Source organism: Mirounga leonina, unplaced genomic scaffold (genome assembly GCF_011800145.1).
Source record: "Mirounga leonina isolate KUSES-001 unplaced genomic scaffold, KU_Mleo_1.0 Mir_169, whole genome shotgun sequence".
Taxonomy (NCBI): Eukaryota; Metazoa; Chordata; class Mammalia; order Carnivora; family Phocidae; genus Mirounga; species Mirounga leonina.
This window is the reverse complement of record NW_023270431.1, coordinates 22,526,971-22,599,059: the sequence shown is the minus strand read 5'-3', so window position 1 is coordinate 22,599,059 and position 72,089 is coordinate 22,526,971. Positions and strand designations below refer to the sequence as shown.

General features: G+C 36.7%; 1 non-coding gene across 1 annotated transcript; it reads left to right on the top strand.

Annotated features, from left to right (window-relative positions):
- Nucleotides 1–37,851: 37,851 nt before the first annotated feature.
- Nucleotides 37,852–37,982, top strand: LOC118017463. The gene has a single exon (XR_004681164.1). It is a non-coding gene; the product is annotated as a small nucleolar RNA SNORA18 (small nucleolar RNA).
- The last annotated feature ends 34,107 nt before the right edge of the window (nucleotides 37,983–72,089 follow it).

The window sequence follows — 72,089 nt, the reverse complement described above, 5'->3', positions numbered from 1 at the left end:
AAGGAATATGTTATTGTCCAGAGGCAAGTCAGCTTATACACATTAGTCTTTTTCTGTACATGTAGGTCATAGTAGTCTTGTAAAGAGATTTTATTTGGTAGATATTGGGGAAATCTCTTAAAAACCAGGTAATAAAAAAGCAGATTTGACTTTGAACTCTTGAGTTAGTCTGAGAACCAGCAAGCAACCCCAAACATGACTGTTAAATGAGTGATCCAATCAACCCACTAAGGATCTATTAGAGTAACATCCTGTTAAGTGTAGAGACCAGTTACCAAACAAAATCAATTCAAGTTAATTCAAATGATCAGATAGTATAACTACTACTTACCATGTAATCTACTTCAAATTTTAACACTTGAGACCCTTATTCATCATAATATCCTTCCCATGTAGTTTACCTTATATTTTTACATCTGATATTCCCATTTGAACTAGGTGATTGATTGTTAGACTTAAGAAAAGTCAAAGAACAAGACAGAGTTTCAAGAGAAGACAAACATCTGAGCTACCATGATATAATGACAATGAAATGGAATCAAGTGTAAAGGAGCCTTCTGCTTAGAGGTTAGATAGATGTATAGTCTTCAAGGTAAAAGTGAATTCAGGGAGCATCTAATCCATTTCTTTTGTTTTACATACATACCTAACTATCCAACACCATGCTCTCAGAGATAAGCTTTCACTAGTGTCTTTTGGCCTTGATCGTTAAGTTACCATAGCCATCCAATAACTCTTACCACTTGTCATGGAAGTACTAAGAGGTACCTAAAGGAAATTCCTGCAGCCATAGCCATTTTGTTCCTTAGCCCACATAACAAGCACAGGATAGCTAGGGAAAGAGGCTGACCAACATCCATGGATAGATCATCTTGTTACCTGCAACAAGTGACTGCAATGCTTTCCTTTGATGAACACTCACATATGACATAAATATTCTCTATGTCACTGTATTATTCAGGATTCTCCAGAGAAACAGAACCAACAGAATGTGTGTGTGTGTGTATGTGCATGTGTATCACATACACTATCCACGTGATTCTCTCATTGAAAGAAAAAGAATTATAAGGAATTGGCTCACACAATTATGGGAGCTAAGTCCCACCATCTGCTTTCTGCAAGCTGGAGACCAAGGAAAGCTGGTGATATAGTTCCAGTCTAAGTCTAAGGCCCTGAAAATCAGGAGAGCCAGGGGCGGTGAGTCATGATCCAAGTGCAGAAAACACTCAATACCCATCTGGAAAACATTCAGGCAGACAGAGTGATTTCTCTCTTACCCCACCTTTTATTCTATTCAGGCTTCCAGTGGATTAGATGAGGCCCACCCACACTGGGGAGAGCAAATACTTGACTCAGTCTACCAATTCAAATGTTAATCTCTTCCAGAAACACTCTCACAAACATCCAGAATGGCCCAATCAGTTTGACACATAAAATTAACCCTAACAGTCCCCATTAACAGTCCCATTAACAAATTAACAATAACAGTCTCATTCCAACAGTCCTATTCATATACTCTTTCCCCAGACCTTTTTTCTCACCAGTCCTCCAATCTAGTGGCTTCTAAGTTTCTGATCATCTAACCAAACTATTAAATATCTGCCCTGTAATCACCTTTGCCTACCCGTCTTTTCAGGCAAGTATAACAAAATGTTCAAAATTCTGCCCTCAGGGCTCAGAGGACATTAGTGCTAGAGTAGTTGACCCTTAGTTGTATCAACATATTATGCAGACCTATCTGTAAACAAATATTTTTTCTCTGTCAGTTAATCATAGGGAAGGCCCCATGAGGCCATAGGTACAGATGGAAGGACAGGCATCAATGCAGCAAGAGTAGAGGCTTGAACATCTGAACCACCTGCTCATGTCACTTACATATGCTTTCAGGACATGCTCAAACCTGATGACCTCATATACCTACTTCTACAGGATGAGACACTTCTACTGCCCAAGCCAAATTTATGACTTTGGTAGTCACATGACACAGTTCACAGTGGGCAATTTAGGCCCCATAGTCTTCTTCAAAGGAGAATAATTAGCAGAAGATGGCATGGAAGGTTTTCTCAAAAGCCTCTACTTAATCCTTTGCATTCAGCTGCCTAAAGATTTACAGGAATATGGAGGATTACATGGGACATTTTAGGGGTGGGACCTGAAGGTGACATTTAAGACTGTACCCACATTGGTCAAAACTCACTTTCAAGGTTCTACTGAACTACAAGAGTATCCAATAAATGTAGTTTACCTCCCTCCTCTCCACCCTACAAACATAAACAGCCCTCCCAAAGACAAACAAAAATAATGCAATCTATCAGTAGTTTGAAATGTGATACCTGGATCTGCAGCAACACAATTACTAGGGAACTAATTCTCATGCCATACACTGGAATTACCAAATCTAAATCTCTGGAAATGAGACTCAGCAATTCATGTTCTAACAAGTCGTCCATGAAATTCAGATGCATGCCAAAGTTTAGGAATTACCAGTCTGGAACTAAACAAGGAATAACACCAAACTTCACATTATCTCAGAGTTTTCCATCCCCCACTTCCTGACTCTCAGAAATAATCCCATTGCCTACTCAACTCTTTACAACCTTTTCTTTAGCTTTCCTAACCCTAGGAGGAAGACCTGGTAGGAATTCTTCTGCAAGGATCAGCATCCTCTTTAGTTTCTGCTTACCTGGAGGGAAAGGGGGCTCTTTTTATGCTTCAAGATATATAACATTCTTCCAGTGACAGCCACCAAGATCTGTTTTCTTAATGCAGAAATGAGTTCAGACTAAGTTTAATAATATCTGTCATGGGTGGAATAATTTTAAAATCTAAAGATTTAAGAAGGAATAAAGACTGGTCATCGCAAAGTGGCAGGGCAAAAATCTCAATTACTCTAAAATTTCATATTCTGTTGCCTTAATTTAAAAAATCAGCCTAAATCACCCCTGCAAATTTTTTTAATTAAGTTGTGGTCTCTAAGCTATAATGACTTCAAACTATATTATATATCTTGAAGTTCAAAGTGAAGATTACTTGTGAATATTAATTTGAATTCATTTTAATTTTCATTAGCTTTTTCATTAATAAATTCAATAATACAAAATTGACCTTTCATACTTGAGAAGCCATTAAATTTTATTAAATTATGATTTTGCATGTTTTAGTTTGGTAGCTAGATTGATGTATACCATAAGTTTTTATTCAAAGGACTAGATTTTTTGAGTAAGTAAACTGTTCTCTGGATATAAATTGGGAATTAAACTGTACAAAGTTTTTTAAAGATTTATTTATTTGAGTGAGACAGAGAGCATGCATGCACACACAAGTGGGGGCAGGGGCAGAGGGAGGGAATCTTCAAGCTGACTCCCTACTGAGCACTTGGAGCCCATCATGGGCCTCAATCCCAAGACCCATGAGATCACGACCTAAGCCAAAACCAAGAGTCAGATGCTTAACCAACTGAGCCACCCAGGTGCCCCAAGCTATACAAAGTTTTCAGAAATCTTTTGGTTCCCAAATAGTCATTAACTAATTAGTATTAGTAAAACTGAAAAGTTGACGTGATCAATTTATAATTTACAGGAATGATTCACTAACCCATGAACTCATGTCTTCTACATTTTAGAAAGATCATATGTATTGGTTATTTATTGCTATATAACAAATTACCCCAATATTTAGAAGCTTAAAATGATAAAGACTTACTATTTTGTAATTTCTGTGGGTTAGGAATTCAGGAGTGACTTAGCTGGATAGTCTGGCTCAAGGTCTCCAAGGAGGTATAATCAAGAAGGCAACCACTGTTACATGAAGACCTGACGAGGGGAGGATACACCTTCAAGGTAACTCATGTGGTTCTACAAGGCACTATTTCCTCACTGTTGGTCGCAGAACTCCATTTCTCGCCACAGGCCTTTCCATGGCTCCCTGGTTATACATTTTCACATGTTAGCTGGCTTCTCCCAAAGTGATTGATGAGAGAGAGGTGGGAACAAGCACCCTGCACAGAAACCACAGCCTTGTATGCCCTAATCTTGGAAATTACTTAGCCTCACCTTTGCCATATGATATTGGTCACAGAGGCCAAACCTAGTACATTGTGGAAGGGATCACCACAAGGGTAGGAATACAACTGGGAGCCATGATCTAGCCATGATTGACAGTCTAACTACAGGATTTGGCAGACTGAATATTTTTCACACAATAGTCTATACCTAAGATAATTATTTTACTATATATATACAATTCTAAAATGTAATCCAGTTCGTGCCTAGGTATATTCTGGAACTATATTTCTGAAGAGTTTTGTATGTATAAAATATTTGTCAATGTCTGTTTTTTCACACCTGTTCTCCTTCATAGACTGTGAATTCATCAGGAAAGATACTCTTTCTTATACATATTTTTATTTATAGCCCCTTGAACAATGGCTGAGATAAAGGTGCTTAGTAAATACTCATTACTTGTGCTGAATTGTCTTATATTTTAATTCTCAAAGTTTGCTTTTTCCTTATTTTTTTAAATTAAGGTTTAACTTACATAAAATAAAATACACAGACCTTAAGTGTTTATTTCAATAAATGTTGGCAATTGCATACACCTATGTCACCCCAAACAAGACACAGAACACTTCCATCACCCCTGAAAATTCCCATGTGCCCGTTTCTAGTCATTTCCTTCTTCCCTTTCCATTCTCACACAATGACTTCCTGATTTTTGTCACCATACATTAGTTTTGCCTGTTCTTGAATTTCATACAAATGAATAATTTTGTGCCAAATACTATATACATATTCACTGGATTCTTTTGCTTAACATTTATTTTTGAGACATATATTGTTATTCCACGTATAGGTAGTTCATTCCTGTTTATTGCTGTGTAATATTCTAATGTATGAATATGTCTCAATTTGGTATCAATTCTCCTCTTTCAGGACATTTGGATTGTTTTCATGTTTGACTATTATAAATAAAACTACTGTGAATATCCTTTCATAATTTCTTTTGATGGAAACATGATTCTATTTCTCTTAGGTAAATACCAGGCAGTGGAATTGCTGGATGCCATTGTTTTTAATTAATCGAAAGGCTTGTCTTCCAGGCCTAATTTTTTAAAAAATACATCAGTTCTAACTCCCAAAGAAAATGGTGAGCAAGCAGAAGTAGAAATACTAGTTTTCACACTAAGTTTCCTGAAGGAACAAGAGCAATAGACAGAATCCCTTTGTATGAAGTTTGTTTATAAGGTTGTGGAATGAGGGTGATAGACATTGGGGAAGGTATGTGCTATGGTGAGTGCTGTGAATTGTGTACGACTGTTGAATCACAGACCTGTACCTCTGAAACAAATAATCACAGACCTGTACCTCTGAAACAAATAATACTTATATGTTAAAAAAAAAAAAAAAAGATAGCAGGAAGGGAAGAATGAAGGGGGGGAAATCAGAGGGGGAGACAAACCATGAGAGACTATGGACTCTGAGAAACAAACTGAGGGTTCTAGAGGGGAAGGGGGGGAGGGGTTAGCCTGATGATGGGTATTAAAGAGGGCACATACTGCATGGGGCACTGGGTGTTATACGCAAAGAATGAATCATGGAACACTACATCAAAAACTAATGATGCAAAGTATGGTGATTAACACAATATAATAAAAAAATAAAAAATAAAATAAAATAATCAAGACATGGAAAAAAAAATTTTAAGGTTGTGGAATGAATTCTCCACACTACCTCTGCAACATTCAAAGCCTGGAAGATACAAGAGAGCAGTGCCTTGAGGGAAAGCAAGGAAACAACAAAGTATGACAGCATAGACAGAAGTGGGCCTGTTCTCTGTTCTCCTTAGGTATTGACCCCAGTCAGGGGCAACTCTTTCAAAGTCATCTTGCTTATCTCCCATTTCCAGGCCTTTTGACAAAATGTCCTCCTTCTTGTCATCCATATGCCTCTCAGAACACCATATCAGTCCTTACTTATTCATGTATTTAACAAATACTTAGTGAACATTTGCTATTTACCAGCAACTGTTCTGGGAGCTAGGGGAAAAAAAGCAGACAAAAATCCCTGCCCTCAGGTAGTTAAATATATTTGCATATATATGATCAAAATATATATTTCATTTGCATTTTGTTTTTTCACCTAATGGATCAGAATCTTAATATACTTAAATACATTGGAATATTGGATCTAGTGCCTGCCACAGCATCTCTCCCATAACAGGTGCTCATTCCATGTCTGTCGAATGCATGAATGAATAAATGTCCCCAAATTTTAAGGCTGAAATTGTGATTATTAGGTAATAAAGATTCATTAGGTAAGTGTATAAAGTATATATATAATATATATATTGGACTTTCCAGGAGGCAGCTTAGTAATATATTCAGGAATTCTGTACCAAATCCTCTCTGGAAGTGATTGGGGTATACTATAATTTTGCCACAGAATACATGATCTCAATCTCAGCTGAAGATGAAGTTCACTTTTCCAAGAAAAGTTAGGCCATTTTCAGAATGAAACTAAAAAGCAAATTCAACTTAATAACGTAAGTCATTTGTCAATAGCTTAGTAACCACCAAACCAAATTACTCTATACCTGGCTGTGGTTAAACCTTTAGCACAAATATATTTCTAGATACAAAGGGAAAATAGCATATTACAAAATTCACCTGATTAAAAAAAAAATCACATCTGAAAATCATTCATCTAAGAAAGCTACAAACCCCAGGCTTGCAAGGTCATGCTGCTTTCAAAGTGAATGGGATCAAAGGGTTTAAAGAACACAAGAAATACTTTCAGACAGGAAGACCCCACATCAAGAGGCTATCACAAGTGACTGCTGTGAGAGGATGAATCATCATCCCTAAACTAAACTGTTCATACACAACTTTATTTCAACTTTTTTTGATGATAAAAGTTAACACTTGTCCATTGTAGAAAAAATCAAGCACATAAAGTTTTAAAGAAAAATATTTAAATCACCAGGCGTAATAACTGATAAATGTTGGTGCATTTCCTTCTGATCTATTTTCTCTGCATATGCTTCAGTTAGTTCAGCTCTTCCATATATAAAAATTCTGACTGCTTCTTGTATCGAAAACTGCAACACAAGCCTTTCCCCTAGTTTATTACAAATATGTCTTTATACATTCTTTTAGTGACTACATAATATTTTTTCTCTTTCCCTACTTTGACTACTGACGTTATTTTCATTTTTCACTATTTTAAATTAATGCTATATTAAATGTTTCTGGAATTTGAGGAATTTGTTGCTTGTATTGGCTTTTAGAGACTGGGTAGGCAATTCAGGTTTTTCACTTAGGGTTTATCCTCAGGAGCGAAATTAAGCAGTATACTTTGCCAATTACTATACAGCCTCATAAATCTGATACATAAAGAGATAGCCACTCCCATGTATATAATATTCTTTGAAAACCAATTCCAACCTAATGAACCTCAGTGATCTGACACCAGGATTTGATATAGATCCAGGTTTTATATTTTCATCTTTTAATACATAATTTAACCCCACTAAATTCTGTAACAATTTTTATAGATATGTCAATATTCTCTAAAAGGTAGTAAATGTCCTTTTTCTGGTTCTTAGAGAACATGGCTTTTTTAAAAAACCTGAGTTTATTAGATGCAGAAACATTTCAATGGGCAAAAGATAAATGCTGAACTTAAATATTTCATCTCATTAATTTCAATTGTTTCCAATCAAATGAAAAGATACTTTCTCTTAAATCTAAACTAATTTAATTAAAGTCTAATTTGTTAATAGAGGTCCATGTATCTCCCTATTCAGGACACAGTGAAGCTAAATACCTATCCCTACAGACTGAAGAAAGCATATCTGCTGAAGCTTCCATTTTGTATTCTTAAACTACACCAAAACCCTAAATTACCCCAACTCTTTAAACAGAAGAATCATGAAGAGAGCATAACAGGCACCAGAAAGAAGAGTTAATGACAAAATAAGACAGATGAGCACACAAACACATCTAGACCAAAATCTTAAGATATTTTTCAGATCTAATTCCAACAAGTTAGAGACAATGGAAAGTACTTTTTGGGGTCATGTTTCCTAGGACTTCATGATAGTCTTAATGCCTGGGCTTTAAGGAATACTTGTGAATATAATGAACTCATTTAGAACATGTGATAAAAGACTAAAACATGTAGGAATCAAACCCAAAAGCCTTTTTAAACAAATGTTAAGGACTGAAATGAAATGCTGATATCAAAACATGATTATAGGTAAAATTACAATAAATTGTCTATCTGGTCATGGATGAATTATAATGAAACAGTTAAGAACATTAGAAGATAAAACCCAGTTGTATGACTTCAGGCAGATATGAAAGATAGCTATACATGGGTGTTCCTAAACATCTCTTCTAATTTCAGTGCCAGATGGATTTTTTTGTAAGGAAATCTTTCCACATTCCACTGTATCAAAAACAGAACTACAAAGTCGGAATGAATACAGTCATTCCTAACTGTTTTGTTTTATAATTTATAAGAAGTTACTTTGTGTGTTTTTTTTCTTTCTCTCTCTCTCTCTCTCCCTCTTTTTTTTTTTTTTTAGACATACACTGAGAACCAGCTCTGTTCTGAGGTAAGTAAACTGCTGGGTACTATGGCTACAAAATGGGTAAAATGTAATTTCTTCCTTCAAGGCATTTATTATCTAGCACCATTTAAGAGCATAAAATAATAGCTGCACTATAACCAATTGGGTACTATCATATATACTTCAGCAAATGTCCATTTTATCTTTTGGTACAGACATAAATAAATCAATCCATACAGACATTATCTCACTTCATGTCCACAGCAACCCCAGGTAATAAATATTATTATTCCCATTCAATAGATAACACAAGCTTGCATACAGTCATGAGGCAAGTACCATAAAGAGCCAAGATTCTAGGCAAAGCTCCATTGTGACTGTAAGCCATAATACTTGAGATTCAGATAATTACCCCAGTTCATTTTGCATGTGGAGATAAATCACCCTTTTGACACTGGAACTACTAAAGTTGAAGATATCTTGAGAAATAATGTAATTAAGTAGCTTTGATCACTGGGACACATAAAAACAGCACTTCTTCAAAACAATTATTTTATTCCCACTTAGCTCCTTCTCCCTGTCCTACTATCAGCTGAAGAATTTACTCCCATGGTTATCCCCTCTTTCCTGAACTAATACATCTCCTTTACCTATTGCTACATTTCTTGGTCCTATTCACAGTGAAAGTTTTTCCGTCCTCATTTCTGATTCCCCTTACAACAATTTCTAATCTGGTTTTCATTCAAAGTACTACAATTCATTTGCTCCTGTCAAGAACCAATGGACAACTCTATGTTCTCATCATATTGCCACTCAGGTGCCTTCAACAAAGTTGTTGATGCTTTCTTGACTCACTTTCCTTGCTCTCCTTCCATGACAGCTCTGCCTAGTCTCACTATATCCACACATCTTTTCCCATCTCCCTTGATGGCCTCTCCATTAAATATTAATGACTTATTTATTGGTCCTGAGTTCTCTACCTTTCTTAGTCTATACCCTTATTCTATATAATGTCATCAAAATCTTTATTTTGTTGGCTACCAAATTTATATCTCCCAAAGACCTCCCATCTGAGTACTAGATATATAGAGCTAAATGTGTACTTGACATTTCCACTTTGGCTCCTGAAAGAGCATCTTGATTCCCATAAACTCCTTCCCCAAAACATACTTTTTGCCTTAGCTTTCCCACTTCAGAGAATGATACCATAATCTTATGTAGTAGCTAAATAAAAACCTAGGAAGCCCATTCATATTTCCCATTTTTCCTGCATTCAACCCAGCAGCAAATAACATCAATTATATCTCCAAAGTGAAGTTTGAATTTTTCTACTTTTTTCCATCTCCATTCTTACCACTCTTGTCTAAAACACTGCATATATATCCCATGGGGTACCTGGGTGGCTCAGTTAGTTAAGCATCCTACTCTTGGTTTCGACTCAGGTCATGATTTCAGGGTCATGAGAATGAGCCCCAGGTGGGGGCTCTGCAGTCAACGGGGAGTCTGCTTGGGATTCTCTCTCTCTATCTCCCCCTCTGTCCCTCCCCCCAAAAATAAATAAAATCTTAAAAAATAAATAAGAAAATAAAAAATAAAACACTATATACGTATTACAGATATATATATATATCTGTAATGGAAATGGAAAGTTTATATATAAATGTTTTTATATTGTTTATATTTATAGGAAAGTTTATATAAAATGGAAAGTTTATATATAAAAGAGTTGACTTGACACCTAATGGATAAACTCACCAGCTAAACTTCTTCCAAGCATTGAACCAAAAGGTTCTCTAAAGAAATTATTAAGGCTCAAGTGATAGAGTGCTTATAATGCAACCTGAGACAGTTGTGGGGCCTTCACTAGGCCATATTGAAAGTTGTACGCATTATTTGATGCATGGTTAGAGCATCTGTTGCATCCAAAATCTGAGGCCAACTAAATGTTTAATTTTTTCTCTGTGGATCGTAGGACACAGTGCAGCAATTGTCATTCTTTTGAAGGCTATAACATGCCTGAAAACTGGACATCCAGAAATTTCACTGAACTGGCATGTCCTTGAATTTTGTTGGGTTTACCTGCCACTATCTTGTATGCATGTTTCTTCCTGAGATATGTGTATTATGCTCACCTGATCCAACATGCATGATGCCTTTAATGTAGTGGATGGTGTAATGTTCTGGGGAAATGTGAGATGATCAAAATCCCTGTGGACTGACCTATAATACAGAACCAGAAAATCAACAGATGGATTAAGATTGTAAAAAATACTGTTGGCTCTGCCGAATGAAAGCAAATTGATTCTGAAAGTCTTGGTTTATTATTAAAAAATCATTTGCCACCCCAATAACTTCATACCAGTTACTAGAGGCTTTGTTGATTTGCTCCAGTCAAGTGTCCATGGCTGGTAAGTCAGCTCCAATTGAAGTTTCCTCTTGACCTGTTAAGATATTCCAATGTTGTTCTTGAAGACCTGTCTAAATTTTTCAAGGATGAAACAAGGAAGTTAAAAGAAGATGTGAAAGGAACACACCTATATTCATTTCCTACAGCTGCTATAATAAAGTACCATAAACTGGGTGGTGAAAAACAACAGAAATTTTATCATTACACAGCCATGCTTACTCTGAAATCTGCAGAGCAGAATCTTCTTAGCTTCTTCCTAACCTCTGGTGGTCATTGATCCTTAACGTTCCTTAGCTTGCAGATGCTTCACTCCAATCTCTTCCTACATTGTAACATGGCATTCTCCCTCTGAGTGTCTGTGTCTTAACGTGGCCTTCTCTTTTCTGTGTCTTTCCTCTTCTTAAAAGGACTGGTCTCACAGCCTAACTGCCAGATCACCATTCAGCCCTCTGAAATGACACCACCAGTGGAAGATCTAATCCACCTATGGTGGTATAGTATCAGCTTTTCATTGTTTCATTTGTAAATATGAACAATCAAAAGTTACCAAGCTTTCAGGGAAAACCTACTTTATAAAAAAAAAAAAAAAGGGAAAGAGAGAGAAAGAAATAAACCAAGAGGAAAAGAATGACTCAAAGAAAACAGAAACAGTTAATTCAGGGAACAAAGAAGAACAAAATAAATATGTACCTTTTAATAAATATTAATATCTTCAGGCAGATAAGACAATCATAAATATGAAGGTTATGGAAAAGTTATACTATTTCTTGGAAATAAAATACCACTACCCAAATTATAAATTCCTAAATAAAGTGACAATAAAAGTGAAGAAATCTCCCTGAAATCAAACAATAAGAAAAGGAGATATAAGATACTATCTTTTCTGATAAGAGATATAAAGGATTAATCCAGGAAACCTAATATCCAATCAACAAGATTTTCAGAAAGAGACGATTTTTAAGGAGAGAAAGTTACTATAGAAACAACTTGTAAAACTGAAGGACCTATCAAAGGCCCTGCAAATAAATTAAAATGGACCCAAACCTAGGCAAATTTAAGTGAAATTTTAGAATATCAAGTTAAAAAGATTTTAAAGGAATCCAGAGGAAAAACAGACCATTAACAAAGAATCAGCAAGAAAATGAAGCAGTATTTTCAGCAGCAACACTGACTGCTGAAAGATAAATAAATGTTGCATTAGCATATCAGAAAAAGGTTTGGGAGTAAGTGACAGCAAATAAGTGAAAGAGTAAAAATTGTTGTCTCTGGATAGTGAATCTGAAGTAAGGAATGAATATGAAGACTCAGTCATTTTTCACCATAACTCCTTGAACACCACTTGCATCATCTGCATGTATTATACTTTTATACAAAAAATAATTCAGAAAAGAGGTATGAACTTAAAACTTTTACTTAATCATTATATATATATATATATATATATTTTTTTTTTAAGATTATCATCCTGCCCTTCCCATTCCCACATTTTGCTCTCAATTGTCACTTGGAAAGTCAACCCTGGAACTCTTGGTTGATATGGCTCCAGGGAAGCCCACCCTACTCCTCAGCTCTTAAAAGAGATGTGGGTAGTCAGATGAACAGTATCTGGTTCAGGAAGCAAAATATAGCTCAGTTGAGGACAAGGAGATCAAAGTCCAGAATTTAATTGGAGAATCTAGAGTTTTTCATCAAGCCCATTGAAAGTTTGGACTTCTAGTGACCATCTTTTTCATTATTTGGTAAAATGAAGCCAATGCAAAGGAAATCAGAGCCTAACCATGGTAGGAGGCAAAGTCCTGAACCTCAAAGGAGCTCTTGTATACAGATATGCCTTCATTTAGAGTTACCCAATGGAGTTCAGAGAGCCAGTCATATGCCTGTTTTGCTTAATGAAAGTGTTTAACATCACAGAACAATATTACAATATAAGATAATTGTTCATAGTTTAGTATTATTCTTCTATATTGTTATATAAATGGAGTTTGGTTTGGAGAAGGAAACACATTTAAAAATATGAAGTAAAGTGGTATTTTCATTTTTACTATAGACCTGTATTTTTTGAGATTTTTGCTTTTATAAGTTAAAAATATTTCTTAAAAATAATAGCAATACAATTTTTAAGGTAAAAAAGTATGTGAGACAAGAGCTCAGAGAGATAAAGACAAACCCAGTAGATCTAAAATACAGGCATGACAGAGTCAGAAAGCATAATTCTGAAAAGAAGTCAGACTAGGAACAAGAGAAATGAGGATAACTGATAACAATGCTGAATTTTGCTTGAACTTTGTGCTCCTGGAAAACAACAAAAGTTCAAGATTTCCTCCATCTTTAGTGTTACAGAAAATGTCTTACTGCAAAGAGACACCCTTCCCTATGACTTAAATGAGGCACACAGACGCCCCCTCATCTACCTATGAAGAAGCCAGACACAGACCCTGCAAATTCCCATGCTTTGCCTCATAAATGATTAGCTGACTAGTTTCCACTGATAAGTCAGAACAAAATGCTTGTTAAGTAAATGTGGGTTAAGTTTCCTTCCTCCAAGCTACTGACTTTTGATCCACCCTCATCCTGAGCCAGTATAGAACCCCTTCTAATGGCCACTTTTGAAAACAGAAGTGAAAATAGACTGAGCTCAGGGCAGAACATTCTCTGATCAACTGTCTATTCACAGCCATTCACATGCATCCAATTTCCCCAACCTGGCTCTTTCAGCCTTATTTACTCTTTCCTGTAAAAGCAAAGCTTTTTTCTCACTAACCAGTGAGATGCTTGCAGAGCTTCCAGCCCAAGCTTTCTCCCTGTGGCAATAGTATCCCTTTCCCTACTACACTGGTCCCTTTCCTTACTATTGCAGTAAATTCTCTCCTTACCTAAGTCTGGCTTTGTTTTTATTTGTTACTGATTAAAAGTCTGAGGAGTGAAGATAAACCCTAGAGAGAGGTTAAGGAAAAAAGTCAGAAAGAAGCGACAGAAAGAAGACTGAATTCTTCAATGGAATTAGAATCAGCTCCCAGACTGATGTGCAGAAGAGGGAGGGAAACTTGAAAAGTTATTGAGATTTTCAAACTGATGTTAGAAAAAGCATACCGAGTGCCCACACAGACCAAGTCTTGGACCCCTTGATATAAAGTGAAGCTAGAGATAATGTCTCAACCCCAGATGGGAAGAGGGAAGGTGGGACAGTAGTCAAAGGAAGTGCAAAGCCAGGGCCTACTTGATAGACCTACAGTCTACAAACGAGTGATTGTAGGTGGCATCTGGAAGATTCTGTGCTGAATGTTAAAGTAACACCATCATAAAAGCCAAAATCCAAACTGTCAACTCTTGTTGATCAAAATAACTATCAATTCTCTCCTTGCAGGCATGTATCATAACAGCAACCTTAATGAGAGTTTCAACGTGTGTGGAATCTGAAGTTGGACAGGAGTCATAAGGAAGAATACCTTTTAGACTTGAATCCTTATGATCTTACTTCACAGTAAAAGTGGTAAAGCCTTAGGTGCAGAAAACTAAGCTTTTCCTACTGCTCATTGAACACTGTTTAGGCAACTCTTGGGGGAGTTTCTGATCTTTTGTCCCAAGGTACTCATTCAGGAAGGGTGGAAGCAGGGGCCAACTTTTAAAAGAATGGCATTCACCACAATCAAAGTAAACTCATGATTATCATTATTATACTTAGTGTTAAGAACAAGGCAGCAGAACCTTTATTTTCAGATCTGATGGATTAGCCTAAAGCAGTAATTCTCAGCTAGTAGGTAGGGAGAGATGCTATTCTTGATAGAATGCACAAGTAGGGTAAATAGTTGTCATAATATAGCTAATAATTCACAACAAAATGTAGCCGTTTCACGTCTTTATGTCCTTTATGTCTTCTTATGCCCTTGAAGTATATTATAAATAATGAATGTAAAAAAAAAAAATCTGTTCATTGCAGGTTATTTAAATTTTGAAAATTGAGAAATAACTAATTTGGGGTAGGTTTAAAAATTGTAATGTAGTCATAAAAATACATAAAAATAAAGATACATATAGGATATATACACATCATACATATATATGGTATATACATATATATATGTATATACCATATATATATATATATATATATATATATATATATATGACACGGGAAGATAACTGCAATACGTTGTTGAAAGTAAAAAGGCAAGTTACAGGACAGGACCAGACAGGCACACAGAGATGCATTCCAAAGGATGAATACTGACCATTCATTGTGGCTCCTCTAGGAAGCAGAATTATGGGATAGAAAGGGTAAGTGTATGCCTTTTCAATTTTTATGTCTCATATATTTCTGTGTTCTTTTTCCTCTTTTTACAATTAATGTGTGCTGCTTTTATAATTTAAAATCCTCAATTTTGATTAAAAATCGTAAATGTCTAGGAACAAACAAATCTTCTCTGAAAAAGTGGCCAGTTTGTTTCCAACATGACAAACCTTTCCTAGAGCGGATGATGGGTGGCCTATAAAATACGAAACTCTGCTTTACAATTCTTAGAACAGCTCTACCCCCCAAAACAGTGAAGGCACTTAAAAATCTGGGAAGACCAGCAATATCAGAATTAAAACGTGAAGTATGTCTCCATCTATGGAAATAAAAGCTGCTAGCAATCAGGATTAGGAAGAAAATTACAACAGAATTTTCTGCCCCGTTTAGAAATGTGTTGCTTTTATTTTCTTTAATCTCATTTTGTTATTTATCACTCCTCTGCTCATGCACATGCTTCTTCATCCCCTCAGATTTCACTTACAAAACACAGTTTCAAAGATAAAATTATTAAGAATTTCAAGAGGGCGGGGCGCCTGAGTGGCTCAGTCGTTAAGCGTCTGCCTTCGGCTCAGGTCATGATCCCAGGGTCCTGGGATCGAGTCCCACATCGGGTTCCCTCCTCGGCGGGAAGCCTGCTCTCCCTCTCCCACTCCCGCTGCTTGTGTTCCTGCTCTTGCTATCTCTGTCTCTGTCAAATAAATAAATAAAATCTTTAAAAAAAAAAAAAAAGAATTTCAAGAGGGCAACAGCAGGATTTTTTTTAAATTTTATTTTATTATGTTATGTTAATCCCCATACATTACATCATTCGTTTTTGATGTAGTGTTCCATGATTCATTGTTTGCGTATAACAGCAGGATTTTTAACAAGCTTGGGGTCCTTTTGAGAGCAGGACCCTGTGTGAATGTGCTTGTCACACGCCATTAAAGCAGGCCCTGGATCTGACCTGGAGAAATGCAAGAAGTTGCCACACTGCCATATAGCAGGGTCCATGGGAAAAGTGGGAATTCACAGGCTGGCTAGACATGAAACATGTGCAGGAAATAGGCTGAGCTGTTCTGCTGTTTGAAGAGTGGTCTGAACACTGTGACCACAGAGGGTTGGAAGTTTATCGCCTACCTATTTATCTTGTTTGTTTTTCAATACACTACTTCGTTAATAATGAGCTTAAAAAAGCATGAGTGCATGTTTATTTTTAAGAGAAGGCACCGAAGTTCTGTTTCCCAAGAAAATTGACGATACACATGTAACCTGCAACGTGCTTTCAGTGTTTACCATTGGCATTTGGAAACCAGATGTCAGAATCTGCTGAAGTATCAGGAGTAGTTACTTCAAAAGTTAATAACTATTTTGAGAAAAATTGTTCAAGACCACAGTTTATCATGTACAGCTGTACATTTCTATCAGGCATAACTTTTCATTATGATCAAAAGATGCTTATAAGTTAGTTTCACCTATTTTTGTAAACCTATGAGCTATGAAATGATGGCTGATAGTGGGCTGGCTCCATTAACTGTACAACTTTGTAAGTAGTTAAATGACACCAGTTATATACTAGTGTTATTATATGCTATAAGCAGAAAATCAATTCCGATAATGGTTTAATAATTTCACCCAAATTATGGAATCAAAGTGAAGTTTTTATAAGTTCTTTCTGTCAAAGATGAAACATTTGACCTTATTTTTTTTTTAAAGATTTTATTTATTTATTTGAGACAGAGAGAATGAGAGACAGAGAGCATGAGAGGGAGGAGGGTCAGAGGGAGAAGCAGACTCCCTGCCGAGCAGGGAGCCCGATGCGGGACTCGATCCCGGGACTCCAGGATCATGACCTGAGCCGAAGGCAGTCGCTTAACCAACTGAGCCACCCAGGCGCCCCATTTGACCTTATTTTTAATAAAATTTGCTAAAGTACAATTTACATATGGTAAAATTCACCCATTTTAATTGTACTGATAATGATCTATGACAAATGCATACATTTAAGTAACCACCATGGCCACAATGAAAATATAGAACATCTCCATCATCCCCAACCATTTGCTATTAACCCTTGGTGGTCCAACACTCTGGCCCCAGGAAAACACTGATCTGCTGTTACTATAAATTAGTTTTGTCTGTTCTAAAATTTAATATAAACAGAATTATCCAGTATATACTCTTTATGTCTGAATTCTCTTACCTGGCATGACTTTTTGAGATTCCTTTATGTTGCTGCATGTATCATTAGTTTGTTCTTCTTGTTGCTGTGTACTGTTCAGTTGTGTGAACATACCATCATTTGTTTAGCCATTGACCTGTTGACATTTGGGTGTTTTGGGTTTGGGGCTCTTATGATGCAAGGTGCCATGATCATTGTGACGTATTTTCTTTTTTGTTGGTTAAATACCTAGGAGTGGAATTTCTAGGTCATATGTTAAATGTATGTTTCATTTTATAAGAATCTGACAAAATGTTTTCCAAAATAATACATTTTTATACTCCTACAATGAGTGTGATTTTCAAATGCTCTATATCTTTGCCAACACATAAAAAAATCCTTTTATCATCGCAGAAACTATATAGTTATAACTCATTGTGGTTTTAATTTGCATTATCCTGGTGACTAATTATGCTCAGCATCTTTTTTATGCTTATTGACCATTTTGTGAAGTGTACATTCAAATATTTTGAAGATTCCTCAAAAAATTAAAAATAGAAATACCACACGATTCAATCATTCCACTACTGGGTATTTACCCAAAGAAAATGAAAACACTAATTCAAAAAAATATATGCACCCCTATGTTTATTGCAGCATTATTTAAAATAGGCAAGATATGGAAGCAACCTAAGTATCCATCGGTAGATGAATGGATAATGAAGATGTGATATATCACACACATACACACACACACACACACACACACACAATGGAATATTACTTAGCCATAAACAAGGAAATAATCAGGAATTGACCTAAAGTGTATTATGCTAAGTGAAATAAGTCATAAAAAGACAAATACTGCATGGTATCACTTATATATGGAATCTAAAAGACAAAACAAATGAATAAACAAAAAGCAGAACCAGACCTATAAATATGGAGAACAAATGAATGGTTAGGCAAAGTTTTGGTGCTTCATGGCAAAGAAAAGTGTGAAAGATAAGAACTATGATCCAGTCAACATTGTTTTTTCTCTAAAACCATTAGTCTCTAAAATGATAACATAAAATAATTAAATATTATAGGAAAGTAAAAGAAACAATATGTGGCAAGATATAAGAAAAGAATGTTCTCTATGACTTAGATTTGTCTCAAGGTACATTTGTTTATAATCATCACTTAATTTAATACTTGATTTATTTTACTGAGCCCCAAGAAAAATTTTATATTCAGTTTACTATCAATTTTTCACTTTTTAGTCTAACACTGTGACTTTACAGAAAAGCTAAAAACTTCTGCACATAATAGAAGCTTCTTCATTTCTCATACTTGCTCCTTTTCTTCCTTTTCCCTTCCCAGGTCAGAATAAAAGGATGCCAGGAAGATCAACTGGAAAGGGTCATACTCAATATACATGACCATATGTCCTCCATTCAGGAAAAAGACTATTTCTCCACTCTATTTATACTCCTCCTTATTCATCTCTAAATAGAAACATTATTGCCATATAATGGAGTTTTATTATGATATTTATTAACACCGTATTGCCTGTTTTCAGTAATTTTCTCTACTAAGACCCTTCTCGAAGGGGACTGCATCTCCTTCCTCATTGTTTCAAACAAAATGCAGTTCTCTTTTGTTTTTTTCAAGTATTTTATTCTTTTAGATGCTATTGTAAATATATTTGTTTTCTTAATTTCATTTTTGGTTTGTTCGCTGCCACTGTATAGAAAGACAACTGATTTCTGTATATTGATCCTGTACTCTTTAATCTTGGTGAAATCAGTTTCTTAATACAGTTTTTAAATAAACATGTGCAACAATTTCCTCCTGGCAGGAAGAACTATTAAAAAAATACATATATAATTTAAGAGGATGGTATCATATGTATTTTGCTCATTCAGATAGTTTCTAGATCTTTAAGATAAATAGTATCTCTATGAATTTTAAAGAAGATATTAAACCATAAATCAATGCATATAAATAGTTTTGGCATAGTTTTTAAAATATTGATTTTGATACAGACATATTATTACCTGCCTTTCATTAAGAGTGTCTTTCATAAAACTCTATGTTTCAAGTTCCAACACAGAATGAGAAGTCAATATTTTCTCACCAACATCCATTAGAGAACACTTGATGTAAAGTAAATTAATCACTTAATAGATAAGGAAGAGTAAATGTGAACTGGGTTTTTATAAAATGATTTATATTTTAGTGCACTAAAACAACTCATTATTTTAAAAAATTCTGTACTGAATCCATGTATAAACAGAAAAATTATTATAAAAATTGATGACTATCCTCCATTTTATCCATGTTGCAAATTAAGATTTTCATAAATGGAATTTTACTTAGTGCAAGGTATAACCTTCATTTATATTATCCACTGACATTTTGGTCACTAAGCATTCTAGAACTTTATACTAATCAAACTAATAGAATATTTCTTTTACCATTTGTTTGAGATTTGTTTGTCCTTCCACATAGATTTTTTGATCCTTTATATGCATATCTTTTAGACTTGTAAAATGGCCAAAAGCAGAGCCAATAAATAACAAACGAATAAACAGACAAGCCAAAAGCAGAATTAGATCTATAAATACAGAGAACAAACTGATGTTGCCAGAGGTGAAGGGGATAGGATGGGCAAAAGGGGTAAAGGCGAGTGGGAGATACAGCTTCCAGCCATGAAATGAACAAGTCATGGGAATAAAAGGTACAGCATAGGGAATATAGTCATTGATACTGTAATAATGTTGTATAGTGACAGATGGTAGCTACACTTGCGGTGAGCATCACATAACACAGAGAAGTTAAATCACTATGTTGTACACCTGGAACTAATGTAACATTCTGTGCTAACTATACTCAAAAAATTTTTTTAAATGGAATCAATAAACAGATGCTATAGGGTGGGAGACCTGACTCTTATATTGACATTTTTCTAAAAACAGTAGCTAGCTGACAACAGAACACACTACCTGGTGAAGTACTGAGGTCCTTATCAGTGGACATGTCCAAGTGATGAATTAAAACGAACTATTGTCAGGGAGACTTTGGCATTTTATAGGAATTTTAATGTATGGCCTCTAAGAAAATAAATACTAAGACTGAATGTATTTTAGTGAGGTTCAGTTCTCTGTTATCTAATGTGTTTTGCCGAATTTTATGTCATTTATGACTATAAGTCCATATTATATATCTACACATGCACATAAATACACAGTGCATTCTAATGAGGCTGTTGCTTCTACTTATTGGGTAGAATTGATTTGTGTATTTGGGTGGAGGGTGCAATATATGTAATAAGTTATGTGTATATACACAGACATTTTTTCTCATACATCTATCACTGGTACAAGATGCATATTACTTATGAAAGTAAGAATACTGTGAGCCAAAGAACTTATTTTAATTTAAAATCATTGTCTTGCTTTCAAAGGAGAAGGAAAAATTTCTTTTTTCATAAAGGTAGAGACTTCTGAAAATCAAGTTTTTTGTTTTTTTTTTTTTAAAGATTTTATTTATTTGAGAGAGAGAGAATGAGAGAGAGCAAGCACATGAGAGGGGGGAGGGTCAGAGGGAGAAGCAGACTCCCCGCCAAGCAGGGAGCCCGATGCGGGACTCGATCCAGGGACTCCAGGATCATGACCTGAGCCGAAGGCAGTCGCTTAACCAACTGAGCCACCCAGGCACCCGAAAATCAAGTTTTAAGCGGACATACTAGTATACCTTAAAGCACTGCATTAAAAAGGACTATAAACAATGAAAGAAATTCACTCACATGACAGCTCAATAGTTTCTGATCCCAAACGGCCAAAATAGAAACCAATTTTACAAAAGAGAAAGAAGCTAGTTGCTAGGAAGACTGGTTTAAGTATCACCAATGTACTCAGCATTGTGCAAAAAAAATGAATATAGTCGGGCCCTACATCTCTTGAACTTCGCTGATTGCTCTATATGGGAAGATGCATCTGTTCCTCTCTTAAAGCAGATAGTAGTCTTTAAAAGGATACTCAAGGAATCTGCAGGGATCCTGAGGCAGAATTGTTCAGCACAGACCTCAATGCATGTGACTGTTTGCTTGGCACATACCACCTCTGAAGCATGGAAATTGAGGCTTCATTTAGTGCTAACAGCAACAACATTTCAAAGCCAGATATTACTGAAGACAAATAGACACTTTAGCCTGAAATATGAAGGCTTTACAGAAGCACTTCTTCCCTAAGCGGAAGCTTGCTTATCTGTTTACCTTTGAGAAAAAGAACTCCATTATCTGTAATATCCTTTAAAATGAAATAAATACGTGCAACAGAATGAAACATCTACAAGGGGTTTTGTGGGAGCCAGAGGTTTACTGAGTTTTAAAATGTATTTTCTAGAGTTGCACCATCCAACATGGTAGCCACGAGTTACATATGGCTATTTAAATTTAATTTAGTTTAATTTAAAATTAAATGAAAATTAAATCCTTAGTTCCTCTGTCCCACCAGCCATATTTTAGTGCTCCACAGCCATATATGACAAGTGGTGACCATATCAGATATCACAAATATGGACCATTTCTTTTTTTTTTTTAAGGTTTTATTTATTTATTTGAGACAGAGAGAATGAGAGAGAGCACATGAGAGGGGGGAGGGTCAGAGGGAGAAGCAGACTCCCCGCCGAGCAGAGAGCCCGATGCGGGACTCGATCCAGGGACTCCAGGATCATGACCTGAGCCGAAGGCAGTCGCTTAACCAACTGAGCCACCCAGGCGCCCAAATATGGACCATTTCAGCAACAGCATAAATGCTGTTCAACAATGCTGTTTTAGAGAAAAGCAAGCAATGTGTTACCCAGCCTTTAACTATGAAACAATTCATGGAGGAAAGTTGAAGACATTATCAAATACATTTTTATAAACACTGCTATTTAAAGAAGGGGGGAAATATCTGACCTCAATTCCCTAAATTTACTCTTAACATTTATTAGATTTACCTAATCTTCCATGAAATCATGGAACAGACAATAGGGAACATAAAATAAAGGGCATTTCACAGAGAAGTCAGCCAAAGAAGCTCCCACCAAAAGAGAAACATTCTGAGTAGTTACATGTGCCATGAGAGAATGGGTTAGAAATTAGCAGGGACTTCTAGAACTGGAGGAGGTTCAAATCTTGGATTTTTTTTTTCTTCACTATGAGATAATTTGTATGATTATCTAAACTAAATTGAATCTGAAACTTTTGAAGGTGTATTCTAATCTTTCAGATTTCTGTAACAGAATTCTGGGGGCACCTGGGTGGCTCAGTCAGCTAAGCATCTGCCTTCAGCTCAAGTCATGATCCCAGAGTCCTGGGATTGAGCCCCACATCGGGCTCCCAGCTCAGTGAGGAGCCTGCTTCTCCCTCTTCCTCTTCCTCTCTGTGCTCTCTGTTTCTTTCTCTCTTTCTCTCTCAAATGAATAAGTAAAACATTAAAAAAAATAATTCTGTTGATATGAATGCAATTTATTGAAAGAGCAAAACTCAGAAAAAATTGGACAAATTTAATGTTTCCACTACTGACCCCTCAACTTGATCTTCTCCACCCCTAGATGATACCTTTGCTAAAACCTACCATTTTTCTAGTAACTTTTAGGCAACAAAAAGTCCTGTTTGACATAACTGAAGTCTACCATCTGATTTAAACTTCCTTTTTCTAACTAAGGGCCACTTCAGGGGAAGGCTGAGTTGGAAACTTCATCCTGCTCTTCTGCTTCCTCATCCTGCTTCACTGGACTGAATCTGGCCCCTCTAACATTGACACAGGGAAAGGCAAGGAAAATAAGAGTCACAAAGTTCTTATTTGACAGAAGCTGAGCATTTTAGATTTCAAAGATTGGCTTTTCTTTTTGTGAAGTCATCTATAGGCTCTTGAGATATAGCTACAACTACCCCTAATCTATCGTTCCTAGTTCTGCGGAAACTCCTAATTCCTCAGCCAGTCACTGTCCCTGTTTCTACTTGGTAAGGAAGCACACCAATATAGTGCTAAAAGCAAAAGACGTGGCATCAGACCAACAGGAATCAAAATCCCTTCTCTTCTACTTTCTACCTACTGAGATTGTGCAATCATTTTACTTGTTGACACTTTAGTCTTCTCTTATCTAAAAGGGATTTTTTTAAAAAGATTTTATTTATTTATTTGAGACAGAGAGAATGAGAGAGAGAGAGAGCACATGAGAGGGGGGAGGATCAGAGGGAGAAGCAGGCTCCCTGCCGAGCAGGGAGCCCGATGCGGGACTCGATCCAGGGACTCCAGGATCATGACCTGAGCCAAAGGCAGTTGCTTAACCAACTGAGCCACCCAGGTGCCCTTAAATGGGATTATTTAAGAGTTGTTAGGAATTGTAGGATTATTAGAACTATGAGAAGTAAATCAGAGTCTGGGGGTGCCTGACCGGCTGAGGCAGTTCAGCGACCGACCTTTAGTTTCAGCTCAGGTCATGATTTCAGTGTGGTGAGATGGAGCCCTATGATAGGTTCCCCGATCAGTGGGGAGTCTGCTTGGAGATTCCCTCCCATGGCCCCTCCCCCTACATGTGTGCTCTCTTTCTCTCTAAAATAAATAAATAAATCTTTAAGAAAAAGAAGAGACTGTGTATAAAAAGTGTTTATTTTCCTTTCCATCTATTCTCTCCCTTTTAATGGACTATGCTTTGGTGTTGTACCTGAAGAGTCACCACCATACCCAAGGACATCTAGGTTTTCCCCTATTGTCTGCTAGGAGCTTTATAGTTTTGTGTTTTACATTTAGTTCTGTGATTTTGAATAATTTTTTGTGAAAGGTGTAAGGTCTGTGTCTAGATTTACTTTTTTGCATGAAAATGTCCAATAGTTTTAGCACCATTTGTTGAAGGGACTATTTGTGCTCCATTGTATTGCCTTTGCTCCTTTGTCAAGATCAGTTGATTATATTTTTGTGGGTTTATTTCTGGGCTCTCTATTCTCTTTCATTGATCTATTTGTCTAGTCTTTTCACAATACCACATTGTCTTGATTACTGTAACTTTAGAGTAAGTCTTAATGTCAGAGAGTGTCAGTCCTCCAGCCCTGTTCTTCTCCTTCAATATTGTTTTTGCTATTTTGCGTCTTTTACCCCTCCCTATAAACTTAAGAACCAGTTTGACATGAGCACTGGATGTTATACGCAACTAATGAATCATTGAACACTACATCAAAAACTAATGATGTGCTATATGCTGGCTAATTGAACATAATAATAAAAAAAGAAAAAATAATAAAAAAGAAACTAATGATGTACTATACGTTGGCTAATTGAATTTAAATAAATAAATAAATAATAAATAAAAATAAATAAAAGAATCAGTTTGTCAATACACATGCACAAAAGAAAAAGACAGAAATCTTGCCAGAATTGGGATTGGGACTGTGTTAAATCTATACATCAAGTTGGGAAGAACTGACATCTAGACAATATTAAGTCTTATTGATGAACATGGAATATCTCTTCATTTATTTAGTTCTTCTTTGATATCTTTCATCAGAGTTTATAGTTTTCTTCATATAGATCTTGACACATTTTATTAGTGTTATACCTAAGCATTTCACTTTCTTAAGTGTAGAGGAATGTTCATGGCAGCCTTATTTATAATCGCCAAAAACTTTAAGCAAATTAAGAGGCAAATGGATAAACAAATTTAGCATATCCATACAATGAATTAGTACTCAGCAGTATAAAGAAATAGACTATTGAGCTGGGCAAAACCATGAATGAATCTCAAAATAATTATGTTGGATGAAAAAAGTCAGGCAAAAAAGAGTATATGTATATATGATTCCATTTATATAAAATTCTAAAAAATTCAAAGCAATTAGTGGCGCCTGAGGAAAAGTGGGGAGGAGAAGGAGGTTCAGGCAAGGTGGGAAGGAGAGATAACCAAGGGGCACAAAAAAGCTTTTGGTGCAATATAATGCTCATTATATTGACTGTGGATATATTTTAATGTATATATATAGAGAGACAGATATATAGATATTTGTCATAATTTATCAAACTTGATATATTAAATATATAGTTTACTGCATGTCAATTACACCACAATAAAGTTGTAAGAAATACACCAAAAAATTACTTATATACCATGTTGATGTGATAATGAGTATGCTCTAAACTATACCAAAATGCATAGTTCCCAAAATTAAAAATGTTTTAGGTACCTTTAAAAATTAATCAAATATATTTATTATTAAATCTCAACAGTGGACTTTTATCAATAACGAATTCACTTCCTGGCCCCTGAATCAAATATAACTTTTTAAACTTATAATGTTTTCATTACTTTACTAAAGTTTTAACATTATAGTGGGGAAAAATATTATTCTTAATAAACCCAAACATCATTCCAAATAGCATTGTTTGGGTCATTTGAAGCCTTCATGCTTATTGCTGTTTTCAAGGTGAACTTGTTTTTCTTCTGAGTAACCCATATTTTGTACATCCAAAATTCATTTAAAATTCTCATTCTCCAATTCACTTTGGTTTGCGGAAACCTAACCAAAAATTCTCAGTTAAATCAAAGCAAGTGTGCAAGTAAATACTCTTATCTCTGTTTCATTTTCCAAAATCATAAGTACAGGAAAGTTGTCAGGACAAAGTTTCTCTTTTAATAAAAAGCAAGATCTTTTATTTTATGATTCCTCTTCATGATCCATGCCATTTGCAGTAATTTTTCTTCTGAAGTATATCCTTTCTTTAATAAATTCAGTATGATAATCTCTATACACAAGTAACATACTTCATCCTTTATTATTTCCTATAAATGACATGATTAATGAGCTCCTCAACTATCAGGGGCTTGCAGTGTAAATGCAGAACACTCCACCTACCACCTCAAATCGTCAGGTACAAGCCTATTCTTTGCACTGAGAATTTTTTTTTTGATTCTTTGCCTAGAGATGATCTATCAGTGTTCAACATTTACTATTATTTCAGTTTACATGAAAATAAGAAGTGCAGACAACTGAATATTTGTAGTAGTCCTGGTATATTCTACTTTATAGAATTAACTCATTTTCATGTTCAAGAGCAGAATGTCATTCTTTCTTCCATTCCTAACTAAAAAGATTTAGATGATTATCTCAAAAGTCTTTAAGCTCTTTTTTTTTTAAGATTTTATTTATTTATTTGAGAGCGAGCGAGAGAGAGAGAATGAGAGAGAGAACATGAGAGGGGTAGGGTCAGAAGCAGACTCTCTGCTGAGCAGGGAGCCCGATGTGGGACTCGATCCCAGGACTCCAGGATCATGACCTGAGCTGAAGGCAGTCGCTTAACCAACTGAACCACCCAGGCACCCCTCGTTAAGCTCTTTTTAAGAGTCACATTTGTTGGCCCTACTGTAAATAGGAAAACTGAAGCATGGAGAAGTATAATGCCCTGTCTAAATCAGGATGAATACTTAGGCCAAATTTTGCAGAATTCAGCCCATAGGATGAGCTGAATGCTTTTAAAAAACAATTGTAATGTAAAAACTTTTACTCAGGCATGAACTTCCCAAATTGCCATGTCTCCACCACTCTTTATAGTCAAGCAATTCTGCTACCTAGCTGGCCCACAAAGGCACTTCAGTTTTCTATACCTAATTTACAAAGCTGTAGAAGTTTTAGATTGAAAGAATGTTAGAGTTTAAAGGATCTCCGAAATATATTGTCCAGCCTTCTCACTTTACCAATGAGGCACAGATAAGTAATTTGTTCAACACTAAACATTAAATTAGTAGCAGAATAGCAGGAAAATCAGACTTTCTCACTGCTGATACTGCATTCCCAATGCAACACTCTGTCTTTCTAGCTTTATCCCTATCCAAACCCCTCCAGTATAATATAAGCTTCAAGAGAGTAAGGCCTTTTAAATGAAATAATTTATCCCTGAAGACTAAAACACTAAGAACTTAATAAGCAGTCATTAATTTTTGTTAATTAAATGAGTAAGAGAAGTGGTATGGGAAGTTAGAGGATTAATATTAATTAACTTAGGTTACCTGCCAGGTATTTTATACATGTAATCATATTTAATCCTTCCAAAAATAATGCAGGAGAAAAATTATTGCCACCATTTTATAGACAAGGAAACTAAATCTGGTAGGTGATAGTATGCAGTTTGTCTGATTCTGAAACCTCATCTTGTTTTCACTACAGTGGTGCAGAGCTGTAACACAAAAAGCTTGGCAGGGCCAATACTAAAATTCTTGGTGTTAATGTACTTATGAATTCTGGGCAAGCTAAAACATAAGAAGAACACTTATAATACCATGGGCATTGTGCTGAGCTTTTTATAACTTAATACTATAGGTTAACTATTATTTTCACCCCTACTACCCAGATGAGAAAATGAAGCACAGAGAATTTTATTTATTTTTTTAAAATTATTTATTTAATTTCAATTTAAGTAACATATACTGTATTGTTAGTTTCAGGGGTAGAATTTAGTGATTCATCAGTTGCATATAACACCCAGTGCTCATTACATCCAGTGCCCTCTTTAATGCCCGTCACCCATTTACCCCATCCTCCCACCAACCTCCCCTACAGTAACCCTAGTTTGTTTCCCAGAGTTAAGACCTATAAAGAACTTATCAAACTCAACACCCAAGAAACAAATAATCCAGTCAAGAAATGGGCAGAAGGCATGGACACTTCTCCAAAGAAGACATACAAATGGCTAACAGACACATGAAAAATGTTCAATATCACTAGCCATTAGGAAAATACAAATCAAAACCACAAGGAGATACCACCTCACACCAGTCAGAATGGCTAAAATTGACAAGGCAGGAAACAACAAATGTTGGCGAGGATGCGGAAAAAGGGGAACCCTCCTACACTGTGGGAATGCAAGCTAGTGCAGCCACACTGGAAAACAGTATGGAGGTTCCTCAAGATGTTAAAAATAGGGCTACCCTATGACCCAACAATTGCACTACTAGGTATTTACCCCATAGATACAGACATAGTGAAAAGAAGGCGCTCATACACTCCAATGTTCACAGCATCAATGTCCACATCATTAGTTTTTGATGAACTAATGACAGCACCACCCTAGGTCCAGCCATACCCCATCTGAAAATCCAATCACCAAAATAAAAAGAAGCTGGATGAATGGTTTCAGGAAAGAACTGGTGAAGTTCCACTGAGCTATATTACTGTTTAGTCTCCATGTCCATAATTATAACAGGGTTTTAAAGAGTCTTCACATTCTTCTTTAGAATAAATTATATACTTCCTGAAAAGTACATTTTTTAAAAAAAAAATTTTATAATACGTGGAGTGCAGTAATGAAGATATGATAACCTTTTAGCCTTCATACTATATCAATGGTCTTTTGAGCACATATTGACCTTGACGTTATTTTAGATGGTACTTAGCTCAGATCAATAAATCTTGATTGTGGATATCAACTGCAGTCAATATCTGCTTATTATAGCTAGAATACAAATGAGTAAGCAGGACTTCAAGTGAAGATTACCAATAGCATTTATGTTTTCTCATTATAAGATCTTAAATCTTAGTTCTAAAAATGTCCTAAGTTAAAATTATTATTAAGGATTTATAGAATCGAGTCCTTTCTTTTTGTTATATGACAGGTATGGAACACACTCTTGGGGAATGATTATAAAAGTCAAAGAAAGAACACTATTTCATATTAAATTCTTTGCCATGAAATGTAAAATTTCCGGGTCCATTAAAAATCCACAGAGAAGTTCCTTAGTACCCAGGCCAGAGCTGGTCCTCAGTCACCTAGCAAGCAGGAAACAGTCCCCTGGTATACACGTGAACCAAGGCTGGTGGATGGGCAGATATGAGAGGGAGTGCCAAAGTGCCAATGTGGGCACACCTGAAGTGTGTGTTATCTATTCTGGGAAAGCCATGAGAAACAACCCTCCAAGGTACAGGTGAGCTGCGGCTGGGGAATACACATGCAGGGAGATTCAGAGCACCTTTTCAGGCTCAACCTTGACCTATGTAGTGCCTGCACTGGGGGAACCACAGGATGTGGCAAGGCAACAAGATCGCTGAGAGTAAGTGTGCTGTGAGCACACATGAGGCATAGCACCATTGGATGACCTCTTCACACTCCTGCTCAGCTGACCCATCATGTGGCATTGGCAAGAAAAAACAAAACACAGTATACCAGACCCAGTAAGAGACGATCCCTTACTCTAGTAATGTCCCTCCAGTGACATTTTGTCCTACTGACAAAGCTTAATGTTTTTATATCTTTTGCTTCTACAAATTCTTTACATGTTAAAAATATCACTTTAATTCATCATATATGTATATATATGATATATATACAATATACTATATATATTGTTTTTTGTTTGGGGACATAGAGGAGATTTCAATTTTTTGCCGAAAATCTATTAATTTTCCTTTTATCTAGTTTATTTTGTCTACATGCTTAGAGATAATTTTCCCTACCTAAGGCCAATCACCTACATCATCTTCTAGTCCATTTTCTCTTCATATAAAATTTAATCCATAGGAAATTTTCTTTTGTATATGACATAAGGTAGAAATCTAATTTTATTCTTCCCCAAATGTTTTGTGATTATCCTAAAGGTTAAATGAGCTATTATTTTCCCTTTAATTTTCTTTATCTGATGTCATATAATTAAATATTTATGTCTATAGAAAGGAGAAAAAAAATATTTCATAGATACCTATAAACCCATTTTACATAGGTAACAAATGTTACTACATTACAATGTTGTCTTAAAAATTTTTTTTAAAGGAAACAAAGTGTTATCTAGAAAGATATAACTCCTCTGTCTATCCTGTCCATCTCCCTTCTTCCCCCAAAGTAGCTAACATCCTAAAGTTGGGATCTCTAGCCTGCATATTTTAATATTTCTATTACATATGATTGTGTACTTATTTGTATTTTAATAAGTATATGTAAATGGTGTACTTTATATATCCTTTACCAACTTTTTTTTACTCAACATTACATTTTTCAGATGTATCAAGTTCACACACAAGCTTCATTCATTTTAATACTGTATAGTGTTCTATTTCATAAATAAATCACATTTTATTTGTCCATTCCCTACTACTTAGAGACAATGTGAACAAAGTGGATGTAATGACTTACATTCTCATCCACAACACATGAGGGGCACCATTGTTCCAAACCCCCACAGATTGATGTTATCAGAAATTTGTTTTTGCAGATCTATTGGTTATAGAATGTTATCTCATTTTTATCTTAATTGGTATTTTCCTAAGGACTAGCAAGATTATATATATAGGCCATTCAAATTTACTCTTCCATGAATAGCTTATTCATAACCTTTGCCCATTTTTCTTAGAGAAACATTCAACCAGGTGGTCAATTGCTTTGGTGTGCAGAGCTCTGGGATAAAGGTAGACTAATTTGCACAGGGAGCCCAGGTTCCTCCCAAGAAGTAAAAAATGGAAACACTAAGTTCTGAATCACAGCAATCTTGCAATATTGTTACACTTTTGGAAATGATTACTAGATTACTACTAGTAGTAGTCATAATGATAACAGGAACATACATTTTCTATAAATCTTGTAGGTGCCAGGTACTTTGCTTGTTATATGTTGTCTCATTTAATTTTCATAACAATGATAAATTCTATTACTATCTTTATTTTATAGATGAGGAACCTGAAACTCAGAAAGTTAGATAAAAGCTTAAGTCACTCAACTAAAAAGAAGCAAAGGCAAATTCAAATCCAGTTCACATGACTGCAGAACTCAGAATCTTGATTAGGCACTCTATACATTGAACCCAAGTACATAGGGAAGCCAATATAGGGTCTTAGACTGGAAATAAATCATCATCAAGTGATGAACATCTCTGAAACTGGATTAAGACCAATCCTTAATAGAGGACACCGTATGGCAAAGAGAAACCCTAAGTAGAGGACCAATGAAAATTTGAAATTACCTTGGAAATATAATTGACAGCCTTTGGTATGAGAAAGCCATCTGAACAACTGGGGATAGTTTGGAAGGAGAAGCACTCAAATAAGAGATACTAGACTTTCTGCTAATAAGGACATGTTGAGGCGCCTGGGTGACTCAGTCGCTAAGCGTCTGCCTTCGGCTCAGGTCATGACCCCAGGGTCCTGTTCAGCGGGAAGGCTGCTTCTCCCTCTCCTGCTCCCCCTGCTTGTATTCCCTCTCTCACTGTCTCTCTCTGTCAAATTCCTTTAAAATCTTAAAAAAAAAAAAAGGCATGTTGTAGTTTGAATGATTAATTGGCAAAATAAAGAATATGTGATATATTGTTACACCTAGCTGGTGAAGTGAATCATTTTGTATATATAAACCTAACCTATAATGTATATTCATATACATTAGTGGATTGTGGATTTATAACTGCTGCTTAGAGGAAGGTGGAGAAGTTTAGAAGACAGCCATAGCCTTTTGAGTTGATGAAACAAATGGTAACTATGCTCTTCCATAATACAATGCAGGAAGTTTTGTCAACTAGAAAGGATACATTTTAGGGTAAAGCCACTATAATATTATGTATTTTCTTACTTTGGTATGTCACTCTGAATCAGAGATTAGTCAATAATTTATAACCTAGTGTAAGCTTTATAATCTTTTTTTTAAATTTTATTATGTTAGTCACCATACAATACATCATTAGTTTTTGATGTAGTGATCCACGATTCATTGTTTTTGTAGAACACCCAGTGCAGCTTTATAATCTTTAGTTTTTTCTATTCATCATTTATCCAGCACTGATTTTTTTTTTTAATTTGAAGCACCTTGCTGTTACTTTTTGTTTAAAAAAAGAACACTGGTTTGGAATGAGCTTCAGAATTTTATTCATGAGATATAACCATCCTTATATCAATAGTAACTGCTCAGTTATAATTAATCATTTTAGAGAACATGTTATTGCTTCTTATAAATCAGCTGCTGCTTCTAATTTTACAAAATGTGTTTCAATGAATTCCCATCTATACTGTTGTCATATTTCCATTTTTTTTTAATTTCCTTCTTAAATCCTTAGGGTTGGAAAGAATCTTAGAGATCCTCCAGCCCAATTTTAATGATAAAAAAATTGTCACTCAGACAAGGTAAGGAACTTATTCAAGATTCTATCTTTCATTAGTGGCAGACCTAGGGCAAAAAGCCAGTTTCCAGAGTATTCCACCAAGTGCACTTTCCACTACCTGTAAACTTCCCAAACCCCTAGAATCAGAAAAAGCACATCCCATTCACAATTATGCATTCATTTTATTTTTCACTAATTGAGGCTAGGAGAATATCTAAGGCAAATCATACTACTATAGATGATATAAATATAAATATAGATATATTTGCCTTAGATATTTTAACTCTTTGCCTCTCCCTACCATCCTCCCTCAGCTACTGCACAGACTATAGTCTCAATAAACTGGAAGAAGGATCCCAGCATCCCATTCTCACAGGATCATTCCAGTTAGGAAGGCTCTCATTGAATGAATGAATAATAATTTATTATTTCATCCAATATTTTTTTAAAGATTTTATTTACTTATTTGAGAGAGAGAAAAGGAGAGACAGAGTACAAGCAGGGAGAGGGAGAAGCAGGCTCCCCGCAGAGCAGGGAGCCGGATACAGGGCTCGATCCCAGGACCTTGGGATCATGACCTGAGCCGAAGGCAAATGCTTAACCGACTGAGCCACCCAGGTGCCCCTCATCCAACATTTTTAAGCACATAGTATTTTACAGACACTTTGGGGAGGGGGGGCGGGGGCTTGGGGTACTAGTGCAATTCTAATATCTACATGGTTATCAGTAAGCCCACTATCCTAAAAATCCTCATGTATGTCTTATTTATATGATTTTTTCCCCAAATCACAACTATGAAAAAAGTAGGTTGGTGATATTATGTAACATTAATGGCCCTAATTTTTTACCCTTCCTGTATTCACATCCTTTGACATATGACTTTCCCATCTCTCCTATGGCCATGTGAGTCGTTCAGTGGAATGTCAATTGGTGTGTTGGGACCAAAAGCTGGAAAGGCACCTGCCTGTTTGGGATGGCTCTCTTGTATTAAGAGTAAGTGCATTTTAAATTTTAATAGATTTTTTTTCAAATTAGACCACAGAGTTGTACTATTTCTTCATGTTGTTCTCATTAATAAAAAAGTCCTCCAAATAATCCCATGAGGTAGTCACTATTATTATCCATATTTTACAGGTGAGGAAACTGAGGTACAGAGAAATTAGATGACTGACTTGGCCAACGACATGGAGCTAATAAGTGGTGGTGTCAGGACTCAAATGCAGGCCCACTTTCTTAACCCTTTCACTTGCCTCTCCCTTGTACTGCCTTGTGCAACCATCACCACAATCCACATTTTCATCCTGCCTAAATGAAACGCTATGCCCATTAAACATCAAGGCAACATACCCCCTTCTCCCAGCCTTTGGAAACCACCATTCTACTTTCTGTTTGACTAATATAGATACCTCATATAAGTAGAATCATACAATATTTGTCCTTCTATGATTGGCTTGTTTTACTTAGCATAATGTCCTCAAGTTTCATCTATGTTGTAGAATATGTCGGAATTTCCTTCCTTTTTAAGACTGAAGAATTTTCCATTGTATGTATATGCCACATTTTGTTTATCCATTTATCTAGTAATGGACGTGGTTTGTATCTACCTTTTAGTTATTGTGAATAATGCTGCTATGAGCATGGGTGTACAAATATCTGCACCTGTCCTTGCTTTCACTGATTTAGAGAATACACCCAGAAGTTAAATCACTGGGTCATATGATAATTCTATGTTTATGTTTTGAGGAATTGCCATGATATTTTCCACAGTGGCTCCACCATTGTGCATTCCCATCAACAATGCACAAAGTTTCCAATTTTTCCACATCCCTGCTAACACTTATTTTTTTTTTGTTTTTTTTAATCAAAATTCTAATGTCTTCTCTCAGCTCAGAAAAAAATATTCTTCTATTATCACCTTGATTATATCATTCCTTCTAATCTCTCTAGTCTCTCCTTATAGATGTTTTACCGGGTAGATACTGGGATTTCTGAAGGTCTTGCATGCCTTGTGAGTTTTTGTGCCTCATATACTGAACAACATCCTTCCAAGTTTCACAATTTTCATCTCTTTTCACATTATATTCTGAGGAAACTTCTTGGCTTGATCTTCCATAAAACTAATTTGATTTTCAAACACACCTATTCTATTATTCAATCTTTCAACTGAAATTTTTAGGTAATTTGTGTGATTTACTTCAGCAGTTGGGGAGTATGAATTTAGTCACATCATTTACATTTTTCAATTGCCCTTTAGCTGACAACTAACCCTTTCTTGAGATAGTCCTTCTTCTCCCTAAATTTTACAGGACTCCAAAAAGTTTGCCCCAATTCTCAACCAGCTGATAGAGAGAACTTGAGTGTGATGAGTCTAATATGACCACTTTTGTCATTGACCATAGGGATGCTTTTGAAAACTATTATAACACCTTGTCCATCACTGTAGTTTTGCCTGAAGAGGTACAGGCCCTTGCACAAGTTTCTCTGATGCCCTAGGTCTAAACTGCAAGGATATAGCTCTTTCAGCTCATATGCAAGCTTAACAATTATTTTCTACCATCACCAATCTGCCAAGGTGGTTGCGTTCACAGGTATTTGTTGTTGTGGCTGCATGATATCCCATACCCAACCCTCTCCAAGTTAACCTTTCACTTTAATGTTGACCCTTGCACACTTGTCCAGATTCTACCTAACCCCATGGTGAGTTCCTCCCTGAGAAACTTGATGTCTCTTATGCCTCTGGACTTTTCACAGACCTAGTCAGCCAGAGAAGTACTAAAGACATTAAACCTCAAAAGGGAAAGAGTAGACCTTTCCTCTTGGGTAATTTCTTTTTCCTTATGCAAACATTTCCATCTCCTTTCCAGTAACCAACTCAGCATTCCAAAGTCAGATTAAAGGCAGCTTTTGTCAGCCAAAGAAGGTCATATTATCCCTTTTCACCTGGGCAATGGGTTAATTGTGTTCTTTCAAGTGACACTTTTCTGAATGAAAATTAGTTCCAGAGTGACTGGTCTTATCTTTATATATGAAGAAGCTTTGGGGAATTAAGAACTTTACATTCTACATCATTAGTTGACCCATTACATTTATTTCAACAATCATGTAGAGGTTTTCCAATTTCTATAAATTCTCTCATATACTTTACTTTTTCTTAGCAGTGTATTCTAGTTGTAAGAATATAGTGTCCCCTCAAATCTCTTTGAAAATACTAAATTGTTTTAATAATCTTTTCTATATTTCTCCAGCAATTCAATTTCTTAAAGAATCATTTTGATTTATTAAAGCTGGTAACTTATTTTTATGCTGTTATTTTTCCTTAAATATCTGGAAACTCAACTATTTATATGTGACAGTTTAGGAGAACTGATATATATAGCCAATGTGAAAGTCACAGTTACTTTGATAATGAATTTGATTGCAAAGGACAGAAGCCATGGCTATGATGAGTGAGCTGTAATCTGTCACCAGAGATTCCTCTCTGTTAGGGTAGGTAGGAGAGCTTGCTGTCCGGATGTGGAAAGGTTTCCCCTATTGGCAGCTGATATCACATGGGAGTACCACCCAACTTCTCTTTTTAGCTCTGATACTCACTATAAATGTCCCTGCTTACCCCTAATGACAAAATCCATCCACCCCTTTATTGGTTTTCAAAATATTTGTGCCAGGTCTTCTAGAGCTGGGAATGTATGCATTTTCCAGGTACTTGGAATGTCCTAGTTTTACTGGTCTTCCTGCTAAGTATCCAATAGAAGATTCCTGCCGCTAGCTCCTAATGATTATAATCTTGGGGTTTTTCCAAAGTTCTGTTCAAACTAAACAAAAACAAAACTCCCTTCTTCCTCCATTACCATCCTCTTTCATTTGTATTAGCTGCAGTTATCAGTTCTATCTGGTTACTCCATCGATCCAAACCCATTTGCTTTATATCTTCCAGAAATTTGTTGCTTCTGCTAATATCAGCCTTCATATTTCCTAGTACTGTTACATTGTTTTTCTTAATTTTATATTTATTCACTCATTCCAGTGGACCGTTGGGGACGGAAAAGAAAATTTGTGTGCTTAGTCATCCAGAAGGCACTTAGCTCCGAAATGACATTTTCTCTTACTTTTCTTTTCCTTTTTTTCCTAATTATTTGTATTTCATTGCTTTTTATTTCATTTCTTTTTATTCAAATGGCTTTTAAGAAGTAGGATAGTGACAAGAGCACTGATATAGGAGTTATGATTCCTTTATTCTAATCATGCTTTTGCCATTATTAAACAGGGCCTGGCTCTTGGTAGGCGCTCAATAAGTATTTTGGAACAAATGAATGAATGAAGTAAATTACAATCCAGACTTCGGCTCTCTCTAATGTAAAATTAGGAGGCCTCTGTAAGTAACAGCAAGTTTTGATTCTTCTTGGGCTGGATAGAAAACATTTATCATCACTTAAAGGGAGGCACCAAGAAGAGAGAGGGTCTCAGCATGTGAGCAGAAATGCAGCAATATGTGATCACATAAGGGGCAAGCTAAGACAAAAAACTGTGATCAAAAACCTAATAGGAGACCTTTGACATCAGAGTCTCACGGAAGTTCAAAGCAATCATAATTAGGCTTAACAACTGATTCTCAGGGGACTATAGAACTGTGATCAGGCCAGAGGGCCACTAAGCACTGAATTAACCAAGAGATAAAAACACAGTCTGCCTTTGAAAGAACCCATATTAACACCGTCTCCCATTTTCTAGACCCACTTCATAAAAACTAACATAGGTAAAATCCTCTGGGGCCAAGGGTCTGACAACCATGCCCTGAGAAATTCCCCAGTATCTTCCAACCTGACTTAAATGCTTCCACCAGGCCATCCAATGGCAATGAGGTTTCCAAGTCAGCTGGTGAGTTTCAAACACACATACAACTGGGGTAATTCTCTACCATATGCAGTCATCCAAAACAATTCATTAGCAATGATATTGCTTGGCATAACGAAAAGTCATAATCACGAAAAATGTCTTCAGTGAGTTCTTTACATTTTGAATCACCTTATTACTATGAAAACTATTTTATTATTCTATATCTGAGAATCCTAAGGAAACACAAGAGTTTGCAAATTACATATCTGTCTGATATGCTCAGTTCAGTGGTCTTCAAACACAATCACCTGGGGGGTTTGTTAAAGCATGCTGGTGGGTCTCCCCCCCAGAATTTCTGATTTGGAGCTGGAAGATAGGACCCACCACTCATGACAGGGAGATGATCTCATGACTTATACAATTGAGCCTAGTGTGGCATCCACCTAAGCCACATCCTTGGGTATATATATCTACTGGGATGTTTTTAGCTGCAAGTATCAAAAAAACCTCACTCCACTTGAGGTACATCCCCATGGGCTTTTCTTCTATAGACCTACATCATTGGAAATGCCTCAAAGAGTAAATACGTGGTTTGCTTTCCTCACAGAATTATATTTAAATCTGTCAGAAAGAACTATAAAACAGGGCTACTAAAACTATTTTAAGACTTAATAGTCGAGGAGGGAGAAAGATGGCGGAGGAGTAGGGGACCCTATTTCAACTGGTGCCCGGAATTGAGCTGGATATCTACCAGACCACTCTGAGCATCCACGAAACCAACCTGAGATGTAAGAAGATCTGGATCTCTACAAACAGAATATTGCAGGCGGTTGGTTTTGAGGTAAGAAGTGGAGAGCCGTGATTCTGCGGGCAGATATCAGAGGATAAATGGCAGCGGGAGGGAGCCTGGACGTGGGAATCCTACACCACCGGTGAGTGACAGCCTTGAGCTCTGTGGACGGGGCACAGACTCACAGACCGGTAGCATTGGGAAAGGACTTGAGGGCAGCCCCCGGGGTGGAAAACCAGACCAGCGGGGTCGCGCCCACGCAAACTGCAGCCTCCGAGGCGGAAACCTGGTGCGCCGGGGTCCCACCGGTGAACTGCAACCCCCCGGGGTGGAAACCCTGAGCAGTGGAGTCACACGCATGTGAACTGCAGTCCCCGGGACAGAACCCAGAGCAGCGGAGTCGCGCGCACACGAACTGGGAGTGGCTGGGCTTTTAGAAGCACAAAGGGCAGAGACGTGCCCCCACCTGGAGGCAGGACTGGGAGAGCTACGGAGGGGTGCACAACCCAGGATGCTGCAGTTTATAGCAGCAAGGACAGAAACGGAGACAGTGTGGCCTGGAGAGCTCACTGAAGAACAGACTGAGGTCTCTCTGCTCTGAGGCAGAGGGTTGGAAACAGTCTCTTCTGCTCTGACTCATGGAAGAGACGCGGAAAGCTGCCAGGGAAAGGCACCAGAGAACAAAAGCCCCAAAGACTGATTCCCACTGAGCCCATCCCCCGCCACAGGGGAGCAGGGCAACTCTGCCCAAACAGGGTTGCCTAAGTAACAGCGCTACAGGCCCCTCCCACAGAAGACAGGCTGGGAAAACAAGAGGCCAGCAACCCTAAGGTCCCAAGAAAACAGGTGCATCTTGCTTGGGTTCTGGTCAATAATTTGGACTCTATATATTCCCTCAAACACCCATCAACAGAATGACTAGGAGGAGGAGCCCCCAAAACAGAAAAGACTCAGAGATCATGACTTATGCTGCAGATTTACAAATGGATGCAGATATAACCAACATGTCGAAAATGGAATTCAGGCTAGCAATTGTGAAGACAATGGCTAGAATGAGAAATCAATTAATGGCAACATAGAGTCTCTAAGGGCAGAAATAAAAGGTGAATTGGCAGAATTTAAAAATGCTATCAATGAGATCCAATCCAATCTAGATAATCTAACAGCTAGGGTAACTGAGGCAGAAGAGAGAATAAGCGACCTGGAAGACAATATAATAGATAAAAAGGGAAAAGAGGAGGCCAGGGAAAAATAACTCAGAATCCATGAAAATAGAATCAGAGAAATAAGTGACACCATGAGGCATTCTAATGTCAGAATAATTGGAATCCCAGAGGGAGTGGAGAGAGAGAGAGGACTAGAAGATGTATTTGAGCAAATCGTAGCTGAGAACTCCCCTAATCTGGGGAATGAAACAAACATTCAAGTCATAGAGGCAGAGAGGACCCCTCCTAAGATCAAGGAAAACAGGCCAACACCCCAGCATGTAATAGGAAAACTTGCAAATCTTAGAACCAAGGAAACCATCTTAAGGGCAGTTAGGGGGAAGAGATTGCTTATGTACATAGGGAGGAACATCAGAATAACGTCAGACCTATCCACAGAGACCTGGCAAGCCAGAAAGGCCTGGCAAGACATATTCAGGGTACTAAATGAGAAGAACATGCAGCCAAGAATACTTTATCCGGCAAGGCTTTCATTTAGAATGGATGGAGAGATGCAGAGCTTCCACGACTGGCAGAAGTTGAAAGAATATGTGACCACTAAGCTGGCCCTGCAAGAAATATTAAGGGGGGTTCTATAAAAGGACAAAGACCCCAAGAGTGATCTACAACAGAAATTTATAGGGACAATCTATAAAAACAACGTCTTCACAGGCAACATGATGACAATTAATTCATATCTTTCAATAATCACTCTCAACGTGAATGGCCTAAACGCTCCCATAAAACAGCACAGGGTTGCAGACTGGATAAAAAGACAGGACCCATCCATATGCTGTCTACAAGAGACTCATTTTGAACCTAAAGATACATCCAGACTGAAAGTAAAGGGATGGAGATCTATCTTCCATGCCAGCGACCTCAAAAGAAAGCTGGAGTAGCAATTCTTATATCAGACAAATTAGATTTTAAACTAAAGTCTGTAATAAGAGACACAGAAGGACACTATATCATTCTTAAAGGGTCTATCCAACAAGAAGATCTAACAATTGTAAATATCTATGCCCCCAACATGGGAGCAGCCATCTACATAAGCCAACTGTTAACCAAAATAAAGAGACATATTAATAACAATACGTTAATTGTAGGAGACCTCAATACTCCACTCTCAGCAATGGACAGATCATCTAAGCAGAAAATCAACAAGGAAACAAGAGCTTTGAATGATACATGGGGCCAGATGGACCTCATAGAAAAATACAGAATATTCCACCCTAAAACAACAGAACACTCATTCTTCTCGAGTGCACATGGAACTTTCTCCAGAATAGACCACATACTGGGTCACAAATCAGGTCTCAACCAATACCAAAAGACTGAGATTATGCCCTGTGTATTCTCAGACCACAATGCTCTAAAACTAGAACTCAATCACAAGAAAAAATTTGGCAGAAATTCAAACACTTGGAAGCTAAAGACCACTCTGCTCAAGAATGTTTGGGTCAACCAAGAAATCATAGAAGAACTTAAACAATTCATGGAAATCAATGAGAACGAAAACACATCGGTCCAAAATCTATGGGATACTGCAAAGGCAGTCCTAAGGGGGAAATACATAGCCATCCAAGCCTCACTCAAAAAAATAGAAAAATCCCGAATTCACCAACTAACTCTACACCTTAAAGAACTAGAGAAAAAGCAACAAACGACGCCTAAGCCATGCATTAGAAGAGAAATAATTAAAATTAGAGCAGAAATCAAGGAATAAGAAACCAGAAACACAGTAGATCAGATCAATGAAACTAGAAGTTGGTTCTTTGAAAGAATTAATAAGATTGATAAACCACTGGCCAGACTTATCCAAAAGAAAAGAGAAAAGACCCAACTTAATAAAATTATGAATGAAAGGGGAGACATCACGACTAACACCAAGGAAATAGAAACAATTATTAGAAATTATTATCAACAACTATATGCCAATAAACTGAGCAATCTGGATGAAATGGAGGCCTTCCTGGAAACCTATAAGCTGCCAAGACTGAAACAGGAAGAAATTGACAACCTGAATAGACCAATAACCAGTAACAAGATTGAAGCAGTGATCAAAAACCTCCCAAAAAACAAGAGTCCCGGGCCTGATGGATTCCCTGGGGAATTCTACCAAACATTCAAAGAAGAAATAATACCTATTCTACTGAAGCTGTTTCAAAAAATAGAAACAGAAGGAAAACTTCCAAACTCATTCTATGAGGCCAGCATTACCTTAATCCCCAAACCAGGCAAAGATCCCTTCAAAAAGGAGAATTTCAGACCAATATCCCTGATTAATATGGATTCCAAAATCCTCAACAAAATCCTAGCTAATAGGATCCAACAATACATTAAAAGGATCATCCACCACAACCAAGTGGGATTTATCCCCGGGATGCAAGAGTGGTTCAAAATTCACAAATCAATCAATGTGATAGAACACATTTAGTAAGAGGAGAGAGAAGAGCCATATGGTCCTCTCAATTGATACAGAAAAAGCATTTGACAAAATACAACATCCTTTCCTGATTAAAACTCTCCAGATTATAGGGATAGAGGGAACATTCCTCAAGCTCATAAAATCCATCTATGAAAAACCCACAGCGAATATCATCCTCAATGGGGAAAAGCTGAGAGCCTTTTTCTTAAGATCAGGAACACGTCAAGGGTGCCCACTCTCACCACTGTTGTTCAACATAGTACTAGAAGTCCTAGCAACAGCAATCAGACCACAAAAAGAAATAAAAGGTATCCAAATTGGCAAAGAAGAAGTCAAACTCTCTCTTTTCACAGACGACATGATACTTTATGTGGAAAACCCAAAAGACTCCACCCCCAAATTACTAGAACTCATCCAGCAATTCAGTAATGTGGCAGGATACAAAATCAATGCACGGAAATCAGTTGCTTTCTTATACACTAACAACACAACTGTAGAAAGAGAAATTAAAGAAACTATTCTATTTACAATAGCACCAAAAACCATAAGATACCTCGGAATAAACCTAACCAAAGAGGTAAAGGATCTATACTCTAGGAACTACAGAACACTCATGAAAGAAACTGAAGACAACACAAAAAGATGGAAAAATATTCCATGCTCATGGATCAGAAGAATAAACATTGTTAAAATGTCTATGCTACCCAGAGCAATCTATACCTTCAATGTCATCCTGATCAAAATTCCAATGACATTTTTCAAAGTGCTGGAACAAACAATCCTAAAATTTGTATGGAATCAGAAAAGACCCTGAATCACCAAGGAGATGTTGAAAAAGAAAAACAAAGCTGGGGGCACCACGTTGCCCAATTTCAAGCTATATTACAAAGCTCTGATCACCAAGACAGCATGGTACTGGCACAAAAACAGACATATAGACCAATGGAACAGAATAGAGAACCCAGATATGGGCCCTCAACTCTATGGTCAAATAATCTTTGACAAAGCAGGAAAAAACATGCAATGGAAAAAAGACAGTCTCTTCAATAAATGGTGCTGGGAAAATTGGACAGCCACATGCAGAAGAGTGAAACTCGACCATTCTCTAACACCACTCACAAAGATAAACTCAAAGTAGATGAAAGACCTCAATGTGAGACAGGAATCCATCAAAATCCTAGAGGAGAACATAGGCAGTAATCTCTTTGACATCGGCCACAGCAACTTCTTTCAAGATACATCTCCAAAAGCTAGTGAAACAAAAGCAAAAATGAACTTTTGGGACTGCATCAAGATACAAAGCTTCTGCACAGCAAAGGAAACAGTCAACAAAACAAAGAGGCAACCCACAGAACGGGAGAAGATATTTGCATATGACACTACAGATAAAGGGCTGGTATCCAAAATCTATAAAGAACTTCTCAAACTCAACACCCAAAAAACAAATAATCAAGTCAAAAAGTGGGCAGAAGAGATGAACAGACACTTCTCTGAAGAAGACATACAAATGGCTAACAGACACATGAAAAAATGTTCATCATCATTAGCCATCAGGGAAATCCAAATCAAAACCACACTGAGATACCACCTTACACCAGTTAGAATGGCAAAAACGGACAGGGAAAGAAACAACAAATGTTGGAGAGGTTGTGGAGAAAGGGGAACCCTTCTTAAACTGTTGGTGGGAATGCAAGTTGGTACAGCCACTTTGGAAAACAGTGTGGAGGTTCCTCAAAAATTTAAAAATAGAGCTACCCTATGACCCAGCAATTGCACTCCTGGGTATTTACCCCAAAGATACAGATGTAGTGAAAAGAAGGACCATATGCACCTCAATGTTCATAGCAGCAATGTCCGCAATAGCCAAACTGTGGAAAGAGCCGAGATGCCCTTCAACAGATGAATGGATAAAGAAGATGTGGTCCATATATACAATGGAATATTACTCAGCCATCAGAAAAGATGAATACCCAACTTTTACATCAACATGGATGGGACTGGAGGAGATTATGCCAAGTGAAATAAGTCAAGCAGAGAAAATCAATTATCATATGGTTTCACTTATTTGTGGAACATAAGGAATAACATGGAGGACATTAAGAGAAGGAAGGGAAAAATGGGCGGGGGGAATTGGAGGGAGAGATGAACCATGAGAGACTATGGACTCTGAGAAACAAACAGGGTTTTAGAGGGGAGGGGGAGGGGGGATTGGTTAGCCCAGTGATGGGTATTAAGGAGGGCACATACTGCATGGAGCACTGGGTGTTATACGAAAACAGTGGATCGTGGATCACTACATCAAAAACTAATGATGTATTGTATGGTGACTAACATAACATAATAAAATTAAAAAAAAAAAGACTTAATAGTCAACTTTTTTTAATCTTAGGTATTGGCATATCCCAATGATCTGCACTCTTCTAGGGTGTGATAGTTTAGGAGTAAATATGATTTGAATTTATTCATGCATAGAGGATGTCTGAAATTGACAACCATGCAGGTCCAACTACTCTGACCCTAAGCATGGCCCTAACATACATTTCTTGAAGAAACTGGGCCCCAAAGTTTACAGGTGGAGAGTTTTTGAAGTATGTCCGTATGCAAGTAGAGATCAAAGAAGCCCAACTAAAAGAAGTGTGGACTAACTAACATGACAACTGTGGATTAAGCAAATGTTCTTTTAAATTTTTTTTATTTAAATTCCAGGTAGTTAACATACAGGGTAGTATTAGTTTCAAGTGTACAATACAGTGATTCAATACTTCCATACAACACTGGTACTCATCGAAAGTGCACTCCTTAATCCCCATCACCTATTTAACCCATCCCCCCAAACACCTCCCTCTGGTAACCATCACTTTGTTCTCCACAGTTAAGAGTCTGTTTCTCAATTTGCCTCTCTCTCTCTTTTTTTCCCCTTTGCTCATTTGTTTTGTTTCTTAAATTCGACATGAGTGAAATCATATGGTATTTGTCTTTCTCTGACTTATTTCACTTAGCATAATACTCTCTAACTCCATCCATGTCATTGCAAATGGCAAGATTTCATTCTTTTTTGTAGCTGAGTAATATATGTGTATATACCACCTCTTCTTTATACATTCATCAGTCAATGGACACTTGAAATATTTCTATAATTTGGATATTGTAGAGAATGCTGCTATAAACATCAGGATACATGTATCCCTTTGAATTAGTATTTTTGTAGTCTTTGGGTAAATACCTAGTAGTACAATTGCTGAATTGTAGGATAGTTGTATTTTTAACTTTTTGAGGAACCTCCATACTGTTTTCCAGAGTAGCTGCACCAACTTGCGTTCCCACCAACAGTGCCAGAGATTCCCCTTTCTTCACATCCTTGCCAACACCTGTTGTTTCTGATGTTGTTGAGTTTAACCATTACGACAGATGTAGTTTTGACTTGTATTTCCCTGATGATGAGTGATGTTGAGCATCTTTTCATGAGTCTCTTGGCCATCTCTATGTCTTCTTTGGAAAAATTCTACCCATTTTTCAGTCGGATTATTCATTTTGGAGGTGTTGAGTTTTATAAGTTCTTTATAGATTTTGGATTCTAACCCTTTATCAGATATGTCATTCGCAAATATCTCCTCCCATTCAGTACATTGTCTTTTAGTTTTGTGTATTGTGTATTGTTCCCTTTTCTGTGCAGAAGCTTTTTATTTTGATGTAGCCCCAATAGTTTATTTTAATTTTGTCTCCCTTGCCTCAGGAGACATGTCTAGAAAGAAGTTTCTATAGCCAATGTCAAAGAAGTTACTGCCTATGTTCTCTTCTAGGATTTTTATGGTCTCAGGTCTCACATTTAGGTCTTTTAATCCATTTTGAATTATTTTGGTGTTTGGTGTAAGAAAGTAGTCCAGTTTCATTCATTTGCATATTGTAGTCCAACATCATTTGTTGAAGAGACTTTTTCCCATTGGATAGTCTTTCTTTCTTTGTCAAAGATTAATTAGCCATATAGTTGTGGGTTCATTTCTGAGTTTTCTATTCTATTTCATTGATCTATGAGTCTACTTTTTTGTGCTAGTACCATAATGTTTTGATCACTACAGCTTTGTATTATAACTTGAGGTCCACACTTGTGATGCCTCCAGCTTTGTTTTTCTTTTTCAAGGTTTGTTTGGTTATTCAGTGTCTTTTGTGGTTCCATACAAATTCTAGGGTTGTTTGTTCTAGCTCTATGAAAAAATGCTGGTGGTATTTTGATAACGATTGAGTTAAATGTGTGGATTGCTTTGGGTGGTATAGACATTTTAACAATATTTGTTCTTCCAATCCATGAGCATGGAATGTCTTTCCATTTCTTTGTGTCATTTTTTTATTTTTTCTATCAGTGCTGTATAGTTTTCAGAGTCTTTCACCTCTTTGGTTAAGTTTATTCCTAGTTATGTGATTGTAAGTGGGGTAAGTTCCATAATTCTGATCCTTAATTATTAGTATATAGAAATGCAACAGAATTCTGTATGTTGATTTTATATCCTACGACTTTATTGAATTTGTTTATCAGTTCTAGCAGTTTTTTAGCGGAGTCTTTCAGGTTTTCTATATGTAGTATCATGTCATCTGCAAATAGTGAAAGTTTGACTTCTTCCTTGCCAATTTGGATGTCTTTTATTTCCTTTTGTGTTTGATTGCTATGGCTAGGACTTCCAGTACTATGTTAAACAACAGTGGTGAGAGTGGATATCCCCGTCTTATTCCTGATCATAGAGAAAAAACTCTCAGTTTTTCCCCATTGAGGATGATATTAGCTGTAGGTTTTTCATATAGGGCCTCTGTTATGTTTAGGCATGTTCCCTCTAAACCTACTTTGTTGATGGTTTTTATCATGAATGGATGTTATACTTTGTCAAAACTTTTTCTGCATCTATTGAAATGATCATATGGTTATTAATCTTTTATTAATGTGGTATATCACACTAATTGATTTAGCAAATATTGAACCACCTTGCAACCCAGGAATAAATCCCACTTGATACTGGTGAATAATTTTTTAGTGCATTGTTGAATTCAGTTTGCTAGTATTTTATTGAGATTTTTTGCACCCATGTTTATCAGTAATATTGGCCTTTAGTTCTCTAGTGGAGCTTTTATCAGGTGTTGGTATCAGGGTAACGCTGGCCTTACAGAATGAATTGGAAGTTTTTCTTCCTTGTCTATTTTTAGAATAGTTTGAAAAGAATAAATATTAACTCTTCTTTAAATGTTTGGTACAATTCACCTGTGAAGCCATCTATCCCTGGACTTTTGTTTGTTGGGACTCTTTTAATTCCTGATTCAATTTCTCCACTGGTTATTGGTCTGTCCAAGTTTTCTAGTTCTTCCTATTTCAGTTTTGGTAGTTTATATGTTTCTAGGAATTCGCCTATTTCTTCCATGTTGTCCAATTTGTTGGCATACAGGTTTTCTTAATATACTCTTTTAATTGTTTATATTTCTGTGATATTGCTTGTTATTCCTCCTGTCTCATTTGTGATTTTATTTATCTTTTCTTTTTGATAACTCTGGCTAGAGGTTTGTCAATTTTATTGATTTTTCAAAGAACCAGCTCCTGGTTTCATTGATCTGTTCTATTGTTTTTTGTTGTTGTTGTTTCTGTATCATTTATTACTGCTCTAATCTTTATTATTTCCTTCCTTCTGCTGGCTTTAGGCTTTGTTTGTTGCTCTTTTTCTAGCTCCTTTAGATGTAACACCTAGGTTGTTAGATTTTTCTTGCTTTTTGAGGTATGCCTGTATTGCTATATGCTTCCTTCTTAGGACCACAATTGCTGCATCCCAAAGGTTTTGGACCGTTGTTTTCATTTTTATCTATTTCTATGTATTTTTTATTTTTTTGACTTCCTGGTTGACCCATTCATTGTTTAGTAGCATGTTGTTTACCCTGCCTGTATTTGTGGTCTTTCCAAATTTTTCCTTGTGGTTGAGTTCTAATTTTATAGCATTGTGGTCAGAAAAAATGCATGGTATGCTTTCAATCTTTTTGTATTTGTTGATGCCTGTTTTGTGACCTAATATATGATCTATTCTGGAGGACACTCCATGCATCCTAGAAAAGAATGTGTGTTCTGCTGTTTTATGGTAGAATGTTCTGACTATATCTGTTAAGTCCATCTTGTCCAGCGTGTCATTCAAAGACATTGTTTCCTTGTTTATTTTCTGTTTAGGTGATCTGTCCACTGATGTAAGTGGGTGTTAAAGTCCCCTACTATTATTGTGTTATCAGTTAGTTCCTTTATGTTTGTTATTAATTGTTTTATGTATTTGGGTGCTCCTATGTTGAGTGCATAAATATTTACAATTGTTATATCTTCTTGTTGGATTGTCCCTTTATGATTATATAGTACCCTTCTTTGTCTCTTGTTACAGTCTTTTGTTTTAAACTCTAGTTTGTCCCGTATAAGTATTGCTACTCCAGCTTTCTTTTGACATCCGTTTTCATGATAAATGTTTCTCCACCCCCTCACTTGCAATCTGCAAATGTCTTTAGGTCTAAAAGGAGTCTCTTATAGGCAGCATATAGATCAGCCTTATTATTTATCCATTATGACACCCTATGCCTTTTGATTGGAATATTTAGTCCATTTACACTCCAAGTAATTATTTTTTTTAAAGATTTTATTTATTTATTTGAGAGAGAGAGAATGAGAGAGAGAGCACATGAGAAGGGGGAGGGTCAGAGGGAGAAGCAGACTCCCTGCCAAGCAGGGAGCCCGATGCGGAACTCGATCCAGGGACTCTAGGACCATGACCTGAGCCGAAGGCAGTCGCTTAACCAACTGAGCCACCCAGGCGCCCTCCAAGTAATTACTGATAGATATGTATTTATCACCACTTTGTTTCTTGTTTTGTCATTGTTTCTGTAGATTTTCTCTGATCTTTTCTTGTCTTTGTTACTTTTGGTCTCTCCTTTGTACTCAAGGAGTCCCCTTTGATATTTCTTGCAGGCTGATTTATTGATTACAAACTCCTTCAGTTTTTCTTTGTCTGGAAATGTCTTTATCTCTCCTTCTATTCTGAATGACAGTCTTGCTGGGTAGAGTATTCTTGGCTGCAGATTTTTCTCATTCAGCACTTTGAATAGATGCCTCCCTCTTCTGGTTTGCGAAGTTTCTGTTGAGAAATCTTCAGCTAGCCTTATGGATTTTCCCTTACTAAGTACTTCTTTTATCTTGCTGCTTTTAAGATTTTTTCTTTATTACTATATTTTGCAAATTTAATTATAATATGTATGGTGTTGGCCTGCTTTTGTTGATCTTGATGGAAGTTCCCTGTGTCCTGGATCTGGATGTCTGTTTCCTTCCCCAGATTTTTCTGCTATTATTTCTTGAAATAAATTTTCTGTCCCCTTTTCTCTTTTTCTTCTGGGACTCATATAATATGAATGTTGTTATGTTTGATGAAGTCACTGAGTTCCCTAAGTCTATTCTCATGTTATATAATTCTTTCTCTTATTTGGCTTCATTATTTTCCATTATTTTGTCTCCTAGGTCACTAATTAATTCCTCTGCTTCTTCCAGCCTGCTGTTCATTGCATCAAACCTGTTTCCAATCTTGTTTATTGCATTCTTCATCTCTGATTTTTTTTTTAAAGATTTTATTTATTTATTTGAAAGAGAGAGAGACAGCGAGAGAGGGAACACAAGCAGGGGGAGTGGGAGAGGGAGAAGCAGGCTCTCCACCAAGCAGGGAGCCCGATGCGGGACTCGATCCCAGGACCCTGGGATCATGACCTGAGCAGAAGGCAGTCGCTTAACCAACTGAGCCACCCAGGCGCCCATCTCTGATTCTTTTTTAACTCTGTGGTAAGGGTCTCACCATGTCTTCCATTCTTTTCTCAAGCCCAGGGAGTACCTTATGTATGTGCTTTAAATTCTCCATCAGGCATGTTACTAGTATCTTTTTCACTTAGATCTTTGGTCGTAGCCTTATGTTGTTCTTTCATTTGGGATAAGTTCCTCCATCTTTGTATTTTTTCTAAGCCTCCACTTTCTTCTGTGTTTTAGAAAAGCCAGTTATGTCTCTTGCTCCTGAAGCTAATGGCCTTATGAAGAAGAGGTCATGTAGTGCCCAGGGCCTGGTCCTTCATGGAGTGTCTCCAGTGTGTGCTGTGTGTGCCCTGCTTCTGTGCTTTGGCTGCTCTCTCCTTCAGGACAGTCCTCTACAGAGGTTCTCCTTGCCTGCTGTGGGCAGTGTTTGGTCCCTGGACTGAACATGGTGAGTTTTAACTAGGTGTGCTCTGGTCTGCTTGTGAAATGAGACCTGACACCAACTCCACCAGAACTGAGGCCCTACAGGACTCTCTGATCAGGAGACATGGTGTAGGCAGGAGTTTGTGCTGATCTTCTGAAGGAGGGTCTCATCTCACTTCACTAGGACTGAGGCAAGCTTGACTGAGAAGGGCAGTCTCTCCAGAGTATGGGGGGAGGGGGATTGGAGGGGGCTTGGTATAAGCAAGTAAGGCACCCAGTGTTGGTGTTGTGCTGCTTTCATAGGTGGGTCTATGTTTATGCTGAGAACAGGAGAAGGAAATGGTGCCAGCCAACTCCTTTGTCCCTGGTGAGGCATCTCTGTGAACACTACCTGTCAGGGACATGCTCCAAGAAGAGCTAATAATCTCCCACTGTGTGCCCCAGGCATTCTTCTGTTCACAGTTTCCACACCATCACCACTGGTTGTTTGTCTACCTTCTCTCCAGGAGCAAGGCAGTGCCTTCTGGTCTCTATTCCAGCCAAGCCCACTGACCTTTAAAACTCCAGGCTTTAAGCCCCATTGGTTACGAGAACTCACAAAATTCAGCCCCTCTCATTTTCCAAGCAATGGCTTTAGGGAAATGTTCTCCTTGTGCATTCCCCTGTGTGCTCCTCTCTCTTTCTCACACTTCTCCATAACCATGGCTCCCTCCCCTCTGCAACACCTGTAATCCATTTCTCCCTTAAACCAAGTCTCCATATTTCCTACCTTCTTCAGTGTGGTCTCTTCTCCCCCTTTAGTTGTGGAGTTGTTCTGTCAGTCTTCAGGTCATTTTCTGGGGTATATAGAATGATTTGTTATCTAGTTTTGTTCATGGGATGACACAAGCCTATGATCCTCCTACTTAGCTGCCATCTTCCTCTCCTCCAGCAAAAGTTCATTTTAAAAATCTTGGAGATTATGACTCAGAATTTGGAGGAACTAAGGTAATTGTCAATGAAAGGAATCACAACATGTGAAATTCCTTAAGTAAAAATTTATTAACTTTAATTTTGCATATGTTACATGTAAACAAAAGAAACTTTACACACACACACACACATACACACATACACACAAGAGAGAGAAAAAAAAAACAAAAACCTCACCCCAACTGGCAGAGACAATAATTGTTCTAACCATGAGCATTGGCTAACATAAGGGCAAATCCAGAGGCACAGTGAACTTCATGGCCATGGACCCAAATGTTCAATTATATAATCAAAGATGCAGGTTCTTTCCACTTTTCATCCTGCTGTCTGCATTGTTCACTTTCTCCTTAGGTCGGTTCTCCTTATGTTTCAGGAAGTTGTCAGTAGCTTGAAGGCCACATGCTTCCCTGTCCATGTCAACTACAAGAGAGAAAGCACCTTTTCCAAGCTATCAAACAAATGCTTTTTCTTTTAAACTGATTAGGACAACTTAAGTCATATGTTCATCCCTAAACCAATAACTGGTGCTAAAAGAAGCAGTTGGTTGTTGGGCTTAAAACAAGGTTGCTGAACAATCATTTCCAAGAGGACAAAGACACATGTTTGGTTTTTACTACTCAGGAGTTAACCAAGAACTCAGTCAATTCCACAAACTACAAATGGAAGAAGGATTGAGTGAATTTTGGAAGTAAATTATAATGTTCCATAAAGCAGGCAAGACTTGAAAGGACCTTTAGAGCACAGAACTTTTGACATAATTTTGACACATGCTAACATGAGTCTAAACTTGAGAGCACATAGCAATGGTGACTGATCATTCCATTGACTCAACTTTAAAACTGCTAGTCATGGGGTGCCTGGGTGGCTCAGTCATTAAGTGTCTGCCTTCAGCTCGGGTCATGATCCCAGGGTCCTGGGATCGAGCCCCATGTCAGGCTCCCTGCTCAGTGGGAAGCCTGCTTCTCCCTCTCACATTCCCCCTGCTTGTGTTCCCTCTCTTGCTGTGTCTCTCTCTGTCAAATAAATAAAATCTTTAAAAAAAAAAAAACTGCTAGTCATAAATATACAAAGTGCCCTGGGCATGACATCTATACTGTAGATATTCCTCGAAAGACATTCTTATTTGAAGTGAAATCCCTTGTCCTTCTTTCAGAATCTTCAACTTATTGACTTTGAAACTATTTAACAGTGGAAATATCAGATAAACTTCAGAATTCCTTTCCTCTTGGACTCCTTTAGAAAGTTGTAGAGCATTATTTTCCTTTGGATTTCAGCAATTTTTTAGTGGGCTTCTTTTTTTTCCCTCCTAAACTGATCATTATGGATAAACATAAAATCTCTAAATAGATTTTCCTAGTCAGTTAACCATATTCTTGGGGGAAAACATAAGGTAGAATCATTATTAAAAAGCATTCTCAGTAATACACACATCTTTATTATGTCAGTCTTTTGCCAAAAAAAAAAAAAAATAAGATTGATAGTAAAATCCACTTAATTTTTTTTCTTCACAGAATCAAGCCATCTGCCTCAAAATACACCACCAGCCTCTGTTAGATGAATTCACACATTTTAAAGCCCCTGAGTAACCATTTGAATGGAAATTGGACACTTCTTGTCATTTAGGAAGCTTTTTTAAACTGGAAAGGCTTCTCGTTTGTTCAATTAAATGTGTGTGTATGCAATACAATTTATGAAATTTATCCAAAAACAGCGAGGGCTGAAATAATATTTGAAACAGATGGCACAGCTGCTGTATTTAGAGAGCTACCCATGGACATAGATGGAGGCATTGAGGGAACTTTGAAGTGCAAGTCAAAATATTGTATAATCAAGACTTTCAACCACAGTCATTAGGGATGGGAAAATCTTTGTAATGTCAACCCCTTCCCTTATGGAGGTGTGTGGAAGGTGCTAACATTCAGTCAAGTGGAATTTATACCCTTCTCTGGATGAATTCTTCTCTTCTCAGTTGAGCCTTAAAATTTGAAAATGCTGCATCTGCTGCCTCAGACTTTTCTCTCTCTTGAATACTATTTGAAGACAGAGCTATACACTGAAAGTATTGTTCTCAAGGGAATGTTAGATAGTGGTGTATGCAGGGCACAGAAAAGCAAAACTGAGTGTTTAGAGCTAGAGGGAAAGTCAGGGGAGAGACCACAGAGATTATTTCTCTAGTGCCCTAATTTTGTAAGAGAGTAAACAGAGGCCAAAGCAGGTTAAGTAGCATCACCTCCGTACCACAGAACTGGTCTTCTCAGACTCATTTCAGGACAAACTCCACCACAGACACTGTTTAATGCAGGGAAAAGAAAGGCTGAGTACTTTTAAATTATATTTTATTTCACTTTATTTCATTTCATTTTGAATAAGTGTCACATCTAAAAACAAGTCATAATTTTTATAAGGCAGATATAAAACGGCAATGTAGAGAAAAATTCAACTTTTCTTAAAATTGCTTTAAGAATATTTCACAGAAATGAATATATATATATACATATATATATGTATGTGTATATATATATGTATGTATGTATGTATGGGTATATATATATATATATACCCTAATTTCTGTAAACAATGTGTGTATTAACAGGGTATTTGGCTAAATGTTTCATTTCACATTGATCATGTCGACACAAGTTGCAGCTTGCTTTAAAACACTAATACAATTCTACATCTTAATCTAAATGAGGAAGCAAAAGTTCTGATGCAAAATTCTTGAATTCAGAATTCTTGAGTAGATGAAATATATCTGAGCAAACACACATACAAACACACACACACACACACACACACACAAGCATGAACAGCGACCAGGAGGAAAATATTTCAACATTCGTAGTAACAATTCTTAAATGCAGCAGTGTCCGGGGTTTGAAAGTTCACACATTTCCCTCTCAGTTGTGGTTTTATAGACATGAATGTTGAAAGCAAATGCCTTTAGTTTATTTCAGGGAGATCCCTGAGCTACTGAAAATGACAAATCTCAGCAATCACATTTAAGCTCCAATATCCTTCTATGTTGAAAAGAAATGGATAAAACCCTTAATAAGAAAAGCAGCAAATAACTAAGTTTATCCATCATCTTCTCTGCAACAAGAGCTAATGAAACAAAAATGAAACTATGTCCATCTTCAGAGGAAGTTTTCCCCAGTAGACTATTCCTATACTTTAGTGGAGTCCTCCTGGAGAGAGCAAATTGATTTTGGTTATTCCAGAGACAGAATAAAGTCACAGTCTGACATGTTAACCTTCCACTACATTTCTAAGACTGGATCTATACAACTGGAACAAAGGAAGAATTAGGGCAACTTCAGATCACCTCAGAGAAAGTCCATTTATGCCTGAATTACCCCAACGGTTGGTTCATTTTCCACTTTTTCCTCATTCATTAGTTCACCACGGCTCTTGTGAATACATGGTTATATCCCAGTCTTTGTTTCCATGTAAATCAGATCAGTAGTCCCTCAAAAGCAAGAACTGCACATAACTAACATGTACACTGACACTAGCTAGGAGTCTCTCCAGAATAAGACTGTTTTTTTTTTCTTTCTTTTTTTTTTTTTTTTTTTTTGCACTCAGGGAAAACAAAGACATTTTCCCAGTGCTCTGAGTTCAGCCTCCTTGTTTCCATTACATAATCTTTTTGACAAGTTTCTGTAAAGAATTTTAAAACCAGAAAAGCTCAAACACATTGATCTTAAAATTTCTTTTAAGTTACTGATGTTTCACTTCTCACATAATAAGTGGTGAAAGACAGTCAACAGCTAAAGAGTGTTTCTTTTTCTTTGAAAAAGAAAACTCTCTGAAATTCATTTCTATAAAGTTCTATATTAGGATGTGTGAGTCACCCACATAAACACAAACATTCATTCACATACCCATTATTAACTAGGGAAGAAAAAGAAAAGGACAATTTGACTTGGAAAAAAATCAGCACAGCAAACCTATCACTTGGTCACTTTCAGCATGTCATTTTCCATTGGTATAGGAGAATGTCTACCCAAGGGCACCATGGAGAGCTAATCTACCCCATATACATCCCTGGAAGTTCTAACCTGATGGACAGGGAAATCATCCTAAGGTAAGAGAGCATCCAGGTACTCTACACCATTTGGGGGTCAAAGAATGAGGTACTTTATTAGACTCTAAAGGAAGACCGGTAAGGCAATGAGGAGAGTGCCCATCCTTAAACTGTTTGAAGTTAGAAGGAAAAGCAAGGGCCCCTAGAGAGAAGAAAACACCATCAAAATGAGTGATATGTTCCCCAAGACCTATGAGAGTCAGAGTGACAGCAGAGGGGCCACAGCAGCAGGGATGGCCACAGCCAGAGGATAACAGAATTTAAGCTCCCACACAAAGCATAGAGGCTACCCTGCAAAATTATAGTTGTGTTTCTTTTTCCTCCTCTATGCATTTGTCAGTTGTTTGGTTCTGTTTCTTGAAAGCACACCCATGCTTCTCTACAATAAGACCTCCTCTCACTTCTCCGTAGACGCATACTCCCTTTACACAGCAGTCTCCAACCTGAAGCATAGCTGTACAAATATGACAAGTGTACTTTTCTGCAAAAACAAAAATACAGCTACCACAAATTATCAAACATATGTAGGAACTAGGTCTTCTATTCTGAAGAAAACAGAGTTTGCTTGATGACTTCTTGTCAGCCTCCATTTTTCAACAAAAAAGATGCACCTTTCTCAGAGGTAGAACTGAGCCCTTCTGCTCAGACTAGCCTTCTTCCTGGCCTTATTACACTATGAACACTATGGAGCTATGACCCATCTGTTCCTCTCTTCCTCAGTCTGTAATTTTTATATCACGAGTTAGCATGTTAAATTTAAGAAGACTCAAAATTTATTTGATTCTGATATTGAGTTTCATGCTGTGATTTCAACCTACTATAAGTTACTAGGGCCAGGTTATTCAATCTCAATTTCATATGTTTTAAATATCTTCCAAAATGTAAAATCACTGCTTTCTCCAGTTTAACCAAAAAACTGCTCCCGCCACACACATAGACACACATGTACACTCTCACACATACAATCCTATAAAAGTTAACAATAAAGGGCCAACTGGATAGAAATCTAAAGCTAACCAAAAGTAAATAAAAAATCCTATGATCAGAAAAGCCATTGGGGATAATTTAATTCACAATCAGTATATTTAAATAATTTCTTAAAAACAAACATTGCATTCCATATTTCCAATCACTGTCACGCAATCAAATGCATCATTTCATATAAAGGATTACATTTCCCTATATGTCTTAGATGTCTTCAGTCTTTAAAACAGAAGACAATTTCTTGGCAGCAAATAGATAAAGTTGCATATGGCTCCTGTCTATTATTTTATTTCTGTTGCAGTTAGGATTCTTTCCCATAATAAAAACATGATGAGACTGACAGTTCCCCGAAATCATAGCTAGCATTTTAAGAAAACTTACTCTTGGTATTCTACCACTAGGCAGCATAATTCAGGAATAAATTGTTGATCAAATATGGCCTGAAATTTTAACCACCTTCTTAGGTAATTGCTTTTCCCTGAAACAGTATTCAACTTTAGGAAGTTCTCATATATAAAAGCAATGCATTATAAATTTCTCCATTCTTTAGAAAATATAATAACCTATTTTCGTTAAAATTTGTTTAAAATTGTTTTCAAGGTGTGTGGAAGATAAATGGGAGTTATTGAAAAGTAGAAAGTAGTTTGGAAGAGACAACATCAGTCTTGAGAATGTCAATGAGACAAATACCATATTTAAAATTCTTTTTAGAAAAAGTTTAGAATTCCATATTATACCAAAATGAGAAAATTGAATACACTTCAATGACACAAAATTATTTCTAGTGCCACTTCCACATTGCTTTCCAACAGCTCTTCCCTGACTTTGATTATTACTAAGCTGTCTTCATCCTTGTCCCTCAATCATAGGTATTTTCCAAGGTACCAGGGAGATACACTCCAGCCCAAAACCGCTACCCTTCTTTATGATGTCCTTCAGTATTCTGTTTCTGATAGCACATAACTCCTTTTCTCTCCCTGAATCGCTTTAACTTTGACTCCAGAGACACTGACTCCGATACTTCTTCAAATCTTACAGATCCTAACCACCTGATTCTTAAATAATATAAATTATTATGACCAATAACTTTATCACAATTATATCAATAATAACAAGAAGGTCACCTGTCTCAAAATCATTTTAATACAAAAGTAGAATAATCACAAACATCATACTGATAAAATCAAGTTCCATGTCATAACTTTATTCAGTTATGTCTCAGCTCAAATGAAGCCCAAGTCCTAATCTTATGTCCCAGATTGCCTTATGTGCTTAAATGCCATCTGTAAATTATTAACCTATGTTAAATAAAGACATAGACTTGAGTATCTACTTCCAGTCTAACATATGCAGACTTCATTATGACGTTTTATTCCAAATACACTGCCAATTACTATTGATTATTTGGGGACATGAAATTCTGAGGAGAAAAGCAACTAGTTCATGTATTACCTTATCTAGAATGATGGTATTTGATAATGAAGCACAAAGAACCCACATCCTCCACTGAGAAGATTTCTCAAGTAGTTAGAAGAAGCAAATGCTAGATTGAAGGGTACTAGTTAACTTTCCAGTGTTATTATATAATGTTTACAGTAGATAACACTGGAAGAGGGGGCATTAATATCAAGCCATGGAAGAAGAGAAATCTGTAACAACAAATGAAAAGATGTTTAGACCTGTCTTCTTCTTCCACAAGGTCCATCCCAACAGAGGCAAACAAAGCAGCATTTTTATTTATGAGGCTTTCATCTCCTGTCAGCAGGAAAAGCCTGGAAAACTCTCCAATTGAGATGCTAATCTAATTTCAAGGAAGCTGATGCATTCTATCGAAGTTCTACTAGAAGGATGGCTTATGAATATGGCCAGATGGAGAGCTGCATAACTTCTCAGGGGACAAATTGGTATGAGAATTACAATAAGACGAGGAGAGGAACCCCTGCAAAGCTCCAATTTCCAACAACTCCTAGCATAAATTTAACCAAATTAAAAGCTTTTCACATGGGTGCAGCTGAGATAGCCATTACTATAAAGAAATATATTCGAGCAAAAGCTATTTGGAAGCACTGAAGTATTCCCAGAGCATACCAATATGGGTACAGATCATTTTTTTTAATTCACAAAGACTACACTTTCATTACTGCTCATTGCCATAGACCCAGAAGGGAAAAAGAATACTTGGATTTTCCCTCTCTGGATTAACTTGGAGAAACTTTGATATGATATAAAAGCAGAATACATGCTTGGGATATGCAGCTCAGGTTGGGGACTTTTTTTTTTTTTTTTCCTAGTGCAAAATGACACTGAATGAGATAAACCACTAGAGACTAGGTTTCTCAAATCCCCACACCCCAGGCCAATGAGAAGGACAGTGGATCCAAGAGTAAAAACAATGATTTCCAGTTGCTAAAAGTTGGCCGGGTGAGTCAACTAGACTTCTTACCAATAAAAGAGAAGGAAGATTGTCAACAATAATGAACAAAGAAAACTGTCCATGATCTTTTTCTTTGGTCCCCTTTCCGTCTCCATGTATCCTCTCAAACTCACTCTCTTCATATATTTTCACTTCTAGAATTATCCTTCCTGTATGTCCACCAGCATATTTTACCACAGACTCATTATAGCTGCCAGGCCAGCCTGCCATTTCTAAATGACTGCTGTACAGCTGTACTTAAATGAGGCGTTTGGAGCCTCAAATTCAACATGGCCAAGTTCCTCCTTACTTTTCATTATCTATTAATGAGTCACATTCTCCCAGGCACCCAGGTTGGCATATTCCAACCATCTTTATCCTCCATTTATTCCTCTCACTCCCTCTCATCCAAATCCAATTAAATCGCCTATCCTCTCACTCTACAATGTTTCTTATCTATAATGACACCATAAAAATAAAGCTAAAGGCTCTTCTTTCTGAGAAGTGGCCTAAAGAATGGAGTTTGGGGAAGGGTTGGGACAGAAGTGCTCCATGGAAAACAGGAGATAATAAGAGAAAGATCAAGAGAGAAATGGTAAGAAGAAAGTCTCAGAAGGCAAAAGTAAACTCAAGGAAATTATTACTACTCCTCCAAGACAAACTGGCAAGTTTTCAAGATCCTGAAGTACAAGTTGCCCACTGAGGCAGGCAGCATCTAGGGATACAGATAATGGATCTCACAATGGTAGAAGTAGAATCATCCCAGGGGTCATAGTTTAGTGTTGGGGAGTATTGATACCAAGCCAAGAATGGTGGAAAATTTAGGAATTCTCTTCCCAGTTCAGTAAGAAAAGCAGGCAGGCTCCGAAGATCAGAACTATGTCATCATGGGGGAAAGGGATATACCAGCTTCATTTGCCAGTCATTGAAGCAAAGTGTTTCAATTTAGTTAAATTGCTTATAAATATAATCTTATGTAAAGCATATTTTTCTTACATTTCCCATATGTCCAAAAGTCCACAGATAGGGAAACTTGACCATAGAGTACTTTGAATGAAATACCATGGAAAATGAGTGTAAAAATTCACTGGTATCTGTGCTATTTTTTTTAGATATGCCACTATCTCATCTAGATAGCATCAGTGACTTAACTATTTTCCTGCCAATTAATCTTTCTCCTCTTTCCTCCCCAATCAATTCTCCCCTTTTTTTTTTTTAAAGATTTTATTTATTCATTCATGAGAGACGGGGGGGGGGCAGAGGGAGAAGCACGCTCCCAAGGAGCAAGGAGCCCGATGCGGGACTCGATCCCAGGACCCTGAGATCATGACCTGAGCTGAAGACAGACGTTTAACCATCTGAGCCACCCAGGCGCCCCCAATTCTCCCTTTTAAAGTAAACTCTGACCAAGTCTCTACATTTTTTTAAACAGCAGTGTTTTTAATATATGCATATATTAATTTTGATATATTGTAAGTAAAAATAATAGACTGTCGAAAATTCAAAATTTTTCATGATCTGGTTCCAATTTAAGCTTCTCTATATCACTGCATTCTGAATATTTTATAAATCTGTGATTCAATAAAAATATCCAATACTAAAAAATATTTTAGCAATATTAATCTAATCATCTGTGCTACAATACTGGTCTATCCACCTTTTCCCCAAACACAGTACATATTTTCACACTTACTTGCCTTTGTTAATCCCATTCCCTCTGCCTGGAATTTGTCTTCCTCATCTCTATTTCTTGAAATTCTATGTAACCTCAAAAACCCAGACCAAATATCCCCTCCTTCCTGAAGTCCTCCTTAATCCCTGTTTTGTTCTCAAATCTTCAAGAGCTTTGGTCATGTCTCTATGACACTTCCCATATTTTGCTCCAAATTGTGAAAAGTGAATTGGCAAAATATGGAAAGTGCTATTTTAATATATATATATAATTTTTTTATTTTTTTATTATTATGTTATGTTAATCACCATACATTGCATCATTAGTTTTTAATGTAGTGTTCCATGATTCATTCTTTGCATATAACACCCAGTGCTCCATGCAGTACATGCCCTCTTTAATACCCATCACCAGGCTAACCCATCTCCCACCCCCCTCCCCTCTAGAACCCTCAGTTTGTTTCTCTGAGTCCATAGTCTCTCATGGTTCATCTCCCCCTCCAATTTTCCCCCCTTCATTCTTCCCTTCCTGCTATCTTCTTCTTTTTTTTTTTTTAACATATATATATTAGACTTCTTGTTCCTGTAGGTGCAGTTTTTATTCCTGCCATCACAAATTAACATAAACTTAGTGGCTTAAACAACAGAAATGTATTATCCAATAGTTCTGCAGGTCAGAAGTCTAACATGGGTCTCATTGGGCTAAAATCAAGAGAGCAGGGTGGCATTCCTTCTAGAAGCTCTAGGGGAAAATCCATTTCCTTGCCTTTTATACCGTCCTGAATCCACTCACATTCCTTGGCTTCTGAGTCCTTTCCCCCATCTTCAAAACCAGAAATATCTCATCTTTCTGACCTTCTTCTATCATCATATCTTTCTCTGACCAAAGCCAAGAAAGATTTACTACTTTTAAGGACTCGTGTGATAACATTGGACCTACCTGGATGATTCAGGTTAATTTCTCCATCTCAAAATTCTTAACCTTAATCACATCTGGAAAGTCCCTTTGCCTTTTAAGTTTACATATTCACAGGTTTCAGCAGACTGGGATGTGGACATCTTTAGGGGCCCATTATTCTGCCTGCCACACCATAGAATGTAAGGTTCTCAAGGGTAAAACAATATTCTACTTCATATTTCTTCTCCACAATATCTAACAGTGACATCTCCAAAGTGGGTATATATCACTATATATGAATCACTATATGTATTTCACTCCCATCATTTATTTCTGCTGTGATCTTTGTTATTTCCTCCCTTCTACTAGCTTTGGGCATGGTTTGTTCTTTCTTTCCTAATTGCCTAAGGTATAAGATTAGGTTATTTAAGATCTTTTTTTTCTCTTAAGGTAGCTGCTTATTGCTATAAATGTGCCTCTTAGAACTGTCTTATTGCAGACTATAAATTTTGCTATGTTGTATTTCCATGTTCATTTGTGTGAAGATATTTATTGATTTCCACTTTGATCCATGGGTTTTCAGGACTATGTTGTTTGATCTCCACATATTTGTAAATTTTCCAGCTTTCCTCTTGTAATTAATTTCTGGTTTAATAACACTGTGGTCAGACAAGCTTGATATTATTTCATTCTTCTTAGATTTCCTAAGACTTGTTCTGTGGCCTAACATATGATCTATCCTCGAGAATGCCATGTGCATGTGAGAAAAATGCGTATTCTGCTGCTGTTGAATGGAAGATATATGTCTATATGTATTTGTTAGGACCATTTGATCTAAAGTATAGCCTACATCCAGCGTTTTCTTATTGATTTTCTGTCTGGATAATGCACACATTGTTGAAAGTGGAGTACTGAAGTCCCCTGCTATTATTCTATTAGTGTCTATTTCTCCCTTCAGATCTGTTAATACTTGCCTTATATATTGAGGTGCTCCAATGTTGGGCACATAATATTTACAAATGCTACATCCTCTTGTGAATTGACCCCCTAGTTATTATATAATGACCTTCTTTGTCTCTTGTTACAGTCTTTGTTTTAAAGTCTATTTTGTCTAAATATAGCCATTCCTGCCTTCTTTTGGTTTCCATTTGCATGGAATTTTTTTTCTATCCTTTCACTCTCAGTCTGTGTGTCCTTAAAGCTGAAGTGAGTCTCTTGTAGGCAACATATAATTAGGTCTCGTTTTTCATCCATTCATCCACTGTATGTCTTTTGATTGGAGAGCTTACCCATTCACACTTAAAGTAATTATTAACAGATATGGACCTGTTATTGCAATTTTATTGTTTCCTATTTTGTAATACCTTTCTTGCTTTCTTCCTCTTTCTCTCTTTTTTAGTGCTTTATGATTTTCTATGATAGTATGTTTTGATTCTTTTATCTTTTATCTACCATAGGTTTTTGTTTTGTGATTACCATGAGACTTATTTAAAATATCTTATGGTTATAACAGTTTATTTTAAGCCAATAACAACTTCAAATTCATGCAAAAGCTCTAGCTTTATACTCTTCTCTTCCCCACATTTTGTGTTTTTGATATCATATTTGTATCTTTTTATACTGTGTATCCACAATATACATTGGCATATTGGTATATTGGCAATATACAGTGGGCATTTTTGTCTGCTCCCTCTGACTGAGGCCTGAGGGGATGGCTACAGTGAGTGTTTCCATGCCTGTTAACAATTGTCTTTGTTTGCTATAGTCCTGTGGGACTCATGAACACAAGTCCCACTGGCTTTCAGAGCTAGGTAATTTGGGGGGCCTATCTCTCAGGTGGCAGCCTTAAAAATTGGGGCACTCTATTTGTGGCACAAGCTCTTCATTCCCTATAGAGAATGTGGAAGTTGGGGGTTCCCTTCCAACTTATGGTGCTGTTGCATTGAGGGTGGAGTTTAAGGAAAGAGTGTGTCTTAGCTTCTCTGACCCATTTCAAGGTGAGTACACTCTTAGTCTCCCAACGTGTAGGAGTCACTCAATTAGTTTCTGGATTTCTCTCTGGGGGAATTTCTCCATTTGCAGCTACATATTTGGTGTGTCAGTGGGAGAAATGAGTATCAGGAGCTTCCTATGTTGCCATCTTGGTCCATAGTCTACATTTTTTTCAGATGGTTATCAGTTATAGCCGACTAAAAATTAGAACTTACAGTATTTTAGTAATGGGGAAGCAGAAGCACTGTGAAAAATATCACACTAGAGAGTTCACCAAAATATAATTAATATTTCCCTCTTTTATTCCTTATTTAATACAGGATTGGTAAACCTGAAGTAGTGAGAAACATGATGCAAATTCTAAAAGTATGACTGTAGTAGCCTTTCACGAGTCTCCTCTCTGTTAATCTTTCCTCTCTTCTCTCTCCAATCCATCTTTCTTAAACAGAGTTCTAATCAAATGACTTCCTTAGGAAAGATGTCAGTGACTCATTCCCTCCTAAATAATGTTGAAACTAATTGGACTGAAATTAAAATTTGCCAGTGAGATCCCAAACTTTGCTTTTACACATTCCAACCCACCATTTTATGAGTTAATGATTCGCTAACAAATGTTCCGGGAATATGAGCTTGAATGAATACTACTGCTAGCTAGAAACTCCTGGCCTTCTAACAGTGATTTGGGTGATGCCCTAGTGAATTTTTTTCATGACTTCTTCACAAAATTGAGTCACTGTGAATTCTTTAAAGTAATTTGTAATGAGATTTTTTTAGACTGAAAAAAAAACCCACAAAAAAAAAAAAACCAATAAACCAGTGGTACAGGGATTTCCAATTAAAGGTAGAGGAGTAAGAGGTTTTTTGTTTACCAGGCCTCCCCAAAGCACCCTGGAAGCAGCAAAATGTGAAGAAAACATTGTCCCTAATGAAACTGGGAATGCACAAATCCAAACCTTAAACTAGGAAGAACAGCTGGCAAAAACAATGAGAGTGCCTCATAAGTGGGGAAGCAGACGAGAGGAATGTCAGGGAATAGCAGAGATGGTAAGTGGTAACTGTGGTTCATGCACTGTTGGCAGCAGGATCTGCAGACATATACATGCTAGACTGCCCGTGAAGGACTTCTGACATTCCAACCCCCCTGCAACCCACAAGGACCTCCTGAAGATCCCCAAAGAAGAAAGACATAAAAACTAAGGGGAGAGACATGCCTCAGAGGGAAGACGTTAGAGAGGATTTTGTAAGAAAGCATGTGAGACTGCAATCCAAGGTCAGATTGTTCCTCCCACCCACACCCGCACCATCACTGGGCAAATAGACAGCCATGCCCAGGCCCTCTCACTCAAAGATGAACCACCGAATGAGCACAAGGTCTGTACTAAGGTATTACAGAGGAGTTATAAAAGAATATAAAGAGCAAACATTAGTTGAAAACTAAACATCAGGTGTGCCCAGGTGGCTCAGTCCATTAAGCATCTGCCTTTGGCTCAGGTCATGATCCCAGGGTCCTGGGATGGAGCCCCAGAGCTCCCCCTGCTCAGCGGGGAGCCTGCTTCTCCCTCTCCCTTTGCCCCTCCCCCTACTTGTGCTCTCTCTCTGTGTCTCTGTCTCCCTCTCTCAAATAAATAAAATCTTTTAAAAAAGAGAAGAAAACTAAACATCAAAAGACCATCTCAAAGAAAGAAGAAATTTTCAAAGGAAGTAAATTCCAAATAAAGTTAACTTGGACTGTGAGAGAAAAAAAAAGTTCAAAGAAGACAAAAAAAGCAAGGGAGAGATGATAAGAATTGACAGATGATAAATAGAAGCCAAAAAAAAAAAAAGAAATAAAATCATTACAGAAATGAAAAGCACCTAAAATTAGAAGACAGTTTTAAAAGTATAGTCAGAGAAAACAGGATTAAGAAGATGAAAAGATGCACATAATTAGAGAGAAGATGATAGATCAGGAAGACACACATGGGGGATCATGGTACTTATATTAATTTTGACGAAGAAGATAGAATAGAGGAAGAGTTTCCCAATTCTGTGCAACAATGTCTATAAACTGTTATGGGAAATAAACTCAACCCTAAAATGGCATATGTAGCCAAGTTTTATATAAGTATAAAAGCAACAGATAGACCTTACAAGAAAAGCAAGAATACAATACACTTCTGAGGCTTTCTTGAAATTTTTTTAACTGTTTGAGTAAAAACAAACAAATAAAAAAATTAAAATAAAGAGTTCAGGAAATTGTAGAATGAAGAAACTGGAAATGTCTAAATAACTGAGGGGAATAGAATTATAGAACAGAATGTAAATATTCTTTAAGATTTTTTATTTATTTATTCATTCATTCATTCATTCATTCATTCATTCATTTATGAAAGAAAGAACACACGCAGGGAAGCCCATGGGCAGAGGGAGAAACAGGCTTCCTACTGAGCAAGGAGCCCAATGAGGATGCAGGACAGGATCCCAGGACCCAGGATCATAACCTGAGCCAAAGGCATATGTTTAACTGACTGATCCACCCACACGTCTCAGAATGTAAATATTCTTAAAGGAGGCAAATTATTAAGAGGGGGAAGTGGTCAAAAAGTATGTGTGTCAACTTCTACAAATTTCCGGGTGACTATTCAATACAAACCATGTGAAGTCAAGAAGTTGACTTAAGCACATATGAATTTAGAGAGTTAACCAACAAACACTTAGAGTATAAATCTAATGATAAAATGAAAAAAAAATACACCAAACAAAAACAGATATGTAGCAAAAGATAAAAATAGAAGGGATTTTAAAATCCAACTATCTGACTATATGACAAAGGTAAATGTAGAGAAAAAAATGACTCAGAATTTTTTAGAAAAAGGGCTAAGCAGAGGCATATCAAGCAAATGTCAGTGAAGACAAAGCAAGCATTGCAGTATTAACACATATATGGGTGAATTCAAGGAAATGACTCATTATACAGGAAAAGGAAGAGATCTGTAAAATAATAAAAATACAGTCCACAATGAAGATCCAATCTGCTTGAAACTTTTATCCCTAACTAACAGCATCAAAGCACATAAAGAAAGCCTGGCATGCAAGGCAGAAATAAAGAGAAAGAAGCATAGCAGGAGAAGGCTTTACCCTAACCCTCTGAGCCTCTGAAAAATTAAGTAGACAAAAGTATAATAAGTAAAGATACATAGAATAAATATCATAATAAAGCAGACAACAGAGTGACATTTTAAAAACATAAATAAGATTGTATAACCCTCTGGTTCAAAAATCTCAAATAGCTTTCCAAACTAATTATCATGGCTACTGCCTGTCTCTCTGACCTACTTCCTACTATGTTTCTCTCACTCACCCCATGCTGGTCACATGGACCTTCGTGCTACTCCCCTCTGATACCTAGGTTTTTATCACCACCAGTTTTACTTCTCTGCTAGCTTGCTGTTCCCTCATGTCTTATTTCTCCCTCACTCGCTTCTGCTAGTTCCTGATCTAATGTCACCACTCAGAGAGGCCTCTGCTGAGGACCCTCACATGGCACTCTCCCACTGCCTCAGCCATTCCACACCTCCTTACCTAATTTACTTTTCTTTATAGAATTTGTCAGTAATGAAAATGTATCTATATTTATTTGCTTGATCACTCTCTGTCTCCTTTACTAGAATGAAAACTCCACAAACAGATTTATTGTGTTTGATTCACTCTACCATCCTTCCTGCGTAGAACGAAATCTAGCACATATAAGTACTTATATTGAAAATGAATATGTATTTATAAATTACTGAGTGAATGAATGAATGATACACTGAATTCTCTATCTCCCAAAAAGAGAATGCATCTTTTTTTTTGAGGGCCCATGGAACATATCCAAAACCGATATTTTTTTTTTTTTTTGAGAGAGAGAGAGAATGAGAGACAGAGAGCACGAGAGGGAAGAGGGCAGAGGGAGAAGCAGTGCCCCTGCTGAGCAGGGAGCCCGATGTGGGACTTGATCCCGGGACTCCAGGATCATGACCTGAGCCGAAGGCAGTCGCTTAACCAACTGAGCCACCCAGGCGCCCCCTAAAACCGATTAGATATTAAGCCACAGAGAAAACCACAACTTACACAAAGTATAAATAGTACAGAAATTATTCATTGGCCATAATACAATAAAATAAAAACATAATACAAAAAAAGAGGAAATAAAGAAAAAACTCCAAACACTTATTTGAAAAAAAAAATTTTTAATTATAGATTGTAGCCTGATTGGAAAATAACTGTTTTGTACACCCTGCACATCAGAACCTATAAACACAGCTACAGCAAGGCTCTAACAGAATAATCATATTCTAAAATGTATGACTAAAGGGGCACCTGGGTGGCTCAGTTGGTTAAGTGTCCAATTCTTGATTTTGGTTCAGGTCATGACCTCAGGGTCATGAGATCCAGCCCCACATCAGGCTCTGGGCTCAGCACGGAATCCCCTTGTCCCTCTCTCTCTTCTCCTCCCCCTACTCATGCTCTCTCTCTCTCTTTCCCCCTCTCTATCTCTCTCAGATAAATAAATAAAATCTTTTAAAAATTTTAAAATGTATTACTAAGGAAGGAAAAAATAAATTAATAATTCAATCCAGAAGTTAGGAAAGAAACAAAAAACTTGAAAATTAAAAGAAAATAATAAAAGTGAAATAAGAAAAGGATAAATTAGGCAAGAAAATATATTCAAGAGCTGATCCTTCAAAAATCCAATAAAAACAAAAATTTTAAGTAGTTTAACTGAACAAATAAAAAAACAGACAAAATTTACAATATGAGACAGAAACATGAAAAAAGAAATTGAATTACAGAGAGATACATTGTTCTATACTGTGCAGATATATTTGAAATGTAGATGAAATTATTGTCCAGATGGTGTGAATTTTATCAAACCTTCAAAAAACATAATTCTGCAGAGAAAGACAAGTATCATATGATCTCACTGATATGAGGAATTTGAGAAACAAGACAGAGGCTCACAGGGGAATGGAGGGAAAAATGAAACAAGAGGAAACTAGAGAGGGAGACAAACCATCAGACTCTTAATCTCAGGAAACAAATTGAGGGTTGCTGGACTGGTGGGGGGTGGGAGGGATGGGATGCCTGGGTGATAGACATTGGGGAGGGTATGTACTATAGTGACTGCTGTGAATTGTGTAAGACTGATGAATCACAGACATGTACCTCTGAAACAAATAATACATTATATGTTAATAAAAAAATTTTTAAAAAAACACATAATTCTGAGGCTAAAGATTCCAGAGCATGAAAAAGGAGGCAAATTTTCAAACTCATTACAAAGAATAATACAGCTACAAAAAAAAGAAAAGCAGATGATAGATTGATAGATTGATAATATCTATTCATATGCATAGCCAGTCTATAATATATATACAATACTGCAGACCACTTTAATTTTTAAATACACTAAAAATTTCGAAATACAGTTAAAGAAATATACCATTTACAACAGCAGAAAAAGGGGATACTAAAATTATATTTCACAAGAATTTTGTAAGATTAAGATAAAAATTTGATATTATAAAGATGCTGATTCTTCCCTCAAATTAATCTATGAATCACTGTAATCCCACTTCTTTTCAGTGTCTCTAAATGATAATCAAGGTCATCTAGAAATTTGAAAAAACACGTTTTTAGTTAAGAAAATTCCATGAAGGAGGAGTCATGAAGGGTAACTAGCCTCATTAGATAGTTAACATGCTTTAAAGCACTGTCATTGAAATTATTTGGCACGAGCATAGAAAAATATAAGCAAATGAAAAGGACAGAGTAGACAGTATGAAAATAATGCTAAATATACACGGGAATATTATTTTTTTATCATTAATAGATAGATAAATTTTATTAGGTGCTCCTTTCCATTTTTATTCTTTTTTTTAATTTATTTTTATTCTTATGTTAATCCCCATACATTACATCATTAGTTTTAGATGTAGTGTTCCATGATTCATTGTTTGTGCATAACACCCAGTGCTCCGTGCAGAATGTGCCCTCCTCAATACCCACCACCAGGCTAACCCATCGTCCCACCCCCCTCCCCTCTAGAACCCTCAGTTTGTTTTTCAGAGTCCATCGTCTCTCATGGTTCATCTACCCCTGGGAATATTATTTTTAATAAACATGGAAATGATAAATTATTAGGGAAATGATAAATTATTCAATAAGTGAGCTCAGACAAGAAAGTGGCCATTTGCAAAGAGAATTAAAATAATTCTCTACTTCAGGGGCACCTGGGTGGCTCAGTCATTAAGTGCCTGCCTTAGGCTCAGGTCATGATCCCAGGGTCCTGGGATAGAGCCCCGCATTGGGCTCCCTGCTCTGCAGGAAGCCTGCTTCTCCCTCTCCCACTCCCCCTGCTTGTGTTCCCTCTCTCTGTGTGTCTCTGTCAAATAAATAAATAAAGTCTTTAAAAAATAATAATAATAATTCTCCAGCAACCCTCAGTTTGTTTCCTGAGATTAAGAATTCCTCATATCAGTGAGATCATATGATACATGTCTTTCTCTGATTGACTTACTTCGCTCAGCAAAATACCCTCCAGTTCCATCCATGTCATTGCAAGAGTGGTGGGGGGTGGGAGGGATGGGGTGGCTGGGTGATAGACACTGGGGAGGGTGTGTGCTATGGTGAGTGCTGTGAATTGTGTAAGACTGTTGAATCACAGACCTGTACCTCTGAAACAAATAATATATGTTTAAAAAACAAAAAGAAGATAGTAGGAAGGGAAAAATGAAGGGGGGAAATCGGAGGGGGAGATGACCATGAGAGACTATGGACTCTGAGAAACAAACTGAGGGTTCTAGAGGGGAGGGGGGTGGGGGAATGGGTTAGCCTGGTGATGGGTATTAAAGAGGGCACGTACTGAATGGAACACTGGGTGTTATATGCAAACAATGAATCATGGAACACTACATCAAAAACTAATGATGTAATGTATGGTGATTAACATAATATAATAAAAAAATTAATGATGTATGGTGATTAACATAATAAAATAAAATAAAAAATAAAAAAATAATAATAATAATTCTCTACTTCATTCCTTACTATCAAATATAGTTTAGATGGATCAAAGATTTAAATGTAAAAAGAGTTAAAATATAAAAGAACTCAAATAAAATGTGACTGAATATTTTTATAAACTCAGAGTGAGAAAAGCCTTTCTAAACTTCAAACCAGAAGTCCTAAAAGAAGAATTTGACCCATATTGGTATATAAATTTTTTAAATTCAGTGTGCAAAAAACAATCATTACAAAGTCAAAATGCAAAGAACTAGGAAAAGTATTTTAAAGACATATGAGAGAATGATGAATAATTTCCTTAATCTATAAAAAAGGGTTAACAAATCAATAAGAAATAACTAAGCAATCTATTAGAAAATTAGTCCAAAGACATCAACTAGCATTTCAGAGAAAAAGAACTTAAATAGAAACAAACATAGAAAGATCCCCAAACTCACTCTTTACTAAAGATATACAAATATAGCAATGGAATACCATTGCTCACTATCCAATAGTTTGATAATACACAATTTCACTGAGGGGATTAATAAGCAGTTCATTTCTGCACTTTTGTTAGAGAACAGATGCCCATACATCCTCTGTAAAGACAATTTGGAAATATCCGGTAAAATGTAATATACACGTTTTCCATTTGGCCAAGAAATCCTACAAGTAGGAATTTTTCCTCCAGTTATACTCACATAAGTGTGCAAATACACATATAAAGAGATCAACTGTAGCATTGCTTGTTTTAGCATGCGTGCATATAACATGTGTGTGCACACACATGGCCGGAGTAACAACTTAAATGTTTATCAGTAGAGAACTATTTAAACAATTACAGTAAAAACACAAAATAGAACATACCCCTGTTAGAAAAGAAATGTCTAAATGCACTGATTTGGACAGAGGATGATCAAGATATTCTGGTGATTAAAAAATTGCAAGGTATAAATAACCAGTATGCATAAAATCACTCAATTTGTATAATCAAAGGGCTATAGGATATATGTTACATAATTCTTGCTTACACACAGAATGATCTTACAGGGGCGCCTGGGTGGCTCAGATAGTTAAGCCTCTGCCTTCAGCTCAGGTCATGATCCCAGGATCCTGGGATCGAGCCCCGCATCGGGGTCCCTGCTCCAGCCGTTGTCTGCTTCTCCCCCTCCTTCCCGCTTGAGCTCTCTCTCACTATCTCTGTCTCTCTCAAATAAATAAATACAAATTAAAATTTAAAAAAAAAAAGAATGATCTTACAGGAACATAAAAAGAGCTTATAAAAGGAAGTTAGTGGTTAACCTCTGGAGCATGGGAATAGGAGTCAGAGAAATACATATCTTTACTTTCCATTTTAAACTAATCATGCACTATTTGAATTTTTTATTAAATGCATGGTTTACTTTTTTATAATTAAAAAAACTAATTTAAATAACAAAAATTAACCCAGATTCTAAAAGGTATGATCTCAAAAATCAAATAATGTTTTATTGTCCTAATCACTGAGGTTAATTTCTTTTTCCTTCCAACTATTTTGAGATAAAAATAATTTATATTGTCAGAACAAACACAGGAAGACCATCAGGACAGTAATTAAAATGTTTTGTGACGTGAATGCTCAATTGGTACAAAAATATATTTCAAATATCACATTTGGCAATGAAAGAGTTTCCATGGGAAAAACAACAACAATAACAATCTGGATTCAAGTCTTAATTTCACCTTCAAAGTTATTCATCTGGAGGTGAGTCAAAACTTTAGTGATTTTATTCTCTTTATAATTATTTCCTACCTGCAGAATACCCCAGAGGTCCATGGGTCATATTCACGCTTCACAAAACACACTGAGTCCTTTGGGAGAATAAACCAATGTGTAACAACTCTGCAAGGGACCTATTAATGCTTTTTTCACCTTTTAAGGGATTCCTTGGAAGGTATTCCTTACCCCAATACAGTCCACCTTACCAATACAGCTACTTCCTGTTTCCCTTCTTTCCACAAACTCTAATAATGCTGTTTTTATGTAGCTAAACTCCTACTGACTCTAATCAGTCCAGCCTTTAGAGTTAGTAGCAC